The sequence below is a fragment of the Nelumbo lutea genome, chromosome 2, assembly GCF_056320005.1.
Source record: "Nelumbo lutea isolate HS-2025 chromosome 2, American lotus-T2T, whole genome shotgun sequence".
NCBI classification, from domain to species: domain Eukaryota; kingdom Viridiplantae; phylum Streptophyta; class Magnoliopsida; order Proteales; family Nelumbonaceae; genus Nelumbo; species Nelumbo lutea.
In genome coordinates, this window is record NC_142685.1 from 53,899,646 (window position 1) to 53,960,593 (window position 60,948).

At 34.4% G+C, this 60,948-nt stretch overlaps 3 protein-coding genes across 17 annotated transcripts; all 3 read right to left on the bottom strand.

Moving 5' to 3' along the window:
- Positions 1-7,182: 7,182 nt before the first annotated feature.
- LOC148870757 (homeobox prospero protein) lies at positions 7,183-22,241 on the bottom strand. Of its 5 annotated transcripts, none has more exons than XM_088973666.1 (2): positions 21,393-22,241; positions 7,183-7,872 (listed from the first exon to the last, which is right to left on the bottom strand). In XM_088973666.1, the coding sequence occupies exon 2, from the start codon at positions 7,846-7,848 to the stop codon at positions 7,402-7,404; it is 447 nt and encodes a 148-aa protein (XP_088829792.1). In that variant the 5' UTR covers positions 7,849-7,872; positions 21,393-22,241; the 3' UTR covers positions 7,183-7,401. The 5 variants fall into 5 exon arrangements, with proteins under 5 accessions (XP_088829792.1, XP_088829791.1, XP_088829788.1 ...); XM_088973665.1 differs by having other exon boundaries at positions 7,183-7,887; XM_088973662.1 differs by having other exon boundaries at positions 7,183-8,128.
- A 669-nt stretch (positions 22,242-22,910) lies between these two features.
- Positions 22,911-27,915, bottom strand: LOC148870758 (protein NRT1/ PTR FAMILY 8.1-like). 4 transcript variants are annotated; one of them, XM_088971249.1, is made up of 5 exons: positions 27,698-27,915; positions 25,691-25,869; positions 25,375-25,592; positions 24,552-25,102; positions 22,911-23,973 (listed from the first exon to the last, which is right to left on the bottom strand). In XM_088971249.1, exons 2-5 carry the CDS (start codon positions 25,794-25,796, stop codon positions 23,142-23,144), a joined length of 1,707 nt encoding a protein of 568 aa, XP_088827375.1. In that variant the 5' UTR covers positions 25,797-25,869; positions 27,698-27,915; the 3' UTR covers positions 22,911-23,141. The 4 variants fall into 4 exon arrangements, with proteins under 4 accessions (XP_088827375.1, XP_088827378.1, XP_088827376.1 ...); XM_088971252.1 differs by having other exon boundaries at positions 25,691-25,863; positions 27,698-27,869; XM_088971250.1 differs by having other exon boundaries at positions 27,658-27,802.
- A 6,147-nt stretch (positions 27,916-34,062) lies between these two features.
- On the bottom strand, positions 34,063-38,705 carry LOC148870759 (protein NRT1/ PTR FAMILY 8.1-like). Of its 8 annotated transcripts, none has more exons than XM_088971243.1 (5): positions 38,012-38,705; positions 36,660-36,825; positions 36,341-36,558; positions 35,533-36,083; positions 34,063-35,075 (listed from the first exon to the last, which is right to left on the bottom strand). In XM_088971243.1, the coding sequence occupies exons 2-5, from the start codon at positions 36,763-36,765 to the stop codon at positions 34,244-34,246; spliced, it is 1,707 nt and encodes a 568-aa protein (XP_088827369.1). In that variant the 5' UTR covers positions 36,766-36,825; positions 38,012-38,705; the 3' UTR covers positions 34,063-34,243. The 8 variants fall into 8 exon arrangements, with proteins under 8 accessions (XP_088827369.1, XP_088827367.1, XP_088827373.1 ...); XM_088971241.1 differs by having other exon boundaries at positions 36,660-36,939; positions 38,012-38,634; XM_088971247.1 differs by having other exon boundaries at positions 36,660-36,770; positions 38,012-38,400.
- Between the last annotated feature and the right edge of the window lie 22,243 nt (positions 38,706-60,948).

The window sequence follows — 60,948 nt, forward strand, 5'->3', positions numbered from 1 at the left end:
AAAACAAGACTCTATTCTTACTTTTTTTAGTGTAGATGTTTATATATTCATACACACAAATATGAATACATGTTAGGTTTGGGTCAAAATAGTTTGGCCAAGGTCTCCACCCTAATCCAATTCAACGGTAAGTTAATAATTTTCTTGGGTTGGTTTCAAGGGCTAACCTGGCCCAAGTTGCACCAGACCCAAATAAAAGGAATCGGAGTGCAAATTGAATGTTATGAACCAAAAGAAAGGCGTAGCTTGATAAGTCCCAACAATCTAAGGCTTTTGGTCAATTATGTAATAATTGATATTAAAGCCTATTCTACATCTAGTGTTGCCAATTGATTCCAAAAGTTTGAAAATTAATATAATTAATTTAATTATCTTATATTTAGATGGTTTTCTAGGGTAGCAATTTGTGTTTTCATGTTATATCAAGATAGGGTATTTGAATATATGGATTGACGTGAACACGACATGATTAATTAATCATGTCAAAATTTCAAGCACAAACATGACCTATTTATTATTACACATATAACATGACACAATCAGTGTGACCCTAATTAATACGTTTGACCTGTTTAAATTAAACAATTTACAAATTGAATTAGTAAAGCAAATATTTAATAATCCATTAATTATCTAAACAAATCCACAAAAACCATTCAATGTCATATCTATTATTTCATCCAAATATACATACATATACTTCAAACCAAGGTTTTTGAACTGCTGTTGATTCGGACGGTTGGACCGTTTGGCCTGAGAACTATCTAGACAACTGGTTCCATTTTACTTCAAACTTGGCATTTGGCAAAACACCATTAAAAAGTCAACAACCCATTGACCCAGGTGGTCGAACCGTCAATCCATCGACCCGTTCAACGATTTTTGACTATTTTTTTAATTTATTTGTTAGAATGAACTATCTGTTCAAACCGAATAGTCAGACCGTTGATCTAGAAACCGGTGGCCAAAATGGTTTATTTTCTGGGTTATTTTTTAAAACCATGGTTGAAACTTCGAGTTAGAAACAAGTCATTTTCTAGATAAGGGAGTCAACCTGAAATTGATACATTCGTGTTAAATGAGTCAACATGATTTTGACACGAACAAAATTAAAGTAAACCCAAACCCACTAAATTGATATATAAAGTTTATATAATTATATGTAAATATACAAGTATATAATTTCATACTTTGTATTATTTATAAATTTATATATAATAAATTCAATGTCATAAATTAAAAAATAAGTAACATTTTATTTTCTTTATCTTAGAAGAACATGAAATGGTCATATTAAATCCGAATCCGATCTAGAATCCCCAAATTTGATCATATTTAGATTGAATTCAGATTATAATTTAATTTGTCAGTTCGAATTTGAGTGTTGCTTACTCTAATTTGAATTTGATCCAATTACAAGCCTATTTTCATCCCAAATTTTAATCACAAAAGGCAACTTTGGAGAAGGGATAATCTAGAGCAAAGTGAGAGATATCAACAAGGGAAATGGCTACCTATTGCTAGAGTGAGAGCTGCCAGATAGTGGAAGCGTGATATAACTGCTCTAAAGGTTAAATAATTTGGCTTTATGCATTCCAACATTCTCAAAGCTTGACGTATCGGTCAAATATGTACCGTTAAGCTGATCTAAGTCGGTTTGAAATCAACCCTAACTTAACCCAAATTAGAATTAGATCACCTACTAACAAAAGATGTTTCAACACTCTCCTAATATGATCTAATACTACATATTTCACCATGATTGCAGTGTGAAATCATGCTGGGAGGGTGTTAGAACTTATTTTGTTAGCAGGTGTCCTGACCCACTTTTTTAACTTTTTTATATTCAATAAAAATAAAAGTATTTTGACTTTTCATATTTAGGATTGGTTAATTAAGGTTAACTAGTTTTAACATCAATCTTCCAAGAGATTATGGGCGTGCCCTAATCACCATGCAAAAGATAAAAAAAGATAATGTACTAAGCAAATGATTCATAATTCACCCACTTTAAGATAGAGAGAGATTCCAAGGGGGATCCTCTCCCTAATGTCATTATCTGATATCACTTGAATACACGAGAGAGTAAATGTTCCATGAATAGATCTTCTCTGTTAATTGAAGGAGAGACAAAGGTGTATCATCTCCCAAAGATCAAGACAATGATCAATCAAATCAGGACGCGCAGCGGATTCTACAGAAATGTTTATAACAGCGATAGTTTATCTTTTTGGTAAAAAAAGGAAAAAAAAAAACTATGAAATGATGGAGCAAAACAATGAACTCCCAAGATCAAAGCATAGGAAAAAATAACTCTTAGCGCCCCCCCCCCCCAAAAAAAAAAAAAAAAAAAAGAAGGGAAAAGGCTTTTACAACCATTTTTTTAGGACTTCAATGAAAGGCTTCAAGTTAATCAATCTAGAGAAGTTGGAGAATTGGAGGAAAAAAATACCTTATATTGATGCTTGAAATCTCATCTGCTCTTCTTGTCCTAAGCTTTTGATGGGAAAGGGTTTTCCCACTCCATTTGACTCTAGCTACTTGAGGGGAAACCTAGCTATATACATTGAAATTAGGGTAGAGGTAGACCTCCTTGGGTAGATATTTATAGAGAGAAAAGATCTAACAACCATAGTCCTATTCCAATAAAAATAAAGAAAACCCTAGTTTCCAATTCCATGAAGAATTATATGCTGCTTTGGCATCCTTAATGCCAGGTGGTAGAATGCATAGTTGACCATAGCAATAGGCAATCTTCCTTGTAAAATATATTTCTTTTAAGGCAAATGAGCTGTCAAAACGTTTTATCATGATGATCTTGATTAGATCATAAACCTCTACGTATCATTAGTAGTAAATACATATATAATATATTATCATTATTATCATCATCACTACTAACAACACCATCATCTAAGCCTTGCCCCTATTATAAAGCTTGGATTGACTTCCCATAGAGCAGGCTTCACATGCTCCCCACAACACATCTCAGTCGTGCACATTGGGAACATCTCCCCATGTGTGTGGCGCACTTAGTGGGGAGCCAATGTGAATTCTCGAGCATATGGAGTTGAAGGAAGGAAGAGTATGTGCCATGCATGTGTGCAAGTAAAAATAGAAAAAGAGGGTAAAAAAATTAAAGTATATTTTAGATTTTGTAAGATATTTTAATTGTGATTCTTTAAATGTTTAAAATCGATTATTAGATTTGAGGATTAAAATATTTGGACAATTACCTATTGCAAGCATTGAGATTATATGATGCTACTAAAATATTGTGATTTTATTGTTATGGCCTAAACGTGAAGCTAAGCCAAGTATTGACATTATATAGTAAGAATATTTATAAATTTTAAAGTAAAACTCATTAAATGCCAAATTATTCAAAGACGCAAAAAAAAAATATGGGATTTCATAAATAAAGTATAAAGAACATGGATTTTAAAAATATGGGAAACATAATTTTTAATATACATTTATATTATAAAAGAATGAGAAGGGCATTAAAACCCAATAGCAACCCAATGTAAGTGTGGAATGAAAAAGGAGAGGTAGGTTTATTATGGTTGACTAAGTATATGTTTGGCATCGATGCTACAAATGCATGCTGCCGATGTGTGGGTTGGAAGCATCGCTTTCTTAGAAAATTGTGCCTTTTTTTTGGTTTTGAACTGTTGCTGCCAGGTAGGACGTTTCCTGGAGCAACAACTTTTTATGTTTGGTACAAATGCTCTAGGAAACTTTTTCTGCACTTCTACCCATTGTCCAATGCCACATCATTGCCCTGTTAGCAGCAACGAGCTGGAGATCCAAGAAACGCCAAATTTGGTGTTGCTCCAAGCCATGCCTTCCTGATTTTTAAGACGTGGTTTGGAGCACCATTTTTTCCTACATGGCGCTGATGTGGCACCATTTTCTGGAGCAACGGCAATGGTTCCAAAGAGACGCTAAATTATTTGATAAGATAATGAAAACAGAGAAAAAGCTTGATGAATGGAGAAAAAAAACTGTGGTGCCTATATTAAACAATAATGATGATTGTAATGATTGTTATGGAATTAAACTTATAAGTTACATTATGAAACTTTGGAAGAGAATATTTTTACAACATAAAAAATGTGGCAAAATCTATGATACAAAAATTACACTGTAAAGTAAAAAAAGGTGAACCAACAATAAAGTGAGATGTCATATGTGACATACATCCCGTTAAATGTGAACCAATGAGAAGTAAACAAAGTGATGTTTAATATCTTTAATGTGATTGATCACTTTTTTGATTTATTGTGCAAATTTTTCAATTAATATTTTAGAAAAAACGATTTGGGTTTATGCCTAAGAGATCAACTATAGAAGCCATCTTTTAATTAAGATGGTTGATAGAAAAATTTAGAGAGAATAAGAGAGATCATATAGTTTTCATTGATCTAGAAAAGAAAACCAATGTTAAATAGGTACGTGGACTTAATTAAAGATATGCATAGGGTGTAAAAACCAATGTTAAAATACTTATTGGAGAGACATCAGATTCTATAGTTACAATGACTCTTAACTAATAGGAGTTCTAACTAGAATACATTTAGAATTGGAGGCCAAGAGATAATTCAATGTGACCTCTTATTTTACCTTGTTTGAATAATTTATAACAAATGAGAGATTAAGGAGGATGCCATTCATAGAATTAAAGCACGATGGGCAAAATGGAAGGAATGCATTTAAAATCTTACGTGACAGTCGAATGTCACCTTGGTTAAAAGGAAAATTCTTTAAAATAGTTGTAAGGTTGGCATAAAAAATAGCTGTAAAGCCAACTACATGGTTTTTAAACCGAACCGGTCAGAGGTCCGTTACCGGTTTGAATGGTCGGCCTGTTCTGACAAAAAAAAATGAAAAACGGTCAAAACAGTTCAAATGGTTTGAATGGTTAATCGGCCGGTTCAATGGTTTGCTGACCAAAATCAACGGTTTTGGGGGAAAATGGAACTGATTAGGTGATCGGTTCTCGGTTTTTCTGGTCCGGTCCGGTTTTGAAAACCATGGCTAACTATGTTGTATGGAGTAGATTGTTAGGCAGTTGAGAAACATGTCCAAAAAATTATGTGACAGAAATATGAATGCTTATTCTTAGATGGATGAATGGTAAAACTAGGTAAGAAAGGTTAGAAATAAAATGGTATAAAGGAACCTAACTCCAATAGGTGATAAAATGAGAGAAAATATATTGAAATGATTTGATCATGTGCATAGAAGACCATCTATAAACATATTAATGAAAAGTGATATGTTACAAGTTGAAAGGGCCAAAAGGGGTAGGGGCAAACTGAAAAGGACTCAACAAAACAAGATTCATATAGTTAAACCCCATATAGTTGGGACAAGGCTTAGAAGATGACGATGGCATACATTTACATTAAAAAATATGCTAAAATTTTCATTTGGTATTTTTTATTTTTGAAGATAACATATTAAACACTTATTTACTTTTAATCAACATTGGTAATGGCTTTTTTTAATCTTTTTACCATACAAATGCATATTGACAAATGACAACTTTTGTCGATAAGGCTGGTGAGACCCTTTATACAGACAAGTTGGGGAAAGGTTGGAATTTGAAATTGAGACAATAAAATTAAATAGGAGCTGCATTTGCGAGTGGAGTCCTGTGACGTATTGGGAAGCATAAAGGAAGAAGAGCATTGTATTTTTTAAAAATAAATATAAATAAATAAACCTGAAAGATGCCAAAAGGTCTACTACTTGTCGTATCGTAGTGGAGAGTTGAGATTGAATCCTGCCTGGATGGTTGAACCTCCTAAACGTCGTATTTTAACAAACTACTAACCTGGATGGTTGAACCTTAGAATGTTCGGCCCAGACAACAGTTTACAGGTCAATTTTATAGTTTAACTAATTTTTATATTTTAAGGGTCCATTGGTTCACAATCAGAAGCAGAATCGTTATTGGAATTAAAATCCGTCAGAATTGAAATTGGAATGGTCTATTGCCTGTTCAGAAAATAATCTAATGGGAATCGAAATAAACTGAAATGAGATCCCAACGGAGGGGGAAGGAATGTCCATTCCATTCTATCAGGAATGGGAATAAGAATATAAGATTCCAGTTGTGCCCAGTGAGCAAAGCAGAGGAAAAATGGAAAAAGATGAGATATTATTAAATTTGGCATTCTGGTTCATGCTATTGCTATGGATATCCGATACCTCTTTGCAAGGAATGTCCATTCCATTCTATCAGGAATGGGAATAAGAATATAAGATTCCAGTTGTGCCCAACCAAACATTTGGAATTGGAATCTTATATTCTTATTCCCATTCCTGATGGAATGGAATGGACATTCCTTGCAAAGAGGTATCGGATATCCATAGCAATAGCATGAATCAGAATGCCAAATTTAATAATATCTCATCTTTTTCCATTTTTCCTCTGCTTTGCTCACTCTTGAGGCACTCTCTACCTTAGATTTTCAAAGAATAACCCATCACTCCATTTCAGGAGTTTCCTGAAATGCCTGCATCTGGCTCTCTGGATTTTCCATCATCTGCTCATCACAAATGAAGAACTGGTTATCAACAGAAGGAAAATTTTATGCCAGGTGGTTCTGTTCTCTATGCATTTAGAAGATAAACAGACCCTCGCACTAGCTTCATCGAATCCCTTGAGAGCATTTTCCCCAACCTCATGAAACTAGCCATTGTCAAATTCCTCAAACTGGGTTAGATAAGCAGATCGCTCATCTAAGTAATCTGCAAATCTGATTTTCTGGGATTTTAAGCACCATAATATTAGCGAATAGCCCTTGCTTTTGAGCATCTCCATCAGGAGGGAAAGGTTCGGGTCCATCATCAATAGGCTTGCACAGAGAAAAGATGGGATTTTCCTTCCAAGGTAGTTTCTTCCTGTAGACAAATGCATGTGCAGTGGGAGAGAAGGGGGTTTCCAAAAGTAGTGATTTTAGAACCTCTCGTCTTTGGATCAACTGGATTTATTAACTCTTTTACCACTTCTCTGATTATTGAAAAGTGAAGGGAAAATGCCCTTCATTTCATGAATTTATTGGAAAACACCATGCCATACTGTCGTTTCTGGCTTTCTGTTCGTGCTGGCCTTGAACAAATCTGATTAACGTAGTTCACAATTTATGGACAGTATGTCTTACTCTGTTAAAAAACGAACTTGACGCTAGTTAGACAATCTTATTTCTTAACAATCTCTATAAAGGATCACTTACACTGATCGACAGTCAAAAGGTGAAGTTGAGTGAAGATCATGGACTCGTTTTTCATCTCCCAAATGTTTAATTACATACCGTTCAGACTTGACAATGTGGCGGCAGTAGAAATTCAGCTAAGAGCTTGTATTTCAGATGGAACGTAATGCCAATATCACTCCACATCGTACCCTTTCTCCTGGAGCTCTGATATGACTTCGTTCCTCATCCTTAACCATAGTTTCTGAGCTTCTTGCTCGAACTTCTTCGACTGTAATTTCTTTTGGAAATTGTCGGAGTCTTTTCCCGATTCGATAAATCCTCTGGGACCAATGGTGGTGCCAAGAGCGTCCCCACTCGCAATAAACTCCTCGACTGCCTCTTTATCGCCTGGGTACGGAAACCTCCTGCGCTCATACAGATGGGCCATCTCTTTCTCTTCCTTAGGTCGAGGTTTCAGCGTCCACCAACCGAGCGGAGATGTTTCATTCCACAACCAAGCCGCGCCGAACACTGTGTAGGTACAGAGTAGAGCTTTGCCTATCTGTTTCCAGAAGTAGTAATCCTCCTTCCCCAGCCCTATTTTTTTCAGAAACTTCTGGGCACTAGATAATTTCGCCATGACAAGAACCTCCAGATCAAGTCTCTGGGCGAGACATTTCTTCGAACAATCAGAAGTCGTTCAATGAAATGAGAAAAAGGAAGAGAACCTCACGAAAGTTAGGCGCTGACGAAAAGTTGCAAATTTAAGATGAGGAATCATACCTGCTCTTTCTTCTCGATGAACACTGAAGAAATAAATCGGGATCGTGTGGAGGATCTCGATTCGTTTGTGGTAGAAACGAATTACGAATGATTAACTGATAATCAACGGATTAAAAGTCTCCCAGTCTCTCCCTTCGCTATCCGCAAAATAAATATGGAAAAATTCCGTAGTTCCATTTTAGTTTCTAAATTTAAAATGCGATAATTCAATATTCAAAACTTTCAAAACGTGTAAATTCAATACTTTAGTCGAGAATAACGTTAAGTGAGATTTGAAAAAGACATAAATGCCCTTCAAATGTTATCTGTTTTTCTTTGTCAACTATTTAAACATTGAAAAAAAAAATTAACCATCCCAAATCTTTATTTCTTCTATTCCATAAAGTTTGGGTCATTCTAAACCCCAACCTAAAAGAGGCAAAGATTTAGGAATATTGATTTTTTGTCAATATTTGGATGGTTGATAAAAAAATTAAATGATATTCGAAGGACAATTGTATTTTTTCCAAAGGCCATTTAACGGTTAGTTAACAATCGGTTAACGATAGGTATTGGATTGATACATTTTGAAAGTTTAGGTACTGAATTATCATATTTTAAAGTTCGAGGGACCAAAGTGGCACTAGGCCCAAGTACAAGGTATTAATCGAGAATTTTCTCAATAAATATTGAAGAAAAATTACTTAAAAATACATAAACCTTCGATATGTTTTTTCTTGAAAACCTCCCATGTATTTTAATCTTCACAAAAACCACCCTTTACATGGATGGACCATTTCGATCCATGCCATGGGATGAACATGCAATTCAGTTAGACGTGGATGGGACCAGTCCACACTATATTGTGGACCGGCCTTGTTCACACCCCAAAATATTGGCAACGGATATTTATCGTGAAAGGGCTCTATCCATAGCTTATTTTTTATATTGTGTTTCACATTCACAATCGAAACCCTGCATTTTACAGTTAACCCCTCCACCACTGAAGCGCTCTGCCACTATGCTCTACCGCAAAGGGAGGTCTCCTCCACCGAAGCGCTCCTCCGAGCTTTCTCCACCGTTTCTTTTTCCGTCGTTTATGTTGTTGATATTGATTTCAATGGTGCTACTCCCTCTTTTTCCATTGCCATTTCTTTTTCTTTCTAATTCCTCATCTTCTCTTGCGGTTCTTCTCCTGAACATCCCCACCAAAATACAACTTCGAGTTTCCAAGTTCTGAAACCTTTTCGTCCACAATCAACAACACCTTTCCAATTCTAGAAGTCAGAGTAAAATCCTTTGAAGAGAATTCTTATTTGAAGGACAACCCTCTACGAATCACCAGTTCTAGAACCCCCTCCAGCGAAACTACAATATAAAAGATTTGTGATATGGATCACTAGGCATGATCCATCACATTAGCAAAGAATCTTCATGTTATGAAAGAATAACCAAAGAGCAACCGCAATTTTCTTCATGTTGTCCACACGATCTATGGATAGATGTTGTTTTTCCTTGAAAAGAGAAAAAAAAAAGTGATGGGCATTATGAATGAGGTCAGGGAAGGCTTAGAAAAACCTAGGTTTCAGAAGTGAGAAAAAAAGTTGATAGATCTTGTGTTTTGTTTTTTTTTTTTTTATCAATAACACAATTTATTAATTATCACAATAATTACAGAGAGGAAGACAAACTTTATTATCTTCCAACTACATCATGGGCTCCAAGAGAAGAAACAAAGAGAAAGAGAGAACAGAAAAGAACAAAACTAAATTACATCTGTGCCTAGAACATGACACCTCGTCCACCCCTTGTTTAGCTAACCCATCAGCAAAAGAATTAGTTAGGGGTGCAAGTTGGGCGGGCTGGAGCGGGTTTTAGCTCAACCCAGGCCCAACCCTAAGAATTAGACCTAAAGCCTGAGCCCTGCCTGAGCTTGAGGTCAAGCACGAATTATTCAACCCAAACCCAGCCCGCACTAAAATTTTAGGCATTCAAGTTGGGCCCGGGCCCGAGCCAAACTTGAATTGGTTAATCATCCCAAAGGCCAAAGCCCCAGATTAAAATTTAATCAGCCTAATGAGTTTTTACTCATTTTGGGTTTCCTTAATTAATGTTGCCAACTTGCCATAATGGCATTTGAATTAAAAGAATTTGAAACGTCAAAGTCTCGTAGACACAAAGAGTGAAAGAGGGAAATCGTGTTTAGAAAAAGAAACTTAAGAAACTAATTAATTTGAGTAATGGCATTGACAATTGACACATGGCACCTAATATTAAATTAGTAATTTACTAATTAAACAACTACAATTAAGCTAACATAGTAACATATTAACATACGATTCATTGATTCAACTATATATTACATGTACAATACATTGGGTCGGGCTTGGGCCCAAAAAAAATAAAAACATGCCTTTTCAAGCCCAAGCCCAACCTAAGGCCCAAAAAATCTAACCCAACCTGTGAAAAAAATCGGGTTGGACTGGGTCGGGCTCGGGTTAAGTCCGCCCAAGTTGCACCCCTAGAATTAACTGATCTTTTTACCTAACTGATTTTAACTTCCATTTCTCGAACTAGGCATCTGAATTTCCTCTTCAAATTACTATAACTCCATTATTCAACAGATAATATGTCCCTAGATTGTGCTGAATGGATGAATAGGACTTCTGCCACTTACACCACTTAGGTGAGATCCAACATGAGCTATGGTAGACAAGGTGAGGAATTTCCAATTTAGGAGAAATTTTAGTTCTTCAAAATGAGAAGTTTCATAAGAAATTCTAAGATGGAGAAGAAACATTAGGCTCCGTTTGGTTTGTGGGAAAATTTGGGTGGGATGGGAAAGTGTAAAAATTTAACTTTCTAGTGTTTGGTTTTATATATGGGAAAATAAAGGAAAAGCATTGTTGGTTCTTCGTTGTTACCTGGTTCGCTTCGTCCCTGCCCGGTTCTCTTTTCCGCAGATCTAGTGAAGACGGGAAGAATAAGAGTGCCCCTCGCAGATCACCGCAAATTTGGTGAAGACGGGAAGAATAAGAGTGCCCCTCGCAGATCACCGCAAATCTGGTGAAGACGGAAAGAAGGTGAGGGAGAAGAGAGAAGACGAAGATGGAGAGAGATCGACGTTGCCCCTTGCACTGGTTCCTTGCCAAGTGAAGAAGATGGCCATTAACGGTGGTTCTTTCGATTGTAATAGTGCTTTTCCAAATTTTTCCACTAGGGTCGCATGGTTTTGGTGCAACCCCAAATCCACGATTTTGGGATCTGACATCGCACATTTTTCTCATCCCATCCTTCTCTTTCCATCAAAACAAATGAGAGAAAAAAGAATATTTTCAAAATATTCCCTTTTTCTCATCCCCATCCCACAAACCAAACGGAGCCTTAGGGAAAATGGAATGCTTTCTAAAACTTAAAAACCTGTTAGCATATGCAAATTAAATACTTAAAAATTAACAGCAAACAGCAATCAAGGCAATTGTCTTTGTTGAAGGGTAACAGAAGATAAAAATAATAATTTTTATTTTTTAAATTATTTTATTACAATTTTTGTTGAAATTAATATTCAACTGTCAAAGCCTTATTTCATTTTATTTACCATATAAATTATAAAAATTAGACATTTATGATCAACTAATTGTATATGTGATACATGGAATCATAGTTATCAAGGCGATGCCTAGGTGAGTGACGAGGTACCCTTGGCTGGGCGCCTCGCCCAAACGCCTTGACTTTTAGCAACTAGGCACCTTTCTAGGTGACTAGGCGCCCGCCTAGACGATTAAGCACCTGCCTAGGTGACAAAAAAGACAAGGCGGACGCCTTTTATAATATCACTTATATTGTTGTATCTTATTAATGTATGTGTTAATACATTTTATTATATGCTATATATATATATATCAATTATATTTTGTTTTAATATTTTACTATTGAAATTTAAAAGATCAAAGGGATTTGAGAAGAGAAAAAGAAAGAAAGAAAAGAAAAGAAAAGGGAAAGTAACAATAGAATAATAAAGTTCTTTTTTTCTATTCTCTCTCTAATTAAATAAAACAGAAACTCAATCCTTGTTTTCTTTTTCTATTTTACTTTCCATCTTGAATATTTATCATATAAAGTTAATAACTTTCTTTAGCTGCTAATTAATATGAATTTGCTCTATTAAATACTCATTATAGTAGTATTATTTTTGAAAATAATGAAATTAATATATATAAACGATTTTTATCTTTTAGATGTGATGTTTTGCCACATTTTTAAAGGAAATTTAATGTTCTTAATAAAAAAATTATTATTTTTCAATTAACATACATGCTGAATGGTATATAAAACTAGGAAACTAGCCAAAAATTAGTTTTTCATATTATAAAATTTTTATCGCCTAGGTGCTCGCCCAGGTGACTAAGCGATTAGGCGCCCTAGTGTCGCCCAGAATTGCCTAGATGCCTTGAAAACTATGCATGGAATAAAAAAAGTGTGTGTGTGTGGATTGGTCCACACCATGCCTACAAAATGCCACTATGGATGTGGACTAGTCCAATCCACACAGTTTGTCCACAATTCAGAATATTTGTGAACTGTGGTGGGGTGTGGATTGGTCCCTACCACTACGTGTGGTGTGGATTGGGGATTTCAGCAAGAGAGGAAAGGGGAGAAAAGAGAAGAAGGTCGACTAGGATAGATTAACATAACCCTAGCCGCCAACCCCTCATTCTATTTATAATTAACTTAAGTATGAGATATTACAAGGATGCCTTTAGTAGGGTGGCAACTCAAACTAAGTAATTACAACTCTTTAAAAAATAAAAACTATGGGCCCAAGGCCCAACAACATCTTAATTTAAAAGAAAATAAACTAAATACAAGTCGGCCCACTCAACACTCCCCCTCAAGTTGGGAGTAGATGTCATACATCCCCAACTTGTGTAGATCATGCTCCATCTTATTCTTTGCAACGCCTTTTGTGAGGACATCAGCAAGTTGCAGATCAGAAGAAATGTATGGAAGACAAACTTCTCCAGAAGTTACCCTTTCTCTGATAAAATGTCTATCTACTTCAATGTGCTTAGTTTGGTTATGATGGACTGGATTATGAGCAATATTAATTGCTGCCTGATTGTCGCAGTATAGCATCATAGGTTCTTCTGCCTGAACACCGATTTCTTTAAACAGAGAACGGATCCAGAGAAGTTATGAAACTCCATGTGCCATGGCCCTATATTCGGCTTCTGCACTTGATCTTGCCACAACTGTTTGTTTTTTACTCTTCCATTAGACTAAGTTACCCCCAACTAGGGTGCACACTCCTGAAGTTGATCTTCTGTCATCGAGGCATCCTGCCCAGTCAGCATCTGTATAGGTCTCTAGCTTGAGTTGTCCATGATCAGTAAACAATATGCATCTGCCTGGATGTCCCTTCAGATAAGCAAGGATCCTGTCAACTGCCTTCCAGTGCTAGTCTCGTGGAGCATGCATGTATTGGTTTACTACACTTACTGCATAGGAGATGTCCGATCTTGTCATGCACAAGTATAGTAGCCAACCCACAAGTCTTTGGTACCTCCCAAGGTCCTTTACTGGTTCACCTTCCGATGCACTGATTCTATGGTTCTGATCAATGGGGGTGCTAGCTGCCTTTGTTCCAAGTTTCCCTGTTTCTTGGAGAAGGTCCAAGGCATACTTCATTTGAGAGATAAAAATTTCATGTTTCAATCTTGCAACTTCAATGCCTAAGAAGTATCTCAGTTCTCCAAGGTCCTTAATCTCAAATTCCTTATGCAGGTTTCTCTTCAGACTATCAATCTCACTCAGATCGTTCCCAGTGACAACAATATCATCCACATAAATAATTAGGATTGACACAAGGATCCCCTGCGCTTCACAAACAAGATGTGATCAGATTGAGTTTGAGTGTAGCCAAAAACAATCAGGGCCTTTCTGAATCTGTCGAACCATGCTCTGGGAGATTGTTTCAAGCCATATAATGACTTCTTCAGCTTGCATACCTTTCCCTCTTTAGCACAATCATAAAAACTAGCTGGAAGATCCATATACACCTCTTCTTGTAGATCCTCATTTAGGAAAGCATTATTCACATCCAGTTGAAACAAGGGCCAAGAGTATGAGGCAGCAAGAGAAAGGAGTATCCGAATAGAGGTCATCTTTGCGACTGGTGCAAAGGTCTCTAGATAATTAATGCCATAGGTCTGTGTGTATCCTTTTGCAACAAGTCTTACCTTGTACCTCTCTATGCTTCCATCTGCCTTATACTTTACTGTGTAAACCCATCTGCATCCAACTGCCTCATTGCCTTCTGGTAGGTCCACAATCTCCCATGTTTGATTCTTAACCAAAGCTTCCATCTCTTCTTGCATAGCTGCCTTCCACTCAGGTTTGGAAAGAGCCTCACTAACACCCTTGGGTATAGACAAGGAATCAAGAGAAGAGAGAAAAGCACGGTAGGAAGGAAAAAATCCACTGTAGGATAAGTATTGTGATATGCAATGAGCAATGCACTTCCTCTTTCATTTTCTAAGAGCAATAGAGAGATCAAGGTTATCTGTAACAGTGTTAGTGGGACCAATGGGAACTGAAATAGTAGAGGGATCAAGAGGAATACCTGGATCTGTATCAGTCGAATCTGGAGTCTCCAAGGGATCGACAGGAAGTGGTGTGAGTTCTGCCGTAGTGGAATCAACCTCCTTATGAAGTCTCTGCCGTGAGTAATATTGTGAGACGGAACGCAAAGGGGGTGGCAAGGTAGGTGATATCGGATGGTTGTCAAGCACAGTAGTAGACACAAGAACTGAAACTGGGAGAGGGATAGACTGCTGACTTGCTTCCCCAAAACACTCCCCCTGAGAAGGATTCATTGACAGATTCTCTGCATATCCAAGGAAGACACATTTCTTTGCCTTGGGATCAAGCTTCGAACGGTAAAGACCAAGAATATGTGCAAAGCAGACACACCCAAACACCCTTAGGGGAATATGAAACATCTCCCCCTGAGGAAAAAGAAGGCTGAATGGAGTGTTGAATCCAAGTATACGAGAAGACATCCTGTTAATCAGATATACTACCATGAGAACAACATCACCCCAAAACCGAACCGGAACTGTCGCTATGATCATCATGCTTCTTGCCGTCTCAACAATGTATCTGTTCTTTCTCTCTGCAACACCATTCTGTTGTGGACTGTAGGAGCAGCTACTCTGATGGACAACACTATACTCCAACAGATATGAGGCAAGATGTCTCTCAAAATATTCTCTAGCATTGTCAGATCTGAACATCTTGATATAGTTCCAAACTATGTTAATACCATCTGATGGAATTGCCTCACCAAGGATGGTACCTCATCACGTGATTTCATCAAGTAAATCCAGGAATATCGAGAGAAATCATCCACAAACAAAAGAAAATAGCGATAGCCGCCCATAGAGGGAACATGATATGGGCCCCACACATCCGAATGAATAACATAAAAAGAGAAGAACATCTTTTATTACTCAGTTTAAAAGAGTGTCTACAATGCTTTCCAAGTTCACAACCTTCACACTTTAACCTTGATAGACTCACAGACTCAAACAGTTTTGGAAACAAAGAACTTAAAGAAGAAAAAGACAAATGATCCAGACGATTATGCCAAAGTATAATCCGATCCACAAGTTTTGACTCACTGTCCTTGCAAACATGATGACTTTGGTGAATTGGAAGAGTATCCAGGAGGTAGATTCCATTCACTTCATGACCACTCTCAATCGTCCTCTTTGAATCTAGATCCTGCAAAATACAATGTCTAGGAGAACAAATTACTGAACAATTCAGATTCTTAGTCAAACTACTAACAGATAACAAGTTGGTGCTCAATCTAGGAACGTGGAGGATAGAGGGTAAACAAATGGAATCATTAATCTTGACAGATCCCTTCCTAGCAATAGGAACATGGGATCCATCAGCTGTGGAGACCCTATCATTGCCAGAACTGAGCTGGTAAGAGGAGAAAATGGTGGAGCAATAGGTCATATGCTCTGAGGCTCCAGAGTCTATAATCCAAGGAAATCTCTCCTTACCTGAAGCAGAAACATAGTTTGCAGTGACATGTGGACTACTTGTGTGGGCAAAGGAGGTAGAGTGAGTTCCACCTGTGCTACCTGTACCTTGTTGTCTGGTTGCGGCTAACTTGGAACTAGCTATATCCCTATGATTTAGAAGTAACCCAAACCTCTCAAGCTCGGCCCTTACTGCAGCAGCTGCAACAGACTCCAAGGCAGCTGTAGTAGGGGGGGCGGAGTGTCACCAATAACTGCCATATGTGCATTTCCTCTCTTATTCTTCAATCTAGTCGGCACAAGATGTGGGTGAAGCTTTCAGCAAGTATCTCTTGTATGCTTTGGTTTTTACAGTAGTCACAGACTAAGTCCCTTTTGTCTTATTTCTTGTTCTCATTGCCATTCTGTTTATGTTTCACAGCACTTACCATAACAGACTGATCAGACATGAAATTCTTCATCATTACATCCCTCCTTCACTCCTCTCATGCGACAAATGCATATGCTTGGGAGAGAGTGACATTGTCCCTGGAAAGAAGATGTTGTCGTACAATGTCATACTTAGGGTTAAGGCCAACAAAGAATTCGAACACTCTATACTTCTCTAAGTGTTTTTGATAGGTAGTTGTATCCTTGGTGGTTTCCCAAGCAAAGGTCTCTAGATGGTCAATCTCCTACGACAGGGTCTTAAGGACTGAAAAATAAGCTGCAACAGATTTATCTCCCTGCTTAGTAGCAATAATCTGATTTCTCAGTTGATAAGCCCTAGCAACATTCTCCTTTTGTGAATAGGTCTCTGTAACCCCATCCCATATCTCCTTAGCAGTGTTTGCCCATAAAAATTTTTTATTTATATGTGGCAACATAGAATTAAACAACCATGTCATTACCATATAATTTTCTTGCACCCATCGGGAGTTGCCAGTTTCGGGTTTTACCTCTTCACCAATAATATACCCCAATTTTCCATGAGCCCCAATGGCCATCTTTGCAGATTGGGACCATTCTAAGTAATTTGTATAACTAGTAATGGTTCCGGCTCCGAAGGGGTCTCCAGCACCTCCTCTCACTGGTCTCATTTCATTCTTAGGCTTATATTCAACTCTGTGTCCCTCCATGTGTCTCAAAGAGGTCTAGAAAATAGCTAAAAATGCAACAAGAATAAACAGAATACCTTATGGAACCAACGACACTCCTTTGGTGTCCTGGACTTTCTCTCAATGAAAGATTCCTTTTCGGTGGGATGGGGAGAAGAGAGAGAAGAAGCAACCGCCTTCTTTAGAGGCCTCCAAACCACATGGAACTTGAATCGCCTCTTACAAAAATCTAGAGGAACCCTAAAAAAATAGGGCGCCACTACCTAGGTCAAAATTGAAGAGTCCAACAAAATCAAGACTCTTCCCCTTTTTCCAGTTTTTCCTGATTCTGATGAGAAACCCTAGACCAGCTATAGGGCATATAGATCCATCAAGAAAATCCAAACACTGGGCTTACCTGAAAGCTTCGATCAGCCTCTTAAAACTCCATGCAATCGGCCGATCTAGGGCTACAGGAATAAATCTCTTTAAGAACCTTCAACCTGCTCTGATACTAAGTAGAAAACCTTATGTGCTGATTTCAGCCAAGCTTCTTGTGAAAGAAAGAGTAGAAAGTTGGGGATTTCAGCAAGAGAGGAAAGGGGAGAAAAGAGAAGAAGGTCGACTAGGATAGATTAACATAACCCGAGCTGCCAGCCCCTCATTCTATTTATAATTAACTTAAGTATGAGATATTACAAGGATGCCCTTAGTAGGGCGGCAACTCAAACTAAGTAATTACAGCTCTTTAAAAAATAAAAACTAATGGGCCCAAGGCCCAACAACATCTTAATTTAAAAGAAAATAAACTAAACACAAGTCGGCCCACTCAACACTTCTTTTTGTGAATTAACACAAGGCTTATGAAAAAGTTACCTTCCCTGGCTATCCCAAGCGGGGAGGAAAGTGAGTTCGCAGTCTGTGCATCCATGGGTGCACTAGATGTGTGAACCCGCCAATCAATTTCAACCATGTCATCCATCCAAATGTTAATGGTTAAATGCACATTAACATGGGTTTGGCGGTTTAATTGGGTAGAACCAGCCACAACATGACCTATAGGTGCATCTAAAGTCCCCCAAACCTCATATTGTGAGATTTTTCCCCTGGAAGTTTTCCTCCTTCCACCAAACCCTCCCTCCATCGACAGTAACAAGGATAGCTCTGGTGACAAGGAAGTTTTCATCATTATTCTTTCTTTTTTTGATGGAAACTTTTCATCATTATTCACTATCATGAAAACCCACAACAAAAATCTCTCTCCCTAAATTTTCATCATGATTCCCTTCAATGAAAGAAATTTTCAAAAGAAAAAAGAGGGCACTTATACAAAAGAAGTTATTATCCAAAAGAGACCTCATCCATGTATATGATCTATTTAAGTTGTAGGTTGTGTTAATTACATGCTTAGTATTCTTCACTCTTGACTTGATGCAGTTACATTATATCATACTCTTGACTCATCTTTCAGCTTTCAAACCAATGTCCTGAGGCTGAGGTTTCAAGTAAAGAAAACCCTGAAAACCTTGTGAGTGGGCTAATTGAAAGACAGAGAAAAGGCGAGGAACACTTGGAAACCCACAAGAAATAGCCATGAGATCTATGAATACCAGAAAGGAAAACAACCAAAAAAAGAGGAATGGAAGGTGGTTGCAACACTGACACGATTAAGCCAACAACTAAGAGGGAATAGTTTCTGAGGTTGAGTTAGAATAGAAATAACTGCAATCAATCATAGATTCAAACCAAAACTAAGGAAATCCGGAGATGTGCATCTCAAATTTCTTCTCTTCTATGATGTATACCAGATTTCAATATGGAGGGCATGAGGTGGGAGGCCACGGTAAGACTTTAGGGGGGATCTGGCAATTCAAAGGGCTCAGAGCTGCAACACTATAAATAGATATGGACATGCTACTCGTGCAAGAATGGATTCCATCCACCATGTTACCAACTTTAATGTCCTCGCTTTCTTCATCTTCACCAGGAATATGATGGAAAGTAGGGTTAATAAAAGATGCTACAACTACAACTATTGTGCTCCTAGTGATGAGTGACCCTGCAATAGTCCCTCCAAACACTTTCCCGCGACCTCCTGCAAGAGAGAGAGTAAACAGAGATGATTTCGCAGAGGAAGATGAAATGGTGACCTCTTACAACAATCCCTCCAAACATGGCACAGTCGTTGTCTCTGGTAATAACGATTGGTGGCTTCAGTTTGTTCTTTGACCCAAAGTGGTCAACCTCTCAGTTTCCAAACAACTTTCATTGTTCGACCCAACATCTCCCCCGATTGAACCGCCAAATTCAAGTTAACGTTCATTTCATCATTAACATTTGAATGGATGACGTGGTCGAAGACAATTAACGGGTTCATGCGTCCAGTGCACAGAATGCAGACTCGAGGGAAATTACCAGCACATAATGGGGGCAATATTATCCCTTTTTGTTTTGTATTTTTTTTTAAATAAAATAAGGGTAAATTTCTTAAACCACCCTTTCTGTTTAGCTAATTGACTAAGTGTACCCTTACCGTTTGAAAACTAACACTACCCCTGTTGTTTTTGACTTCCCTTTGCGTTAGCTCCCATTAATAGAAAGACAAAAATACTATTTTACCCCTACTATTTCTGAGAACCAACGAATGAACCATCACACCCTTCATCTTCTTTCTTCTTCAGCAATGTAGTGCTCTGTTGAAGAAGTAGAGAACGAGTGAACCAAATAAGAGCGGCGACAGTGATGGCAACCCCCTCTCTCAGAACTGTATGCACATTGGGCGTAGAAAACCCAAAAACGAAAGCCCACAGACCGAAGGACACTTCTTTGCTTCTTCAACAGAGCCTGTGAAACCCCATGTTCGGTTCAATTGTTCTCTTTCTTCATTGCCGCTGGTTCACCGGAGGACCCTTCATTGCGGTCACGACAACCCCCTGTGAAACCCCTCTCTCTTTCTCTCTCTTCTTCCTTTGGGCGACGACGACGACAGCGGCAACCCCTTGTGACACCACTCTCTCTTTCTCTATCTTCTTCCTCTGGGCAGCAACACTCCATGTTCAGATCCGCCGTCGGCGATGACCCTTCTTCGAACGAAAATAGAGGTGAACCAACGGCATCCCTCTGTCCATTCTCTCCCATTTCTCTCTCACTGTCCATTCATCTTTTTCCTGTTCTTCAAATCCCAATAAATCATCCGAAATTTTGTCGACCTCTGCTTAACCAGAAACAATAATGACAATTTTCTCTCCGATCTCTCTTCTTTTCTCACACTTCCTCTTCTTTTTTTTCTTCTCATTCTTCTCTCCTCCACGTCCTCTCTCTCATATTATTGTAGCATCATCGTCGCCGCTGCTGCAACTCATCTGAACACGGGGGATCATACGAGAAGAGCGATTTTCATTCGAACATTGAGACCAAAGACAGGAGCGACGACTGGCGAAGCATGTGCATGATAATGATAAGAGCGGTTTTCAGTTGGACACCGAGACCAAAGATGGGCGGTGACTGTTGAGCAATTGCATTACAAATCCGCACTGTTCATCTTTTTAATATGACGAAAATAGGGGCGACGACTGCAAGTTCTCTCTCTGATTTCTTCTCTCTATTCTCTCTCTTCCTATCTTTCTCTCTCACTTCTTTTTCTTCTTCTAGAGAAAGAAGGGGAAAGAGAGACTAGAAGCAGAGAGGAAGGTTTGAGAGAGAAGCAGAGGCGGAAGGGGTGGTCTAAGAATGGAGAGAGAGAGAGTGACGGTTCATGCGACCAGGGTAATATTGGGTTTTGAAAAAATTTTATAAGTCACATGGGGTTCCATGTGCAGAGATCGTGATGAAATATTAACGGATGTTAACTATAGGGGTATAATTAATCATGTCAGAAACAGTAAAAATAATGCTAATCAATTTTTAAATAGTAAAGATACACTTAGTCAATTAGATAAATTAAACGATAAAAATAGTTTAAAAAATTTACCCATAAAATAATCATTATTTCACTCACGTTGAAAATATAAAAACACAGTAAATGATCAAAAGAAAAACGACCGCTCGGTGAATCAGTGAATGCTAGGGTTTGGAAATTTTAACGCCACGTGACGCTAATCAGGATTCAGGAGGTTTATACAAACTGTTTTAGGGGTTTAATCGAACCGTGGGTTTTATTGAACCGAACCGCTCAATTCGGTTTCTTTAAAAACCTAGCCAAAAATGAACCGATGCAATCTGTTAACCGGTTAACCGCATTACGTTTTTTCAGTTTTTAACTTTTTTTTATATTAAAAAAAAAAACATGTTACCTGAGAACTTGGACGGTGGAGCGGTGGCCGAATGCAAATTGGCTGGTGGGCGATGGCCTGGGAGCACCAATTGCTGCTTATTGGGGGTGGCGGCGGTGAAGTAGTGAAGCCGGAAGGTTGAAGCTTTGGTAGAGGATAAAATGGAGATGGAGGTTTTGGCGTGATTGCGTGTCTGAGATATGAGAGAGAGAGAAGGGAGAAGCAGGGCAGCGGCGAAGCGCTGAAGCGGTGAAGCCGGCCGTGAAGGCTAAAACGTTGGCGCCTTCGCGGAGAAGAAAATGAAACAGCGAGAAGAGAAGGGAGAAGCAGGACGGCGACGGTGAAGCCGGCCGTGAAGGTTGAAACGTTGGTGCCTTGACGGAGAAGAAAATGGAACCACTAGAAGAGAAGGGAGAAGCAGCAAAGCAGGGCGGATGAAATAGTGACTGACTGACTGTGAGGGGGGACGAGGACCACCCTTGCGGTTGTGAGTTGTGATGCCGACGCCGCCGCCGAAACAATGACCGTGAGTGAAGACAAGGACCAGCGCCGGAGGAGAGGACAGATTTAGTGATTTAGGGTTTTTCTCAGTTTTTGATTGAAAGAAAGGGAAAACAGTAAAGAAATCGGGGGAAAGTGAAAAGGGTCGACTGGCGAGCGGTATATTTTGATTTAAAAAAATAAAAATAAAAATAATATTTAATATATATATCGATTTGGTTAATTGCGAGTTTTTTATATTAGTTAATCGAAACTGAACCGATCAATTTAATTAATCGAATTTTCGATTTGGTTTCGATCGGGTTTTTCGGTTCGATTTTTCTTGCTACTACTGCTTTGTGGCTTATGTTACGAGCTAAACGGAAAGATTTATACAGGAAAATAACTTCGAGGGTGTGATCCTTGGAGTCTTGACTTGCAAACCCCTCCCTCTCCTCTCCCCCTTTTGGCTTTGAAAGAAGAGGTAGCCCCCTTCCTTTACCTACCTTTTCTTTCAAACCAAACACAGTATTAATTTTAGGTTTTACTTCTCTTTGTTAATTACTTAAGTAAAACAAAACCTTAAGGCTGAAGCACAGTGAAAACAAAAATGAATCAAAATTTGCAATCGCATGCATTTGCAATAGTGCTAATTAAACTGCACTGCAAACAAACAGAACCATACACGTACAAAATACAAAAACTCATTCTCAAATCATGCTAACACCGTGTTTGGTTGCACAGAAAATGAAAGAAAATAGTTTTCTTTTAAGAAAGAGTGGGGTTAGTTTTACTTTGTCTCACTCTTCACTATTTTCCTCTGATTTCACTACCTTGTAGGAAAGAAAATATCTACCTCCCAATTTGTTAATTTCCTTTTTTTCATCTCTTTTATCAGGCAAAGTAAACCACTTTCTTTTAGGCTATGTTTGGTTTGAAGTAAATCACTTTCTTAAAGGATATGCTTAGTCCTTCTAATCAAAAGCAGCCTTAGTTTCTTTCCTTTATTTATTAACTTATTTATTTTGATAACCAAACACAATAACAAACTCGTAGGAATGAGAAAATAAGAATTGGAAAACACTTCAGTCAGGACTAAAAATTTAACAGGTTTTCCCTAACAAATTCGCATGCATTTGAACCCCCAAAGCATTCAACAGAAATTTGAGAACTGGACAAACACAATTATGGCTAAAATGCTAAGCTAACTTTCAACCAGAAAATCAAAATATCTATATACCAACTCTGACACCCCTACCATTGGTTGGGTCAAGACTTGAGATACACCCATCAACTTGGAACCCCTACAACTCTCTTATATTTGAACCCGTTTGCAATCCACAGATATACCACAAAGTTTATCACGCTAAGCACTACCAAGAGCCAATAGAAGTAGTCCAGGTGGCCTCTGTTCAAATTGTCTGGAATCCAGCCAACCTTACCATTCCTAGTGGTCACTTTAGTGATGATGGTAACAAGCAGAGTACTTATGTAATTTCCCACTGCAACAGTCGTGAGTGACAGAGCAGAGGACATGCTCCGCATGGCATCGGGCGCCTGATCGTAGAAGAACTCCAACTGTCCAATGAAGGTAAATACCTCTGCACATCCAATGAGGAAGTACTGTGGGATCTGCCAAAAGATTGACATAGGCAAGAACTGGTTATCGTAGTAGTTGTGCTTCTTTACCATATTTAGCCTCACAACTTCCAGAATGCCAGCAGCTAACATGGCAAAGATGGAGATAACTAAACCAATTCCCATTCTTTGAAGCTGTGTGAAGCCATTTTTATGGCCTGTATGCTTTCTCGCAAGTGGCACAATAATACGATCATAGATTGGGGTCCAGAAGATCACACTGATGGTGTCAAAAATGGAGAGGGATGCTGACGGGATCTGGAAGTGGGGACCCATGTGTGGATCCATGGTGTTACCTTGTAAAACAAACATGGTGCTCATCTGGCTATACACAGTTGAGAAGACAATACCGCTAGCCCATATTGGGAGCAACCGTATGATGGACTTCAATTCCTCTACTTGGGTCACAGTGCAGAGTCTCCATGGATCCACAGAGGCTTTGATTTTATCTGTTTGAGTCTCCACAGCAGCCTTGTCTAGGAACCTGAATAGTACAGTTAAGCATAGTCAGATAACCTACTTAAAATTCCATAAAGATTCAATACTTGAAACGCCGGCTAATTTGAGATTTTCCCTGAAAATCATAGTTATGAAAATCAACAAAAAGGAAACTCCTCAAACAAAATATGTGTTTTTCTTTATAGGGCCCGCTTTGAGTCTTGTATGCTGATGTTATGTGCAGGACCAAAGAAAATGAGAAATTTATAACCAAGAAAGCCATATCAAATTTGCATTTTGAAAAGAAAAAAAAATCAAATCAAAATTAAATCACTTTGTGAAGCCAATAGTACTGGAAAATCACCCAATGAAAACTAACCATGTTGGCAAATACCCCCCTAAATCTAGTTAATTGATTTTCTATATAGGATAGTTGAATATACTAAAGAGGAAATAAAAGAATATGCTACTTCTGTAGATGTAGCATGAACTAGGCATTTCACTGAATCATGGGAAATTTTGAAAACAATAAAACGAATAATAAGTGGTGAAATTTGTGGTACCAGTTCAGTTAAAATTGGCATGGGTGTTGGGTTTTGTGACCTACTTTTTCCAAAGACATACCTCATCCCTTTTGTGTGATCAAGTTTGCGACTTCCTATAATGGCTGACTCAGCACCAGTAGTCTCATAGAGAAGATTTCCATCATCAGGAATTTTTTCCTTTATTTTCCTGAAGGATGCAACAAGTACCTGGCAAATCCGGGTCAGAGCGCTCCCTCCAGGATTCTGGTGTCGGTATAGACGTGTGCCAGAGAAGAAACTCATAACTGCAATAGCCATTGCAACTGCAGGGATGCCAAATCCCCAGCCCCAGCCTACATTCATCTGTATCCAAACCAGAACTGATGAAGCAATAAGAGCCCCAATGTTGATTGAGAAGTAAAAGAAGTTGAAGAAGGAGCTCTTCTTTTTCTTCTCATCTTCGTCATTTTCATCAAACTGATCCGCACCAAAGGATGAAACACAGGGCTTAATTCCACCCGTCCCAAGAGCAATGAGGTAAAGTGCTAAAAAGCAAATGGCACTTTGTGATCCTGTTGGGTGGCAAACCATGCCATCACAGGATGGCTCTAGTCCAGGGGCAGATGCTGACAGTGTTAGTAGTGTCATGCCCTACAACCAAGCAAATTCTTTTCAGTATTTTCAGAGTCAAAAGTTAGTATTCTAAGACAATTCATAAACTTAATGAAGAACTGTAAAAGTAACAAGGTTGGTTACTGATCAAAAAAAGTAACACGATTGATTCTTGAGGAATAGCCAAGACAATTGAGTCCTCAAAGCGCAATTTAGCTTTTAAGCCAGCTGGAATTAAGGCCCTTATATGCTGTAAATAAGTAAATAAATATCCAAACCATGATTCCTAAATATGCTTGAGCTAATCTTACAAGAAAATAGATGATGGAGAAACTAGCAATTGTCCAGTATCTTCCCAAGTAGGCATCCGCCAAAAAGGCCCCAATCAATGGTGTAATATAGCAGGTTCCTGCCCAATTTGTAACATTATTTGATGCAGTAACATTACTCTGGTTGAGACGAATCTGAAGATAGTTCACCAGATTGGTGCTCATCCCATAATATGCCAACCTTTCACAGCATTCGTTTCCTGTTACAAAGTGTTTAACATCTCAGAATAATCGTATCCATTGAAAGAGATGGATATAGATATCACTACAGTCCATGGACAGAATGTTTAAACCATACCAAGAATGAAGAAGCAAGCCTTCCAGTTTCCAGTAGTCCTCCTAATGGCAGGTTTTTTATGGATATCTGTTGTGCCATCCTTTGTGTACATATCATCTTCTGCCATGGTTATTCACAGGCGATGATGTAGCATGCAGTTTTCTGCTTATCTTTTACCTTATTTGTCTAGTCACCTACAACTTCAGTGTTCACAAAGCATCTTGTTAGAGCATTGTTTAACTAGAAGATGCACCAGGTGAATATGTGCACCACCTAAAGCTCAAGTAAAGTATTGATAGTAATGCAATTTTAGAAATTTAGCCAATACTATTCAGTACATTTTCCTACATTATAGCATCAGCACCCAGAAAGTAAAATGAGAATACTGTTACAACATGAATAATAAAGCATAAGCAACAGAACAGAATTACCTGTTCAGAGTTTCTGCCAACAATTGTCATTTGTGTACAGTGTTTTTATGTTGTCATGTCAGACCATAAGATAATTATATCAGAAAGCTCATTGGATTGCTTGTTTACCGGTTTTACCAGGTGTGAAAATTGTCAAAAAGATGGGACTTAGAAAGCTAAGTGGATAAATGGTAAACTAGTTAGAACACCCAATCTAATCAGAGTTTGACACCACCTGTAGTTTTTGTTATGCTTATTGGAATATAATAAAGGTGGCATTTGGAAGTCTAAAGTCTGATTGAAATTAGATACATCTGAAATCTGAAAAGATTTTATTGAGATGAGGACTTAATTTTATGTGTGAACAATCTATGTGAAGTCTGATTAGACTATTGTGTCAGATTTGCCTACCAGAGTGTTTGGTTGCAGTTTATTGAATATGGGTATAGGGGATATTCTTGTCAATGTAAAAGTTTTATAACACTAAAAGAGAAAAGTAAGCACTTACGCACAGAACTAATAAGTATAAGTGGTGATTAATCACTTGTTGACCATAGAAAAACTGCATATGTAAGTGGGCCTACAAGTGGCATAGCCAGTGGACTCAAGGGAGGATAGTTCCTTATTGATTGGTTTCAGACATAACTGATGATAATTACAACTGATTTCTCTTGAAGATCCTTGCAGAGCAGTTGTACCACAACTGCTTCAAGCGTGATCCTAGAGGGTTACAGATGGATGGTTTCAATACTGGAAGGCTGAAAGCAATGAAAGCTCAGGGAATCATGCTAAAATATTTGAGGAATTCCAAAATATGTTAAGATAATTCATGGTCAGAACTTTGGAGAATGGGTGTGTAACAGCCGCAGAGAGTTCACACAGATGATAATATACTCAATTAAATCAAGGTTCTCCAAACTTCTAAGTTAACCACAATAAAGTTACTACTAACGGACAAAATTTTTTAATATTGATGAACCATTTTAAAAGCTTTAAAATTTCTAAATACCCATAAAATATAGATCCCATTGATAGATTGGAATTCCTCAATTTTCTTTTTTTAGCAGCACGATAGCACGAAAGACAGTCCAAACCAAAGAGCCCACACACAGATCCCTTAAAAGGTCTTTGGGGGACTAGGAAGTCAACAGGAAGAAACACACAATTATAATATTTCCTTTATATATAAATTACAAAAAGGGCAAATTTTGAACATTATTTTCGATTAAGAAAATAAAACCTAGGTTATCTTTCACAACCTTCAAATGTACAGATTTGTCAACATACGCTTCTCAGTTTGAAACTGATAATAATAAGAAATTACTATTTACTAGCATATCAACAGGAGAAGATTAGAATATGAATCAGATAGATAAAAAAAAATACTAAATAGCCAGAACGAAAAAGCACCCACATCAAGGAGCCCTCAGAATTCGTTAAACAATTGGATCATTCAGAGATGACGATTTTCTTTATCAACAATCGATTTTCACAAACAATAACAATCAACAAAACCGAAGAAGCAAATGGGTTCGGACTAAACAAAACCCGAATGCAAGCAAAACCCCTGCAACATACCTAACGAGAGAAATTAAGGACGAAGAGAATATGGACTAACCATTTAACCAAAAGCAAAAGGAGGGCTTTGATCCAACAACCCTCAAAACCCTTATCACAGGAGACTGTGGGGAAGCTACTGGGGTTGAAGAAAGAGTCCTACCCAATTTGGGTAATACGCTCTTCAATAAACGCAGAGTTTTCTTTCCACTTGTGCTGCATGGAGCAACGTCGTAGGTGTCTACTTCTCATCTTCCCTTAAATAGTCTTTCCTTGTTTAACCAGCTTACGGCAAGAGACAAACACTACTTAGTAAAAAGCAACAATTGAGACCACAGATCAGACGGCTCTCGTTGCATGCAGGTCTGACCCATGAAGGTTTTGATTGATGATGAGTTGGCAATTGGCAGGATTACCTCCGAAGACAGATAGAATCTTCGTTATCCGAGATTCCGAGTTCCATTGTTTGTTGAGATCCTGAATCTTCGTTGAAGAAATAAGTCAAAGAATACTGGATACCGACGTCAAGTAACGTAAGTTATGGCAGAGGCTGACCATTCTTAGTGGATTCGGATCCGGATGCACCCTTCGCTCCAGACCAAATACTCCATGCTAAAGCATAGTCTCTTTGGGTACTGTACTGATAGTCTGATACTAAAGCATAGCCATCATAACTCTGACTCCTTATTCTATACGTTTCATTTTACAATTTTCTCTATGGGATCGTGATGCTTAGAATTAGACTTTAGAAGGCGTGTGAATGTAGCTTACATCCAAGCCCAATTCAAACCCTTTTTTTTATGGTTAGTTCGTTTGACCGCAATCGAAGTTGTATTATTTTTATTCAATAATTTTACATATTTATTAATGTAATTTAAATGAATATTAAATTGATCAACATTAGTGTTTTCGGATCAGTGTTGACCCAGATGGTTGGATCGTTGGGTGTAAGAATCATCTAAGCAATCGGTTCTGTTTTATCTTTAACCGTTCTTTGGCCAAAAACTGTTGATTTGGTCAGCAATCTAATGGCCCTGGCGCTCGAACTATCAATCCATTCAATCCAAACAATAGCTTTTTGACTTTTTTATTTTTTTAATTAGAAGTTGTTCATTCGAACAGGATAGTCAAACCGTTGACCTAAAAATCGGTGGCCAAAGTAGTTCCAATTCCAGGTAGATTTTTAAAACATTGAACAAAATTAACTTTCAGATTAATGATTTTAGGGGTTTTTATTATTCAGTCCACCTATAAACTTTAGTGCAATTATATAGTTGGAATAATAACAGGTAGGGAATGAATCAAAATTCAAGAAGGAATAGCGAATCATAGGTGGAGACGCTAATAAAAATCCCTCAGATTGACTTAACTCTAAATTTCCCATATTTTTTAATAGGTTAAAGTGATCAACTGGGACGTTTTCGCATAGAATGCAAGATAACTGAATGCATATTGTCAGCCCGGGGACATTCAACCAATGGCTATTCAGTACTGTTGCTAAGATTTGCCATGTTGCCCTATTGCAAGACCAGACATGGCCTTGTGTTTAGAGAAATTTGCTCTGTCCCATTTCGGAGATATTTAAACGGGTCATAGCACCAACATAGCACATGGATGGATTAATGGCATGTTTTCACGTCTTTTTTCACCACAACATCAAAATAGTCATGCATGATCATCTGTTTCAACCTCTTCCTCTGTTTATTCTCCCTTTACTTTGGCCTTCTAATCCTTTTGAACCTCTTACATTTTTCCTGTCTTTCTCTTATTTCTAACAAATTAACCATTTAATTTGTTTCTTATGATCCTTGTCTACTGTACTCATTCATTCAACATCCTTTGTATTCCAAGTGACAGCAGCCATTAACATATAGATTAAGAACCTTCGCAAAAGTTTTCTTACTCTGATAGACTCATGTCCTCACATTCACTATTGATACTTCATTACCAAAATAGAAAAAAAAAAAAGGATTTAGTTGGCCGCATTCACGGGTTTGATTACGTTTGTTGTTGTTCATTGCAAGCCTTGGCCCGGGTTTGATTATATTTGGAAGAACTCTGACGAAACCGGACAGAGGAGTGAGAAACTTGAATGATCGAGACTTTTGGATGAGAATCTAAACGCTTGGGAGAGAACCTGTTGAAGCAAAAACAAAATAAAATGAAGAATGAATATGGTGAGAAGATTTCGGTTGCTGAGCTTGCTTATTTCCGATGCAAAGATTGGTGTAAAGTTGAAGGAAGGAAATATTTTGCTTTCTTTCTTCTATTATCTCCCTTATAGAAGTAAACAAACACATGAGCGAGATGAAAAAACAACCCAAAAATCTTACCAAAGCATAAGTTAAAAGGAAAACAGAGAGTCGTCACTTACCATGGAGAGTCATATGTGGGTTTGTTAGCTCTCAAAACATGAGAAAACATAAGCACAGGGAGCAGCTTCTCAGTTTGTGTGTATTCAAATCAGAAGAGTAAAATTTAGTCACTTATAGTTGGTGCCCAAAACGGAAAATTTAGTTAGTTGCCACAAATTTGAAAAGTTAAAATGTGAAAATTAGGGGTTTTCACCAAGATGCTAGCATGAGGATCTCCACATCTTGGTAAGTTTCCATTTATATAGGATATGGGTTAGTGAGAGATCCTTGATAACCTTGCCACATGGCTTAATGAGAGTCAAGGAGAATGCAGGGTTGGGGTAGCAAGGTGGCGTGGACTGTCTTGCTATATATATATATATATATATATATACTAAGTACAAGGCTAGTATTTTTTTATCATTTTTATTTTGTTTAAGCAAAAAAAGTCTAACTTTTTATTATTATTTCTTTATTTTTTTAAAAGATTATTTGTATTGTAATGTAAAGTTAATTAATTATTGTTGATATTATTAAGTATTTAATTAATGATTTTATTATCATAATAATTATTATAATTAAAATCTTTTCTATAAAAAATTAAAGATCAATCAAAATGTAATATTTACTAATTATTTCATTAAAGATTAATATTATTGTTAATTAGTAATGGTGATGATTATTTTCTTATATTCTTATTAATAATTAGTATTTAATTACTTAGTATTGTTATTATAATAGATTTTCTAATTACACTAAATTCTGGTAATTTATAACTTTGATGCACAATCATTTTTTGAACCATAGGGCTCTTAATTAAAATTAAAATTTGTTTGTGACCGAAAGTAACTACTTCGACAATTTTTTAGGAGTGGATGAACCCACTTCTGGGATATTGTCATGCCCCCCCATGCCTTGAAAATCCCTACAATACCCATTTTAACTTTACCTATATTTTGGTCCCCTACCTATATTTACTAACTTTTGAATCTTATTTCTTGAATTAATAGGATGCCACATGTCTGAAAGGGGAGGGCTCTAGCCCAATGACCTTCCTTTAAATGTTTATCTGTACTATCTTACTTTAAACGTTTTTTTCTTTAAACGTTTATTGCTTTCCACTTCAAATTAACACCCATAAAAAACATGCCACATTAACATTCCATTTCAAGAAATGTTGGGGCGTTAGGGGAAACGAAAATTTGACATTTCCCAAATGCCCATGTACAAAAAAACAAGCATTTCAGTTTCTTAGGTGACGTTTGATTACACTTTTCAGACTTTTGAAGTCTGAAAATGTTGCTTTTTAGACACCACCTATGTTTGGGTTGAGTCTGGAAAAATGATCTGAAATGCATTTTCAGATATGAATTTGTAAGAGGCAGGCTAGTGAATTAATGCACTTAGACGTTTTTTCAAACTACGCTAAAAGTAAAAAATGCTCATTCTCATTATGCCTCTCTCTCTCTCTTTCTCTCTCTCTCTCTCTTCTTCTTCTTCTTCTTCTTCTTCACTAACGGTGAACCAGTAACACAAGTTTCTCCCTCTACCCTTCTCTCTCCCATCTTCTTCTTCCTCTTCTCCAATCGACAGTGAACCAACGACACAAGCTTCTCCCTCCACCCTTCTCTCTCTCTCTCCCCTATTTTCTTTCCATTGCCACTACAGCTCTCAATAGCGGCATTTGATTTCCCTCTCTCTCTCTCTCTCTCTCTCTCTCTTTCTCTCTCATAGTAGCAGCCTTGTCTCAACAATGATGTTCGATTTTATAATTTTTATTTGTATTAATTATCAATTATTTTATTTTTATTAGTTATTATATATTTAATAGTTTTAATTTAATAACTTGATAATTATTAATATTTTTTCATTGCTTCATGGACTTTATTACTATTTTCATTATTATCTTAACTTTTATTTATTCTTTTTAATTTATAAATTTATATGTATTTTCAATTTTATTCTTATTTTAATAATTTTATAATTTATCATAATTTATTCATATTTTTCAATATTATTTTGAACTTAATAAATTATATTTTATGAAATATACGAATTGAACTCAAAATTACCAAATAGTTTGTTGTATGGGTAAAATAGTAAAATTAAGGAATTTCGAATGGTGAAGGTTTGATCCAACACAAACAACCTTCTCTGTTCAGAGCCTCTAAAAAGTCGAAAAGCATTTATGTCTCTTTTCATATTTCAGACACTTAATATCTTTTTAACTTTTTCAGATTTCAGATTTCAGATTTATCAAATGCCACCTTAGTATTTATTTGATAAATGGTGAAACCAAACAGTGGTTTCATATGCAAAAAACACAAATGCCCATTTGGTGCTGATGTAGCTATGTTTTTTCAATAGATGACAACAGAACCAAACATCACCTTACTCAAGCCTAGGGACAAAGCATTACTTAATGCAGTCTGGGGCCCTCATAACTTATTATGTTGCAAATGATATAGGCCCTCATAGTCATAAAAAAGGCCTATATAAAAAATCAGCATGATCAAGTTCTTAGGCCATCTGATACATAGCTTCATTTTCATTTTCAGAGCTTTTCAACAGTTGAAGTAGAACTTTTGGTCACCATCCAAATATTTGTTTTACAGGGGAGAAATTAAGATGATTTTATGCTTTATCAGGGGTGTGTCCAATTCATGGTTGTGCTTATTTTAATCTGGTTTACAAAGCTCATGAGACCAAAATGGGTGTTAGAATGTGTTGTCACTATTCCAGAATTAACAAAGTAGAACACAACTTTTTTTTGACGTTTTTGAACCTGGCAGCTAGGTTGGATCTGGTTTAGACTGGGTGAACAAGTCCCAAACCGATTATTAATCAGTTCTATAAGATATACATAGAGCTGTCTCAATTATTAATCTGGATAATTGGGTCTGGCCCAAGTATTTTTGACATCTATAATTATCTATGGTAATAACAAATTCAAAACTTCAGTTTTGATAATATAACCTAGTAAAATAGTAAGCTGTTTTTATATTGATAAATAAAGTGTTTTAACCAAAATTATCTTATATATTGTATATGAAATTTACCCTTTTCAGCACAAAATATAATAAAAATTACAAAAACTGGATAATTGTCTATGAAATTTACCCTAGTATATTTATGTGTACCTTAATGTAGGGCCACAAATGGATCAAAATCTGAGTTGGATATGGGTAGATCCAAATTTATTCATTATATTCAAATTCAAATTGGATCTCATCCATTTCATTTATATGAGATTGTAATTGGTTATTGAATAGTATAAAAGTTAAATTAAAAAATATTTAAGATATCTTGTATGATTAATAAAATGAACAAAAAAATGACTTTAATATTGTGTTTCATGAACAAAATGAATTGAAAATTACTTACATGAAAATCTATAAACCTATGGCAATTTAGTAAAAACATAACATTGAAATCAACTTCACTAAGTATATGCGAGCACATATTTAAATCAAACCGAATCATAGAGGAATGGATCTATATTTAATCCAATTATAAATGGATGGAATTTGGATAACCTTTAATGGAGTGAGTTCAAATTCGAATTCGGACAATTGGATATTGTTTGCAGCCAAAGGACAAGAATTATGACTTTACTATAGTTTGCAATTTGTAATATTCAATATTCAAAAAACTAATTAAAGATGATTTGGGATACTTGGTACTTGCATCCATAAAATAGGCAACCTCGTCTACATTTTGAAGGATTCCTTGTTGATGCTTGCATCAATTGCTCAAAACCAAAGATACCTTTAGTTGTTCAATTAAACTTCCTGAAACTGGCTGCATGGTAAGGACCGTACTACAGTGCTCCCTGATTACGAATAAAACCCACTTTTCATCACAAGACCATGAGCTGAAAATGCTTTAGAGCTGAATTGGTTCCTAAAAATAAGCCAAACCCATTGATGAAAGGCTTCTCCCTCTCTCTCTCTCTCTCTCTCTCTGATTTTCAAGAGTTACTGGACTCTCAAATAAAAAGAAATAACTTTTGTCCTTGTAATAGAACCCAGACTGTAATTGCATATACTTTGATAACCCAGTTGAGAATCCATTTTGTTATGGAACTCCCTTCACTTAGGAATTCAACAAGGGAAATATTTTTCAGTTTCACTAGAATAGTAAACAATAGCACTTGAGAAATTTACAAACACTGAGCCCTTCACAGCCCAAAACAAGACAACTATTCCCCACATTGCTCATATCAAATAGATGAGAAGATCATGACACTGATATCAGCGCAAGGTCCCTACTGCCCTCTTGTATGTGAACCACCTCGCAACCAAGAGATAAGCTCCCAAGTTCAGCACACTCAATATGGCCAAGAGCCAAAAGAAGTAGTGGAGATGACCCTTGTTCAAGTTGTCTGGTATCCAGCCAAGCTTCCCATGCCTTGTGGTCACATCAGTAACAATGGTAACAAGTAGAGTGCTCAAATAGTTTCCTAGTGCAACTGTGGTAAGGGAGATTGCAGAGGACAAACTCCTTAGAGCATCAGGTGCTTGTTCATAAAAGAATTCCAACTGCCCAATAAAAGTGAACACCTCAGCACATCCTACAAGGAAGTATTGAGGGACCTGCCAAAATATTGACATGGGCACATGATCAAGGTCATAGTAGTTGTGCCTTCTCACCATTCGGAGTCTCACTAGCTCCAGAATGCCAGCAGACAACATGGCAAAGATGGAGATGACAAGACCAATTCCCATCCTTTGGAGTTGGGTAAAACCGTTTTTGTGGCCAGTGAATTTTCTGGCATATGGAACAATGATGCGATCATAGATAGGGACCCAGAATATAACACTGATGGTGTCAAAGATGGACAGTGAGGCTGAGGGGATCTGAAAATGAGGGCCCATGTGAAGGTCCATAGTGTTGCCTTGCAAGACAAACAAGGTGCCCATCTGACTGTATACAGTTGAAAACATGATGCCAGTGGCCCAAATAGGAAGCAACCGTATGATGGCCTTGAGTTCCTCAACTTGGGTAACTGTGCAGAGTCTCCATGGATTCGCAAAGCCCTTTATATGATCTGTCTCTGTCTGCACTGCTGCTTTGTCAAGGAAACTGAGCAGGAAAAAAAAAACTAGTTAGAGACTCAAACTAGTGGCTTTCAAAACAAGAAACAAATGCACCAAAGAAAATATGCTCAAAACTCATTTTCCATGAAAGTATAACTAAAGCCCAACCATTGACATTTGGTTTGCAGAAATCGATTCAATCACTTGATAAGCCATAGAATCTGTAGAACATTCTGTAAGGCAAGGAAAGTGTCTTTGGGCTTAAAAGGTGAGTAATAGGATCTATTATGATATCTTGCAAGAACACATGATGACTTGGTAGAGTTACCAATGACTCAGGGGAATTGGAGTCCTGAATAAAATTTAGAAGTAATTTAAACTTGAACAAGTGCTAGGAATTTATCCTTATTCATTGAACTCAAGGATAAACTTGAACTCATAAAAAGTTATTAGCCATATATCCCAAGTCTCCTAAGTCCTAACCATGGTTTCATTACAGTTACCTGAATTGTTCTGTATAATCGAGTTTGCGACTTCCCTTGACAACAGATTCCACATCTGCAGTCTCATAAAGAAGAGACTTGTCAGATGGCACTTTAACTTGAAATTTCCGAAAGGATGCAACCACCACCTGGCAGAAGCGTGTCAGGGGGCTGCCCCCAGGCTTCTGGTTCCGATACAACCGGGTACCAGAGAAGAAACTCATAACTGCAATTGCCATTGCCACTGCTGGGATGCCAAATCCCCATCCCCAGCCAACATTCGTTTGTATCCACACCAGAACAGAGGCGGCGAGGAGGGCACCAATGTTGATTGAAAAATAGAACCAATTAAAGAAAGAACTCTTATATTTCTTCTCAACCTCATCAGTATCATCAAACTGATCTGCACCAAAGGATGAAACACATGGCTTAATCCCTCCTGTCCCCAGAGCAATCAGGTAAAGCGCGACAAAGCAAACTGCACTTTGTGCCTCCGTTGGGTGGCAAACATCTTTTTCACAATTTGGTTTTAATCCACGGACAGATGCTGACAATGTCAACAATGTCATCCCCTGCAACCAATGAAAGCTTTTAGTACTTTTCTTTTTTTGGAGAGAAATCAAGGCTTATCAGAAAATAGCATGTTCAAATTCCACCAAGAATTCTAAAAATACAGAGGGTCAACTCAACTTTTCAAGACCTGGTTTGAGTTAAGAGGATTTCTTGATTTGTTTAACAGCTTTAGTTATAAAATTTCATCCAGTGCTTGACCAAGATGCATTCTCAATATTTAAACATTTTAACAAGGTTTTGATTAAATCTCTCTTACACAAACATAGATGATGGAGAAACTGGCAATCGTCCAGTATCTTCCCAAGTAAGAATCTGCTAGAAAGGCTCCAATCAGTGGTGTGATGTAGCATGTGCCAGACCAATTTGTGACATTATTTGCTGCAACAACATTATGTTGGTGGAGTTGAAATTTGAGATAATTCACCAGATTGGTGCTCATCCCATAGTATGCAAGTCGTTCACAGCATTCATTGCCTGTTAAAAACTCAAAACATAAGCATCTTCCAATGACAAAATTTCAGAGCAAGAATTGGAGATGGATTTTAATATCCAGTATGAATAGCACAAGAAAATACCTAGGATATAGGGGCAAGCCTTCCAGGTTCCTGTTTCCTTTTTGATAGCAGGTTTGTTTCGGAAATCTGTTGTGCCATCTTTAGTATATATATCTTCCTCTGCCATGGTTTCTGGAGATAGGTTAAGTTCTTCAATCAGTTTTCTAACTTGGTACTTCACCTACAACTTCAACATTTTGATGCCCACAATCATCAGAAGTCCTAAAAGGTAACAGTGCCAAGCACATCGAGTATGCATCAAACTCAACCTCTGGCCAATAAATGGTGAATGACTTATCACCTTATGAACATAGATAAGTGCCATTAGCTTATGCAAGTAAGATAAACCAGAGTTGAAAATTTTCCAAGCACATAAATATGTCATCGTAAATAAATACCTATAGCAGGTGTTATTTATAGTTGAAGATTTGAAATATCACTCAATAACTCTGTATCAGAACCTTCAACTGGCAGAAATAGCATATAGCCCAACTACTTGGTAGGACAGATTTACTTATAAGCAGAACTAAACACTTAGTTAAAGACTTCTACTCTCAGTCCCATATAAGTAACAGAAGAAAATTATCTGATGATGGTGAGACTAGGATGCAGACTTCTATTGTAATGTACCAAGAGTACATGAGTGCATCTAAAAGATGACAGAGCTGTGAATGAAGCCTTTTTTAGAAATAACTCTGCCACCATCCATAGCCAGAATTCAAAGCCCTTGTGAACATGGATCCTGAATTGGATATGGTACCGAATAGAGCAGAATGAAGAACAGGGTTCATGTAGCCAACCCCATAATAGTTGAGACAAGGCTGGTTGAGTTGAAGCTTTCTTAAAGATCCTTAAATGTTTCAAAGAGATGGTGTCAGAGGTCGAGGAACTTCTATAAAAAGGCATTCTCCAAAGGATCCAGATAAAAATCAAAATACTGGGTGAGGTTTATGTCCTATTAATCCATAGATGGAGAGTTTTGTCAATTGACCGGAAGTCTAAAAATTCTTGAACCTATTTGATCTTTACAACACAATAAAAGGCGTTCTACTTGCAAGAAATCAGATGTGTAACGCTAATATCAAGTGTTAGATAAGAACGAAAAAAAAAAAAAACAGAAAATGAAGGGGAAGAAGGTGGAGGACGGAGCCCAAAAATTTCTTGGAGAAGTGGTGGTAGTGAAACCCAATTAAGAAATGATACATCAAATCAACCTCAATTACATAAAACCCATAGCTTCCACACTTGAAATTATACAAAGGTAAAACAAAACTACAAAACATTTTGGGTACCTCCATAACCTTCAAATCAGCAGATTTGTTTTCATTACAACACTAATCCACCGAACAAGAATGAAGAAAAAGGACCCTTACCTAATGCAAAACGTATGTGGAACTTGAGTGTATCAGAAGAACAGAGGAACAACCCAAGTAGCCACAGGCTCACAGCAATGCCTTAAATCCACTTTCCACAAGTGATGCTATTGGAGTTGAAAGGTTGGTCTACTTTTCCGATAGATATTTCGTGTAGATAAAAAACTGGTGGTGAAACAATATAAGAAGACTTTGGCGCGTCAACAAAGACAGGCAAATTATTGGGCAAGTAGAGCAAAAACAACGTTCGCAGAGAGAGAGAGTCCTGCTAGTGGTATCCAGAGTCCAGAGTCTGAGACTAATAAGATCCGGAATCCGTGTGAACGGAAATCCAGATATGGGCTCCCCCGGGATTTGACAGTATTAGCTGTCCACTGTCCTGATTCCTCAATTAAATAGAAGACCCCCATCGAGATTCCAGATGAGAAGTTTATAACAGTAGAGTCATTTTCAATTTTCAAGCCTTTATTCTTCTTGCTGTCGCCTTCGTCATTGATGTCATTTATATCTAATTCCCAGACCAAAAAGCAAAAAGTTGGGGAGAAGATTACCAAAGCAAAAAAGGAGGCCACGATTTTGGAGCTGAGTTATCTGGGTCATTACAGTATCAGAGCAATGGGCTCACAGCTCACTCGCATCACATAGGAATGCAAACCTAAATTTTCAAATCCGAAGTCAAATTTCAACATCATCTGAATTCTGAAGCATCACAGTTCCCACTATAAAGAAAAAAAAAAAGATATCGGTATTATGTTTATCTGTTACCGAGTTGTAGGTTGCGTGTAACTCTGAAGCTGTTTTGCTTCAAACCAGCCCAAGAAAAACAAATATAATTATTAACAATGACCCAAGCATGAGAACATAACAAAGGATCAGAAAACACAAGACGAAACACAAGGTGAGAAGCAAATGGCGTTTGATGATGTCAGAGCTTCAATGGTGGCTTCCTTAATGGTGTCAAGGCTTCTTTTGGTTTTTTTCTTGGAGACAGTAAATCAGTCATGGCGTTTTCTGGGGTGTGAAAGGTGGTCAATGCTCAGCTGGTTCCCCTTTAGAGGCTGAAGCTAATGCCCTTTTTGAATTGAAGCTATGTCATTTGTCAATGATCTAGGATTGGCAAAATGTCTATAGCGAATAGGATAATCAGACTTTAGTTATTTGTACTTTTAGGAGAAAAAGAGAATTGCCACCATGATATTCTGTTTTTATGTAAAGATATCAAGGTTTTTTGTGCAGATAAAGCCTTGAAAGTCCACTGGGGCCTTTGTGAATCAAATGGAGCTGCCAGAGGAGGTCTGAGGATGGAATTTTAATTCAAGAATGCCATTCGGCTATTCCTTCGTGACTTTCAGATGTTCTGTGTTTGGATATTTTTAGGTTGCAGCTTGTTAGTGGTTTGGACTTTGGAAGCTTATGGTTCTTCTGGAGTTGGGTGGTAGTTAGTACTTGGTGGTGGTTTGTTTTCAGGAACTCGGCTTCAGTGAGTGCAAGGCCCATTCGAACAGTCTTTAGGGCCTTGCATTGGGAATATCTCCACATGAAATAAAGTGTAATAGGTACGGAGATATTCCCAGTGCAAAACTGAAAAGGCTGTGGCTTATGTTTTTGTTTAACTGTTCTCTCTGTGGTCTGTGCTCTGTTGTAGCTCTGTTTCTGTTGAATGAAAAATTATCAAATAACAATTATTTGGGAAATCAATAAAAATTTCTGTAGGGGAATAGACAATAAAAAGGTATTATTTTTATTGGACCATTTTTTAGACATCCCTATATTTCTACATATTTATCTTTGCTTCATGGAGCTATATTATACAATGGGGTAGCTTGGATCCCAAGTGGAGACTACAAATAGTAATTAATCTTCCATTAGCTACTGTTAGTATGTTCATTTGGGAATGATGATGTGACATCCTAAATGTGAAAGGTCATGGTCCTATAGCTTTTTTTTTTTTTTAATTTCAAAATCACCCCTAAACAGCTCTCATATCAACCTTTTAGAAATGGGACAATTTTGACATTTGCCTTTCATCTTCTTTTCATTAATAAGGTTGGACAGATGTTAGGGTCAAAAACATCTTTTCATTCTCCTATATAAGAAAAACAGTGATAAGTAATGAATTGCAAACGATAGGGGTATTTTAATAATACACAAACTATGAGATAGCTTTTAATAGGAGTGGCCACCAGTCGAACTCTTTACGAGTTATTCGAGCTTGGGTCGGTTTCAATCGAACTTCGAGTCGAGTTCGAATATATATATATATATATAATTATAAAAAATAATATAACAGTTTTTTATTCGAGTTGAGCCGAGTTCGAATAAATATATATTTATTTATTTATTTAATTTTACTTTATAAAACATTTTTTCTTAAATCAAATTCGAGCCAAGCCGAGCTCAAGTTTAACAGTTTTTGACTCGAGTCGAGCTCGAGCTCAAGGTTCTAGTTCGAACTGAACTCGATCCTTGTACTACCTTGGCGAGCCGAGCTCGAACCTCATACTATTCACCTCAGTTCGACTCAAATGCACCCCTAGTTTTTAGTGACCAGAAAATGGAACAAGAGATGGGTTATAGAAAATACATGAAACTTTAAGGAGGTGCCTAAAGGAAAAATCCAAACCCCAAAGGTATCATGGTGAGTAGACCTGTTCACGGGCAGGGCTTTGGGCCCAACTTTACAATTATCTTGGGCTTGGCCTTTTGGGCTGGGCCCATTAAAATTTTGGCAAAAGCCAAGCCCAAGCCCAGCCATGAATAGGTCTAATGGTAAGCAAGTGGGTATTTGGCATAATCTGGTGAACGCTTAAATGATTAAACCCTGGTTGAACCAGAAATTTTTACATATATTTAAAACATACATTTAGGGGGCACAGGAACAAACTTATGAAACCTCAAGCTTTCCATGGTATGGTTAGTGGGCCTCACATGCAATGTTAGTAAAACAGGGACACTTTTCGATTCAATGTCTGATCACTACAATAGGCCCCTAATAATTAGGTCACATTTGGTTTGCAGGAATAGGGGTCCGGAATCAGAATTAGAATGAATCATTTGGAGTCTAATTGTTTGGTTGGACAGAATCAAATTCCCATTTCCCATTCTTGGGTGGAATGACATTCCCCCATGCGAGGGAACGATTATTCCCTCCCCCTCTCTTGGGAATGAAACACCATTCTAGCGGATTCTAATTCTCGTTTCAATTTCAATTTCAAAGGATTTTGATTCTGAAGACCATTCTGATTCTATTAATGAATAGAAAGATCTCCTTAAAGTCTAATAATATTTTGAGTCTATAAACGAAAATACACACGAAAATGTAAAGTCGTTTCTTTTATTCAGACTATTATTTATTGCTTAGTATGTTGTTGGCATATGCATAAAAGTGATGCATTAATGACATTAAATTATCTATTTTTTTTAATATTAAGCTTCAATTTCACTTCATTCACACATGAGAAATGACGACAGTACAAACTACAAACCATTATCGCAATTCGCAACAAATAATATACAATTGTCTTTCAATTTCTATAGTGTAGAGAAAGAATCGCTTAGATCATGAAAATGAAAATTAATAATAATATTAATTTAATAATTTTAATAAATATTTGTGAAAATTTTTAAGAATTAATACATGTGTAATTTTTATTTTATGTACAAGTTTGATGATAATGAAGAATCAAATGAAGATTGTTTAACAATATTTAGGTCATAGAGAATTTAAGCAAAATTACTTTTTTTTTTTATATAAACAATACATGGATGGATTATTTTTGTTTCATCACATAAATACATCCATTTCTTCTTATTTTTCTGAGAATGAAAGCGAAAAGTATTCCATTAATGAAAACCGCCAAATAAATTTGGCTACTAATGCGTTTGACCTTGACCATAACGCAAGGGCGACTATTTTAATTATTTTCAGTCTGAGTGGAGCTAGCAAATATCGGATCTAACCCGCTCCATATCATGCCCCAGTTTAATCAACCTTGACGTGGATCATTTATTACTTGAATAAATGGAATCATCATGACCAAAACACCACCTAGTCAATGGAGTATGGATTGGTAATGATAATTTTTGTTTTTGTTTAAGGGATAATGCTGGTTGTTTTTAATCCTTTAATAATAAAGCCTCCTGTCCTATTGGTTGGATCTCCATAATTCTAATGAAGTGGACATCCCTCTTATTGATACCTTGCTTCTCTTTTACAGCATAAACCGTTATGTGAAGGTGACAGAGATCCAATTCCAAGTTAGGGTCCAGAAGAGATCTCTCTCTCCAACTTTGGTTGTCCAATGGACGGCCTCTACTTCTACAGGGTTTGATGCATTAGTTCATGTTGTCATGCTTTCATCAATGTTATTCTTACATGAATTTCATACATACTATAAGACTGGGAAAGCCCTATCAAACGGTAGAGGTCCCCCACTCTCCCCATGGGGTGCATGTGTTGTGGGGCGTGCCCTATGGGGCATCTTTGTAAATTCCACTCTCCCCATTTGTTTTCTTCTCTCTTAATTTGTCCCACTCTAGTGTGGTTAATGGGCCGATGATATAATCACCGAGATGGGTCACTTGGAATTCGGATTTGGTCTTGCAGCTATGTATTGAAAATACATTCTGATAAAAACATACAAATATAGAGATATTCTCAATTCATAGCTTCAAAGGGTGGTGAGGACAGTTTTTTTGAAATCAAATCTAACTTAATTCCATCAGTTGGTTGATTGGCATTCCTTTGAGTATATATAAAAACACATTATCAAACCTATATAATTACATGCTCTCTATAATAGATCAAGGTGAACAGGCCCCTTATACATCCTATTCTGTTCTCACCCCTTGATCTACTGTAATATTTAATGCCCAGAAAAGAAGAAGAAGAAGAAGAAGAAGAGATATGGGATTAGTGTCAATGTGAACCCAATTAGTGTGAAGGGTTGAAACTATCATCAGGCGTGAGAGTGTGAAAGGAGGCAAAGGATACATCATGTTGCTTTTTAGGCAAAGTTTTGTTGATGAAGGAGGAAGATAAAGTTGTCATGGGAGAAGAGAGAGAGACGTGAAGAAATTATCAACACCACATGTGAGATTCTCTTCTCAGTTGAGTCAACAGAACAAATATGTAATTAAACAGGATTCCCAGCTTTTATTTGGAGCAACTAAGAAAGGTCTACCAGACTGACTTGAGCTGTCTATAGTTAATTTGAAACTTAAACAAGTATTGTCTTCAATTTTGTCCTGCAGTCTGAGCCAATTGAGAAATTGGAATAGGACTTCAAAATGACAAGGTCAATTGCATGTACCCACTTGTTCTTTCAGATGCTGATTGATTGGACATCAAACCTAAATTGTTTAGTCACTCTGGCGCTTGATTAACTTCTAAACACATAAGCATGCATGCTCAATCTCCACTATTGTTTGGTTTTTCTGATTTGATTTGTTTTTTCTTTGTTATGACTTAGGAGTTAATTCAAACATAAACTGCAATAATGTGGTTTTGATATTGTTTCTCAAAACAAAAATATGAAAAACATGCCATTGATTGTAAAACTGTTTTTTTTTTTTTTTTCAATCATATAATATATCTAATCTTCTTTCATAAATCATATGATAGCTAGATCCAGTCTACCCCCTTCAAGACCCTAAATAGCTAGAATCAACATTGGGTAACCATGAGGTCTCATCTTTCAGGCAAAGCAGTTCCGATATGCAATGTGGCCAATATCATTGAACCAGAGGTGATAAGGGAATTAGGGATGTGGATAGGTTATGTTGGATTAAGTACAAGTTTAACTTAGCCCGAACTTGACCTAAAACCACTTCAATCCAAGGTCCCAAACCCATCTAATAATAAAATGGGTATTTAACCCGATCTGCTCCGTCCCATAAATAGCACCTCTGTACTCAGCAAAATTTATATTTACAAATGTTTCATCACTAGCTGCTACGTAAGGGATCAGCTTTGGCATGAGCCAAATTCAACCCAAATCCGGATCTAGCTTGAGGTTGACCCGACCATGACCCAATAAAATCAGGTCAACATGAATTTACCACTTAGCCTGATCCACTGACATCCTAATAACGCCCAACATATCAGTTAATTTCATACCCAGCCCACTTAAAACCAGGTCTGGCCATGCACTATCAAACCTGAAGTATAGACCAGGTTGAATCTAAAAGCTCAAAATGCTATTCATCATCTTGTTTACCGTTCAGTTGTATTCATTGGCATATAAGTATGGGCGCTTAAATAATTTTTTATTACTTCCACCGATTAAAATGTTATTATAAGTCAACTCAGTTCAGCCCATTATCAACCTTAAAGACTGTGTTTGGTTTGAAAGTAAAAGGTAAATTATAATTGACTAATTAAAATAAAATATAGGAGAAGTTTTTAATAAAATAAATTTATAGGGGAAGGTTTTATGATTGTAAAAAACTTTAGGGGAGGTTTTTGTATTTTACCCTTAAAAAAATCCAGAACTATTTAAATGTTATAACGAAATTATATACATATTTAAAATATCTATTCAAAACACAAAAAATCAGTAGATTTAAAAATATTCATATTATTAATAAATTAATATTTTTACAAAATTCATCATGAAATTTTGTAGTAACAATATAAATTATAATTTTACAAATTATTCAATTTAAATGTAATTCAAATAATAAAAATTTAATATTAAAAATAAAGCATTATTTACATATTTCAATAACTAAAAATCTTAAAAAAAATTAAAAATAGTTATATAATATGACAAAATATTTAATATTACGTAATAACATTAAAATAAATAAAACTCAAATAAAGAAAACTTTTAAATATTTTACATATTATTTAAATATTTAAATAACAAAATATTTAACATAAAAAAATAATAGTTAAAATAACGAAATTATGTAATAAATTTAAAAAAAATCTTAAATGTAGAAAATTAATTATAATAGAAATCATAATATTCATATTAATAATAGTTTAATATTTTACAAAATTAATTACGAGTTATGTAATAATAGTACAATTATAATTTTATGGATTATTAAATTCAATAAATAATTAATATTTTAACAGTTTAAATACCAATATTATTTTAATAACTAAATAATATGGTAAATAACTAATTTCACTTATATCAATTAATAATTATAGAAAATAACTACCAACAAAATTATATTTATTAGTAATAATTTTACAATAATAGTGTATATTCATTATATATTTATATATACTATAATTAATATTGATTTTATTTTTAGTAATTATTTATTGTTTTTTCTATAAATACACTTTCAATAATTATTTATAAATGTATTTTTTGTTATTTAATAGAAAATTATCAATAATTATTGGAGATTAAAAAACTATTATTTAACTTTTGAAACTTAGTTTATTGTATTTATTGTATTTTTGTTATAAAATTGGCATGGGTGAGGAAATGGGGTGTAGTGATTTATAAGAATAAAACTAGTAGGGCAAGGAAATAGGCACCCAATCCCTTTCCCTGCCCCATAGTTAAGACACTCTACCCCATCCCCACCCCGTCCCTAGTGTCATGTGAGTTCAAGGCAAGGTAACCACTCCTCAATGTTGGGCGATTTCAGGGGCAAGGCACCCCACTCCTCATCAAGGATGGAGAATCATCGAATTTCCCTGCCCTGTCCCCATTATTGGACGGGTTCAAGTAGAGGTGTAAATTGGGGTCGTGCTGGGCCAACACGACACGACCCACATGTGGAAATGCGAGTCGTGTCGTGCTGGCCCACAAGGCATTCCAAGCCGTGCCTCCCTCCTCTAGGATAATTTGGGGGGTCGGTTCAGCATGGCCCACGGCTCGAGCCCACACAGGCCCGTGCTATGCCATGGATCAGGTTGGTCTATGGGCCAAGCCTTGGGGCAGGCCATGACACCCACCAAGCCAAGTTAAAGGCAAGGCACCCACTCCCCGTCCGAGGTATTTAAAATTGGACCAGATAGGGAACCGTTTTGGGGTCAAACATTCTGACTGTTCGGTCCGAACGGATGACCCACTCTAACAAAAAAATAAAAAATTAGAAAAACATAAAAAAGGCTAAAAACTATTGCCCGGGTTAACGGTTCGATCACCCAGGTTAGCGGTTCACTAACCAAATAAAAGGTTTTTGGACAAAAAGCGGTTTTGAAGTGAAACGATGTTCGGTTCCCAATTTTTCCAGTCTAACCATCTGGTTTGATCCAGTTTTGAAAACACTGTCCCCGTCAACCCAATATTCAATTTGATGATAGAAATGATCGAAGGGATATATTGAGTATCAACCACATGGTAAATTTCTAAAAGTAGACTAAATTGTCTTTAATATTCAAAAATATAATTTTATGAAAATTTTGAAAAATTTATTGTACTTGTGTAATTTTGAAATTTTATTTAAATTTTTATTAAATAATTTATTTTCTTTTTAAATGGTTTACTTATAGAACTATACTAATTTATCTTATAATTTCTAATATAAACTAACCAATAATTTCCATTTTCCAATATTGTACTGATTTATCTTAATAATTTTTGTAATTATTTGTTCAAATTATAGTTTTCCATTTCCCATAGTCATTTATCTTTAATAATTTGTAATGAAAATTACATAATTTTTCAATGGTTTTCTAAAATCTATAAAATGTAATAAACTTTCCTAAAATTTCCAAAATATTCTAATAATTTTCATTAATTATTTAATGCATTTTAAACAAACTTTTAAATACTTTATATCTTTTAATTTCAAAAATGTTCTTTTACAAAAATGTAGTTTTATGACTAACAAAATTACACTAATTTATCTTTTATTTTTTAATATAAATTAATTAATAATTTCATTTTCTAACATTATAGTATTTTGTTCCCCCATTTGTATTTGGTTATTAAATATAATAACAATAATAACTAAAATTTTATACTTTTTTATAATTGTTAAATGTAATTCTTAATTTTATAGAAATTAGTTAAAGAGTATTCAATTTCTATAAAATGTTGTCAATGAGTTAATTAATAACAATATTTATTAATTTTTAGTAATTTACTAACCATATTTATTAACTTTTGGTAATAACATTATTTAATACTCATTGAATATGGGTGAGATTATATATTAATTGTATTTAACTATTTATTAATTAATATGAATATTTTAAATGAGTGAGAGTGGATATAGACTGAGGGAATGGATTTTAGGAATTGATTAGGGAGTGGGGCAACATGATATTTTCCTATTGGTTTAAAAGAGATACCTTGGGAGAGAGATTATACGAATATTTTTAGGTAGTTGGGTGACATGGCTTAATCGGAGTGGTGGGAAGGGGAGATGAGAGAAAGTCAAAGAGAATGTGGGGTGGGGATAATGGTGCAAGGAGAGTTATGGTGACGGGGACCCATGCTTTGTTAAGCGAAAGTTAAACAATAAACCCAAATTGATACAACCCAAGTTGGTGGGCTTTCACTAATGGTCAATTGGTTTCGAGTGACAAACTACGGACTTGACCAGATCGATTTGGTTGGTGAAACAACCTGCAAACTGAACTGAACTAATGATTGAACACTCCTAATTTCAACTAAATTTATAGTCTAATCTCTAATAAATAACAATAGTTTAATCTCCAATAATTATTGAAAATTTATAGCAAATGTACACAATCTTTGAAAATAAGTTTATAATGAAAATATAATACATATATAATAAAAATACAATAATTACAAAAATATAATAAATACTGAAAATATACTAAATTTGTAAATAAATAGTGTAATCTTAAACAATACTTTAATCTCTAATAAGTATTAATCTATAAATTATAGAAAATATATAATTACTAAAAATAAATTTATAACAAAAATACAATAAATATGATAAATTAAATTTCAAAAGATAAATAATAGTCTTTTAATCTCAAATAAAAACAATAAATAATTACTGAAAATAAAATAAATATTAATTATAGTATATATAAATATATAATGAATATACACTATTATTGTAAAATTATTATTAATAAATATAAATTTGTAGATAGTTATTTTCTATAATTATTAATTGATATATGTGAAATTAGTTATTGAAATAATATTGCTATTTAAATTGTTAAAATATTAATTAATTATTTAATTTAATAATCCATAAAATTATAATTGTACTTTTATTACATAATTCGCTATTAATTTTGTAAAATATTAAATTATTATTATTATGAATATTATGAATTCTATTATAATTATTTTCTACTTTTAAGATTTTTTTAAATTATTACATAATTTCGTTATTTTAACTATTTAAATTTTTTCATGTTAAATATTTTGTTATTTAAATATTTAAATAATATGTAAAATATATAAAAATTTTCATTTTTGAGTTTTATTTATTTTAGTTTTATTACGTAATATTAAATATTTTTTATATTATATAGCTATTTTTTATGTTTTTTTAAGATTTTTAGTTATTGAAATATTTAAATAATGTTTTATTTTTTAATATTAAATTTTTATTATTTGAATAACATTTAAAATGAATATTTCATAAAATTATAATTTATATTGTTACTACATAATTTCATGATGAATTTTGTAAAAATATTGATTTATTAATAATATGAATATTATTAAATGTATTGATTTTTTGCGTTTTGAATAGATATTTTAAATATGTATATAATTTTGTTATAACATTTAAATAGTTCTGGATTTTTTTTAATTGAAACTTTCTTTAGATTAATATAGATAAAAAAGTGGGGGAGTGGATAAATAGGAATTAGGGATAGCTTAGGAGAGAATCTCTCTACTAAATTAGAGATCATTTAAGAGATAAACAAGAATTAGAGATAATTTAGGAGATAAATAGGAATTAGATACAATTTAAGAGGAAGTGGGGGAAGTGGTGCCACTTGGCTAAACATTAGAAAAGCAAATCCCTTTTTCTTTATGGTTGTTAGAAATAGTTAAGTATATGTGATTTCTTTATTAGAGAGAGAGAGAGAGAGAGATTAGTTATGAAAATTATTAAAAATTTCTGAAAAATGTTCTACCAAAATTATGAAATAATTATTTTAGAAGTAATTCATTATTTAACAAATATTAAATACTTTAATAATTTACCAAAAATTAATAAATAATATATTATTTAATAATTTTCTATTATTAATAAATGTTCAAAATTTTAACGTTTAGTGTAATTTACATTAGTCATTGTAATTTAATAAATTTTCATTAAATTTTTAAAAATAAAAATTTATTGATAATAGATATTACTAATTAGTGATGGCAATTTATATTTCATATACTTCTTGTAAGAGTATACAATTGTTAAGCTAAAAATAAACAATAGAAACATGTAAGAGTATATAATTATTTTATATAATAATTAATAATCATTTATATTTGATATACTTCTTTTAATAATTTTTTTTACAATACAAAAATAACAATAATTAATTTTAGATAGGGTTGTCTATCAAACTTATTGATGGCAATTTTCCCCATTTCCACAATCCCCGTGGGGATCTGCCCCGAATGGGGTGGGGATGGGAATGATTTTCCCCCGCGGGGACGAAGATGGGAAAATTTTCATCCTGGTTGGCGGTGACGGTGTGGGAACGGGGATAGCATTCCCTACCTCGCGGGGACCTTGATCCCCACTGCATGGGATCGCTACTAATATATGTATATATACGCATACATTTATATGTATATATGTACACATACATTTATATGTTAATATTTTTAAAAATATGTTTGAATCTTTTCTAATAGGATTATAAATTTTATTTACTTTATTTTTAATTTTTAAATAAAAAAGCATAAACATAATGATTGACATTATAAAGAATCACGTGAAGTGGGGACCCCCATGGAGACGAGGATAGGGATAACTTTGCCCCCATTAGCGAGGATGAGGATGGGGACGTGGATGGGGAATTTTGTGGAGATGGGGATGGGGAGAGGCTCCTCGTCTCTACCCTACCCCGTTGCCATTCTGAATCAAATTAATGAAATTGACCAACTCGATTTCTAGTATTTTCAGTCGGTTTTGGTTTAATAATTTCCCAACCCAGTTGCGTTGGATCACTTTCGCTTTGGCCATTTGTAAACTAATAAAATCGACTGACCTAACCATAGATATATATTAACATTTTATATTTTAAATATGTTTTGTAATATTGGAAAGTGGAAAAATTCCAATATTTCTTAAGCTAAAATAGTTTATACCATAAATTTAATTTTTAAATTTATTCTTTTAATAATGCCATTATAATTTTTTTAAATTTAAACTTAATTTTTAAATTAATTTTTTTAAGTTTAAATCTTTTGAACTAACTGACCAAACCAAAAAATTGACCCAAATCAATATAACCTGAGTGACTAACCCCCAACCTAACAATGTCAATTTGGTTGGCCAAACAACCTACAACTAAACCGAACCAATCTATGAACAATAGTTTAATCTCCAACAATTGTTAAAAATTTATATTGAAAATTCACAATAAATTAAATTTAAAAAGCTAAATAATAGTAGTTTAAACTCCAATAATTATTGAAAATTTTATATTAAATAACAAAACAAAAAATATATTTATACATAATTATTGAAAATATATTTATCACAAAATAATAAATCATTATTGAAATACAATAAATATTAATTTTAGTATATAAAATATATAATAAATAAATATTAATTTTTTAAAATTATTATAATAAACAATAATTTTTTTGAAAGTTGTTTTCTAGAATTATTAATTGGTATAAATGAAATTACTTGTTTACAATATTATTTATTTATTGAAATAATGTCATTAATTAAAATTTTAAAATATTAATTTCTTATTGAATTTAATAATCCTTAAAATTATAGTATTATTAATACATAATTTTATTATTTAAAATATTTCATTGTTTAAAATATTTAGTGATTTAACTAAATATTTAATATCTTAATCTATTTATTATAACTAAAAGTTATTCAATAACTATTTAAAATATATTATTAACTAATTTAAAATATTAATTTTAATATTTTTTTATTTAAATAATTTATTGATAAAAGATATTACTAATTAGCGATGACAATTTATATTTTATATACTACTTGTAAGAGTATACAATTGTTAAACTAAAGATAAACAATAGAAACATGTAAGGGTATACAATTGTCTAAACTCACCATCACTTTTCATCATTTCTCTTAAACTCACCATAACTTTTCCAAACGTCCAGGGAACCCCATGTCAATGGCTTTTTGCTTTCCAAAACCCACCATCCATTAGAATATCGTTAGTGTTCATGGACAAAAATTGCCCACACCAGCATAAATATAATTTTTATGACTAAACTGCCCCTAAATGGCATGCCAGCCTTATTAAACGACCAAGGTGGACAACACCGGAGGCCAAAAGAGTAATCCAAGGCTAGAAAGAAGCTGTTGAAGGAGGGAGGTGTGTCTTTCTAGTGACAAGAAGAAGAAGAGACTAAAATAGCAGTGAGACGTACAAGATCTACATCTTCAATGTGGTGAACCTGGTTCATCCCAACATCGCCTGCATACTCATCACCACCGCCTCCTTGTTCCAGAGGCGCCCCCACCACCACTCTGAAGAAGAACCTTCAGCTATTTAGTGGGAGATCATGCGGTGTAAGGAATGGAAGATTTCAAGCTTCCTTGCTTGAAGCTCCTATTCTGTGGGAGATCGTGCAATCCTAACGTACAAGATCTCATCACCACCGCCTACATACTCATTCCCACCGCCTCCTTGTTTCAGAGACGTTTCCGTCACCGCTCTGAAGAAAAAGCTTCAGCTGTTTAGTGGGAGATCGTGCGGTGCCAGGAATGAAAGATTTCAAGCTTCCTTGCTTGAAGCTCTTGTCTTGTGGGTTGGAAGGCTTTGCATCTTCTATGCTTGAAGATCTCTGGTTTCTCCACTCTTACCCCTTTCTCTCTCCTCTTCCTTTTTTGAATGATAAAGATAATAATCGTTCTCTTATTTGTTTAGTTTTCCTTCTAAATTATTTTGTGTTTTTTTTTTCACTAGATGCGGACTCAAATACTACTTTTAATAATTTTTTACAATACAAAAGTAACAATAATTAATTTTAGATAGGATTTGTCTATCAAACTTATTGATGGCAATTTTCCCCATTTCCCCAATCCCCATGGGGATCTGTCCCGAATGGGGGTGGGGATGGGAATGATTTTCCCCCCATGGGGACGAAGATGGGGAAATTTTCATCCCCGTTGGCGGGGACAACACGGTGAAGGGGAGAGCACTCCCTGCCCCACGAGGACCTCGATCCCATCCCATGGGATTGCCACTAATATATGTATATACACACATACGTTTATATATGCATATATGTATACATACGTCTATATGTTAATATTTTTAATTAACATACTAACATAGGATTGTAAATTTGAATATTTTCTAATAGGATTGTAAATTTGAATATGTTTGAATCTTTTCTAATAGGATTGTAAATTTTAGTTATTTTATTTTTATTTTTTAATAAAATTAAAAACAAAAACATAATGGTTAACATTATAAAGAATCACAGGGAGTGGGGATCCCCATGGAGACGGGGATGGGAAGAGGCTCCTCGTCCCCACCTTGCCCCGTTGCCATTCCTAATCAAACTAATGAATCTGACCATCCAATCGGCTTTGGTTCAACAATTTCCAAACTCGAATGCGTTGGATTAGTTTTGCTTTGGCCATTTGTAAACAGAATAAAATCGAATGACCCGACCATAAATATATATCAATATTTTATATTTTAAATAGATATTTTTAATACAAGAAAGTGGGAAAATTCTAATATTTCCTAGGCTAAAATATTTTATATCATAAAATTTAATTTTTATATTTTTTTAACAATGCCATTCTAATTTTTTTTAAATTAAAATTTAATTTCTTAAGTTTAAATCTTTTGAACCAACCGAGCAAATTGAAAATTGACCCAAACCAATATTACCTGAGTGACCAACTCCCCAACTTGACTAGGTCGATTTGGTTGGCCAAACAACTTACAACTATACCGAACCAACCCATGAACAATAGTTTAATCTCCAATAACTATTAAAAATTTATAGCAAAAATATATAATAAATTAAATTTAGAAAGCTAAATAATAGTAGTTTAAACTCCAATAATTATTGAAAATTTTCTATTCAATAACAAAACAAAAATAGATTTATACTTAATTATTAAAAATATATTTATTACAAAAACAATAAATAATTACTGAAATACAATAAATATTAATTTTAGTATATATAAATATATAATAAATACAGATTCAGTTTTTAAGTTATTATTAATAAATATTATTTTTTTGAAAGTTGTTTTCTAGAATTATTAATTGGTATAAATGAAATTAGTTATATATATAACATTATTTATTTATTGAAATGATATCATTATTTAATTTTTAAAATATTAATTACTTGTTGAATTTAATAATCCATAAAATTATAGTACTATTAATACATAATTCTGTTATTTTAGCTATTTAAAATCTAATTATGTTAAATATTTCATTATTTAAAATATTTAGTTATTTAACTAAATATTTAAAATCCTAATCTATGTATTATAATTGAAAGTTATTCAGTAACTATTTAAAATATATTATTAATTGATTTAATAATTATTGAAAATATATTTATCACAGAAAATAATTAATAATTACTGAAATGCAATAAATATTTATTTTAGTATATATAAATATATAATAAATATAGATTATGTTTATAAATATATCATTAATAAACATTATTTTTTTGAAATTTATTTTCTATAATTATTAATTGGTATAAATGAAAGTAGTTGTTTACAATACTGTTTATCTATTGAAATAATATCCTTATTTAAATTCTGAAACATTAATTAATTTTTTAATTTAATTATCCATAAAATTATATTACTATTAATAAATAATTTTGTTATTTTAACTATTTAAAATCTAGTTATGTTAAATATTTCATTTTTTAAAACATTTAGTTATTTAACTAAATATTTAAAATCTTAATCTATTTATTATAATTGAAAGTTATTCAGTAAATATTTAAAATATATTATTAATTGATTTAAAATATTAATTTTAATATTTTTTTATTTAAGATATTTAGTTATTGAAATATTTAAATAATATTTCGTTTTTTATGTTAGATTTTTATTATTGAATAACATTTAGATTGAATAATCCAAAAAAAGCATAATTTTTATTGTTTGTACATAATTTCATGATGAGTTTTCTGAAAAAGTATAATTATTAATAATATGAATATTATTAAATCGATTATAATTATTTTAGTCTTTTTAATAAATATTTGAAAGTTATTATACAATTTTGTTAGAATATTTATATAATTCTTAAATTTTTTAATTCAAACTTTCTCTATATAGATGTAGATAAAAAGTGGGAGAGAGAGAGAGAGATTTTAGGAAGATATTTTTTTGGGAGGGAAAGTAAAGTTTCTAATTGGTAGTTTCAAAAATGACATGGATTTAAAAAAAAATTTAAAGATTCAAAAAAATGAGAAATTTGCTAGACTTCCTTGTTTTAATATGTATATATATATATATATATATATATAAATAGATATAGAAAGATATATAAATTTGTATATAATAAATTTAATATTTTATATTTATATCATTTTATAATATACTAGCGGGGATCCATGCTATGCATAGGAAAATATAAAAGATTGAATAACTTTATTTACTATTAATTAATTGATAAACTAATAATCAAAATTTGTTGTTAATTAACTATAAATAATTATTGTTACTTTAATATGAACAAATATTTTTTTAATAAATTTAATTTTATTAATCATTTGTAGTAATTTTAATTATTGTTATTATTTTCATTATTTTTAAATGAAATTTTAATTGACTTTAAATAAATAAAAATAATTACAAAAGTTAACATTTTTATTTATTTTACTAATAATTAACAATTATATAGGGATGGGGACAAGGTGGGTTTGGGGCAGAGCACCCCATCCCTATCCCTGCCCCATAGTCCAGACACTCTACTCCATCCTCGCCCTGTTCCCAGTGTCAGGCAAGTTCTGGGCAAGACACCTACTCCTTGTTAGGCACAAGTAATTCTTGAATTTCCCCACGTCGTTCTCAATGTTGGATGAGTTCAGGGCAAGATACCCACTCCTCGTCAAGGATAAGGAATTGTCAAGTTTTCCCCATCCCATCCCTAGTGTCGAGTGGGTTCAAGGCAATGCACCCACTCCCCGTCAACCGAATATTCAAATTGATGATGAAAATGATCAAAAGGATATACTTAGTATTAGCTAAATGGTAAATTTCTAAAAGTGTACTAAATTGTCTTTAATTTTTAAAAGTATAATTTTATGAAAATTAAAAGAAATTATTACATTTGTGTAATTTTGGAATTTATTCAAATATATTTTTAAATTATTAATAAATCATTTATTTTCTATTTAAATGGTTTACTTCTAGAATTACACTAATTTATCTTATATTTTCTAATATAAACTAATCAATAATTTCATTTTTCCAATATTATACTAATTTATATTAATAATTTGTGTAATTATTGATTCAAATTACAAATTTCCCTTTCTCATACTCATTTATCTTTAATAATTTTCAATAATTTACAATGAAAATTACTTAATTTTTCAATAGTTTTCCAAAATCTATCAAATGTAAGAAATTTTCCTAAAATTATATTCCAATGATTTTCAATAATTATTTAATACATTTCAAATAAACTTTTTAAAAATTTTCCAAAAGTATAATGTTTTATCTTTTAATTTCCAAAATGTTATTTTACGACATTGTAGTTTTATGAAAATTTTTGAAAATTTTATTACATTAGTGTAATTATGGAGATTTATTGAAAGTTATTTTCAATTGTTATTAAATATTTATTTTTATTAAGTAGTCTACTAACAAAATTACACTAATTTATCTTTTATTTTCTGATATAAATTAATTAATAATTTCATTTTCTAATATTATAATATTTTATTCCCCATCTGCATTCGGTTATTAATTATAATAATAGCAATAACTAAAATTTTATACTTTTTGATAATTGTTAAATACAATTCTCATTATAGTTAGCTAAAGAGCTTTCAATTTCTATAAAATGTTGCTAATTAACATGAATATAACAATATTCACCCAAAATACTTTAAAAAGTGATGATGAGTTGATTAATAATAGTATTTATTAATTTTTGATAATTTACTAACCGTACTAATAAGAATATTTATTTTTTGGTAATTTACTAATCGTATTTATTAACTTTTGTAATAAGATTATCTAATACTCATTGAATATGTGTTGGATTAATTTATTAACTGTATTTAACTAACCCATAAATAAAAATATTTATGGGTATTAAATAATCTTATTACAAAAAGTTAATAAATATGGTTAGTAAATTTTAAGAATATTTAGGCTCGGGCCTTAGGCCCATATTAAATGATTATTTAATACACATTGAATATGGGTTTATGGTCAAAGCCCCAGTTGTGGGCTCAAATGCTGAGTTTCGGGCCAAAAGTTGGCTTAGGCTCTTACCGGGCAGGTTTGATTAGGCCTCATTGCCCAGTTTTGTTTCTATTGGCTTTTAGTTGTATGAATTTTTGTTTTTTGGAAAAAAATTAAAATAAAATAAGAACCATAAAAGTGATTCTTTGAATAATATATATTAGGGTCCATTTGGTTCATAGTCAGAATCGAAATTAAAATCCTTAGGAATCGGAATTAGAATGGTCCATTCCCTTAGTTTGTTTGATTCAGACAATAATGGGAATAGGAATTGAAATCAGTAGGAATGAGATTTCATTCTCAAGGGAGAAGGGATAGGGAATAGCTATTCCCTCAAATGGGGGAATGCCATTTCAACAGGAATGAGAATGAGGTTCTCATCCCACCCAATAAAAAAATTGGAATTAGAATAACCCATTACAATTCCAATTCAAGACCCCTATCCCCGTAAACTTAATGGGGCCTTAATATTTATATATTAGAATCAGAATAGCCCATTCTAATTCCAATTCGAGACCTCTATTTCTATAAACCAAACGGGGCCTTAATATTTATAAGTTTGCCAGGATATAGTAATGCATACATAAAGGAAAGTACAAACATTTACGGTTATACGTAAATGATTATATAATACATATACAGATATACATGCATATAAATGTCCCTATCATCACGTAAGCAAATTTGTACATATATTATATGTCAGGTGGGCTGAGGTTGGGTTTGGACGGTTGAGTTATTCGAAGTTTCGTACTAAGCCCAACTTGGTCGAATCCAACCCAACTTTCTGGGTTCAGGTCGAGATCGAGCTGGCATAATGTCCAAAAAATTGCAAGCCCAACCTCTGCAAAATGGTTGGGCCTGTCAAGATTCAGCCATTCAGGTAAGGCCTACCAAGTTTTACTATCTATTCTTATATAAAAAATATGAATTGCTTTTTTAAAACAAAAATCAATTTATTTTGATTTCTCAAAATAAAAATATCATTTAAGAATGTTTTTCAAATTCTTTTTACTGACATGACATTTAAAAAGCAAATAAAATAAAAAATGCTTATGTTGTATAACACCACCTCACTCGCGCTTGTGTTTCTTTCTGTACCAACTTGTATTTTATATACCAGGTCAACGCTTTCATATCAGAATTCAGAAAGGAAAATTCGACCAATTCCATTCATTCTAACTGCGACATGAATCAGTCAACGCCGAAGTGAACTTTGGGGATGAACGTTAGGATGGCTATCTTTCTCATTTTTCCTTTCCTCTCTGTGGGACTATCTCCAATCGGATGGGGATGGGAAAATATTTTTTAATCCTTGCCGTGAAGGATCCCTGCTTAGTGTGTGTATATTTAAATATTTTTTAAATTCAGGTTAATATCTTAAAAAATGGTTACACATGTTTCGATTTATTTGAATATATTTAAGGCCCCCATTTGGTTCATGGGAATAGGAGTCTCGAATTGGAATCAGAATGGGTTATTCCGATTCCAACTGTTTGGTTGGATGGAATCTGAATCCCATTCCCATTTCTACTGGAATGGTATTCTACCATTTGAGGGAATGGCCATTTCTTGCCCCTCCTTAGGGAATGGAATCTCATTCCTGCTGATTTTAATTCCCATTCTCATTCCTGTCTGAACCAAACAGACTATGGGAGTGGGTCATTCCAATTTCGATTCCGGTGAATTCTGATTCCAATTCCAATTCCGATTCCAACTACAAACCAAACAAATCCTAAATATATTTAAATCTATTTTGATACAATTACAATTATAATTTTAAAAAATTGGAATGAAATAGAAATAAAAAATAAAATGAAGTCAACATTATGAAAAGATGACAGAGTGCAGTTGTGGTAGTTGCATCATAAGGTCCCTCATCACCACTTATTCAGGGGTGCAACTCAGATTGTCTCCAACTAGCATTTTTACACTGATTTGGACTTGGGCTTTCGTGTTAGGCCATTCAAATTTTAACAAAATCTCAACTTGACCCCACCCAAGTTGCACCCCTAGGATGATGAAGGGTATTCTTAAAGAGGGAAAATAATGAATTGGGGATTAGATGGATAATAAATTAAAGGGTAAATTGCTAAAACCAAAATATTTATTTACCAAATTTTTTCTTCATATCAATTGCTACCCCAAACCCTTCTAATATATTTTCCTTCATATCAATCTCTCAAAGGTAAAGTTGCAACTTTAGACTCTCTTTTGTTGTTATTCATAAAGTTTGTATTGCTGTTTTTGTTATTGGTAGTTTGGGCATTTTAGTGCCTCTTGTTAGAGGCCTTTAACTAAAGAGGAATGCTTGCAACTATGACAGAAAGTTCGGAGAGGTTGATTACAATTACCAAACTTCAGAGGAAGATTTCAGCAAGTCAGAAACTTTAGGAGATGTTTCAGCAATTTACCATAAATTAAATGACTAGAGGGCTAGTCACTGTGGAACCCCTGGAATCAGGGATTCCTTCATACCTTTCCACTTCTGCTGTGTTCCCCAATCAGCAGAGAATAGGGGAATACCAATCTGATCAGAAGAAAATCAGAAGGGGACTGTTTTTTTTTTTTTTTTTTCTCTTCTTCCTCATGCAGGAAGAAACGAGGCAATCTCTTTATGCTCAAGTTTCAGTGGGGTTTCTAGCAAAGGAAGAGGGTTTTAAACTTTCACACAACCAGTTTGAATCTTCCAATTTTCTTTTACTGTCTCATTCTAGTGTACTGCATTGTTCTTCAATTCTTTAAAATCTTATACATAGCTGAATTCCATAATCCAAAATCACAATACATTTTTTTTTGTAATTTGCAATTGATGGAGCCACAATTGACCAAACAAGGTTTCTAGATATTATTATTATTATTATTATTATTATTATTATTATTATTATGATTATGATGATGATGATGACGACTTAAAAAGAAGGGTTATTAGGTGAAATTCCCTTTCACTTTTTTTAAATTCTCTCGAGCAGACCTTCATTTTTCTTTACCTCCACTGACCCCCTGTTAGATATTTTATTTATATGTACCTTCTGTCAAGTCCAAAATACCCACATGTGCCATTATTATTTTTTTTTAATAACAAAACTGACCCCTACAAAACTAATTTTGATATTACAAAAATAGCCCTGATTTATTCCTCTCTCCTACCTATTTCATGTTCACTCATCTCACAACCCACCAGAGAAGTTCAATTCATCAATCAATGGTTCAATTCAAGTGAATGGATGAATCTACTTTCATGACTTTGGTTCAAAGAAAAGAGTTGCATAGGTGTGTTTATTAATGGCAAAAGTTTGACATAGGGTCACTGTCTCACAGGAGGTGTCCAAAAGTCAGGGTAAACCTAAGAGACAGAAAAGTGAAGAGTGATTTCAGATAATAATCCAAATAAGTAATACCATCTCTTTAATTGATCGAACTAGTTAAGCTTATCATGGCTAATTAATCAAACTACTTATACCATTTGCTCTGAATAACTAAGCACCTTAGTACCACAAGCTCATTGTGGATGGTCCTATACTCCTAAATATATAATAGGTAGCTTATCAAACATAAAGAAATTGGAGGTAGAAAAAGAAGTAATTGTTCAGGGTATCAGACTCCTAAGTTTGCATATTCTATATATTTGTGATGAGCATTAACTAATCATACATGTAATCTTGTTCTTTGCAGAGGTCAGATAGGGCTATTTTCTTATAGGTATTTACAATGTTTGAGCATAAAGTTTAGTGCATGACACAACCCAGAGGGAAAATATCTCTATTTTGGTTGGAAGACATTCAATCAATCCCTTAGTTTAGAAGGTGCCACGCACAGCATGCACGAAGAAACCAACTATGGAATTGGCTTTGAGGGATCAAACTTCTCTTTCTCATTCTCTAGTTTTTGTAGCAGAGGTTGTGGAAATAGGAAATTTAAATTATTCATTTGAAACACGAATCTCCAATCGATCTTCAATCCTGAAAAATACAATTTGATGATAATTATATTTAAGGAACTGTCTTACAATCTGTCTTCATGCAGGAACTGTACTCAAAATTGAAGATTCTGAGAGAGAGATAACGCATAACCAATTTGTTTGGTTGGGCCTGATTAAAATTTAAGACCCAAGAACTGCTATGTTATAAGAATTTTACTAAAGCATTTTCTTTGAAACCTGTGGATATTGATTAAGTAAGCCTCAGAATTGAAAAGGGTCATGCAGTACTGCCAAATAAACTATAGATTTGATAATAGAATAGTACTGAGTAATAGTTGTTCTAAGTGAAGATATGCTTGATGATTATACATGGTTTCCATTAAATATCTCTGGCTTGTAGCAAATTATTTTCTTCCTGCACCAAATTATAATTTCCTGGCCATGATAA

What these genes read in the sequence shown, in the direction of transcription:
- LOC148870757 (XM_088973666.1), bottom strand. Translation starts at nt 7,848, where the DNA reads ATGGCGAAATTATCTAGTGCCCAGAAGTTTCTGAAAAAAATAGGGCTG.
- LOC148870758 (XM_088971249.1), bottom strand. Translation starts at nt 25,796, where the DNA reads ATGGCAGAAGATGATATGTACACAAAGGATGGCACAACAGATATCCAT. An exon ending in GGCTTGCTTCTTCATTCTTG is followed by an intron (nt 25,593 to 25,690) that starts GTATGGTTTAAA and finishes ACTTTGTAACAG; the next exon opens with GAAACGAATGCTGTGAAAGG. An exon ending in TCTCCATCATCTATTTTCTT is followed by an intron (nt 25,103 to 25,374) that starts GTAAGATTAGCT and finishes GCTTGGTTGTAG; the next exon opens with GGCATGACACTACTAACACT.
- LOC148870759 (XM_088971243.1), bottom strand. Translation starts at nt 36,765, where the DNA reads ATGGCAGAGGAAGATATATATACTAAAGATGGCACAACAGATTTCCGA. An exon ending in GGCTTGCCCCTATATCCTAG is followed by an intron (nt 36,559 to 36,659) that starts GTATTTTCTTGT and finishes AGTTTTTAACAG; the next exon opens with GCAATGAATGCTGTGAACGA. An exon ending in TCTCCATCATCTATGTTTGT is followed by an intron (nt 36,084 to 36,340) that starts GTAAGAGAGATT and finishes CATTGGTTGCAG; the next exon opens with GGGATGACATTGTTGACATT.